The 72,089-nt window shown below is 40.4% G+C and overlaps 2 protein-coding genes across 4 annotated transcripts in view; both read left to right on the top strand.

Moving 5' to 3' along the window:
- The window catches only part of aqp4 (aquaporin 4), a 10,179-nt gene extending 7,549 nt beyond the window's left edge, over positions 1 to 2,630 (top strand). For both annotated transcript variants that reach the window (XM_088338317.1, XM_088338322.1), the window contains one exon: positions 1,511 to 2,630. In XM_088338317.1, the coding sequence (XP_088194443.1) occupies positions 1,511 to 1,717 (207 nt within the window). In that variant the 3' untranslated portion in view covers positions 1,718 to 2,630. The remainder of the gene's footprint in view (positions 1 to 1,510) is intronic.
- A 13,571-nt stretch (positions 2,631 to 16,201) lies between these two features.
- On the top strand, positions 16,202 to 51,932 carry kctd1 (potassium channel tetramerization domain containing 1). 2 transcript variants are annotated; one of them, XM_088338305.1, is made up of 5 exons: positions 16,202 to 16,730; positions 37,151 to 37,329; positions 40,886 to 41,030; positions 44,321 to 44,626; positions 49,289 to 51,932. In XM_088338305.1, exons 2-5 carry the CDS (start codon positions 37,166 to 37,168, stop codon positions 49,451 to 49,453), a joined length of 780 nt encoding a protein of 259 aa, XP_088194431.1. In that variant the 5' UTR covers positions 16,202 to 16,730; positions 37,151 to 37,165; the 3' UTR covers positions 49,454 to 51,932. The 2 variants fall into 2 exon arrangements, with proteins under 2 accessions (XP_088194431.1, XP_088194425.1); XM_088338299.1 differs by lacking the exon at positions 16,202 to 16,730 and adding an exon at positions 34,259 to 34,771.
- Positions 51,933 to 72,089: the final 20,157 nt, after the last annotated feature.

The raw sequence follows: 72,089 nt of genomic DNA, 5'->3' as shown, positions 1-72,089 counted from the left end.
TACCTTTCTTTTTACATTTCAAACATTGCGGCTTTAGACGCGGTGCAGCTTATTCTTTTTTTATTTTGTCTTGGAGTCACCAAGGAAAACAGCGAGCTGCTCTTTTTCTCAACACATGCACTCCAAATACAAACCATTGCAGTGATGTCTGCAAACATTTATGACACCATTTGAGATAAACTAGCCCATGTTTTGTCAACAATCATATCATACACAAAAGGAGCAAAATAGGAGGTTTGAAGTTACTTTATTCAATATTTATGTATTTATCTACTCAGTATTTTCAACATACTCACTGTTTTCAACTTTTTCAAGTCTTCGATTTACATACTGTATCTGAGTGGAACACTAATGGTAATTATCCATCAAAAAGGCGGTTGTTCTCTTTCTGAATCATCTGCGTCCATGTCAGATCACTGAAGTTTCTTTTAATCCTCAAGGAATAATAACAAACAAATGCAATTTATTCCATTAAAGCGGCAACTACAAAACACAACAACAAAAAAAGACGTGTCTGTGCAATCCGGCACTATTCTCCACAGTATGATTGCCCTGGCAATGTCATCTAGTAAAATATGGCTGACACTTTATGCTACAGAGCCCTCATTCATGTTTTTTTTCTGGCGCAGTCAAAAATCTGTGCTCATCAGTGTAATCCCCATCTTGAAATGGTAAAATGTTCTGAAAACAGGTGACCTAAACAACTCCAAGCAGCAATAAAAGATGAAGTTGTTAAAAATGGCGTCAGGTGTCGTTGGCGTTGTGCTGCGAAGGCCTCGATGCCAAATTCCCCACACGGTTGGTGCCAGGTCTGAGCCGGGCTTGAAAATTAAGAAATGGACCTTTTATGACTGTTTAACTACATGGCTTGCAGTTTTTTTTCGTGACATAGTATATGTCAGTGTACATTTTTCAGCCATATATGAATAATTTTTTATTTCGAACCAAACAAAATGTTCTGTGGTATCAGACCTATACATACACAAATGGTTTTTCATTCAGTCAAAAATACCAAATCCTGGCAAATGCATCTAAATATATTAGATTATGAATTTTAAATGATTTCTATATGTCCAGAAAAAAAATTAAATAACATGTATTGTGTATAATATGTGGTTGGCTCCCAAATGCAATAACGCAAATCACAGCACAATGCCATTTTGAACATTTACACGTGTTACAACCGGGGGTAAAATTTGAGCTTCCAAGTGGTTTCTTTTCAATGCTCTCTTTGGTTTAAAATACAAATATATATATATATATATATATATATATATATATAAAAAAAAAGCCACGACGGTTCAGCAAAATCTGGTCCAGGTCTGGTGGCAAAGACAAAATAGAGTTTTGTATCTAAATTTGATCATATGGCTTTTGATTAGGTGCTCCCTATCCTCCAGAATTTCCAGTAACTACAAATTTACAACAGGTTTTTTATTGTGTGGGGGGTCTTTCACACATAAAGGAATTCAGATCTTTAAAAAAATTGGTTTGTTTATACCCATTCTAGGTTTACTGGGTGGGGCCCATCCTGGGTGGCGTCATTGCTGGACTCCTGTATGATTTCATTTTTTGCCCGGATAGCGGGAAGCCAAGTCCAGGACAGGTGATCCCCAAAATGCAAGCCGGTGCCTTCAGAGATGTGGATTTAATGGGCATGCAGCAGCTCAAAAAGAAGAGGAGAGCTGAGAGAAAGGAAGGACTGGCCAATGTCTGACCAGCAGATATGCTGGAAATGGAGCGCAATCTATGGACCGGAATGTTTTTTTTGGCTTTCATCTTCAGTCCCCCACCCGACGACATCTTTCCTTGCGTTCCAAGAGGCTTTGTGCACCCAACTACTTTGATTACATGCTGCCATATTTCTTAGCGGGCAGCAGACAGTCTGCACCCCGACTGAATGTTTCATGCTGCGGTCAAACCGAGTGCAAGCCAGCATTTTTAGCGGCACGTTTTCATTTAGGGTCATTGCAGTTGCTGCCATAGCGTAGTGAAGTAGGGTTGCAGCTTTTTGGTTATTTTCTTATCCGGTGTTCTGCCAACCTGTCCTACCCATTAGTGTGACATCATACCTTGTGCGAAAATGACAACAGAAATGCGGTTGTCTTAATCCTCAACTAAAACCAGCAACACTGAAACTCAGAATCGTTGCAAACAGAACTTTTATTGATGATATCAAATGAGGGTTGGCATGCAAACATTCACTCCATGAATACTGTAGTCAACAAACACCATGCTAGAAAGCTACCACAGAAAAAAACAACAGGCTTAAAAGTCTGATAACAGAATTTCAAAGCAGTGAAAGAGTCAAAAATAAGACTAGATTAAAACCAATTTTAATTGCTCACCAACTTCAAAGGCAGAAATTTCTATAAGTCATGCGTGTGCATGCAAACTGGGCATTGGTAGGATGTCTATATGGGTAGGAAGGAAATTCAGAACACCGGTTGTCAAAATCTAAATCATATCACATGATGAGGTTTTTAAAAACAAATTTTTAGAATATTTATTTTTCGTTTAATTAAAATAATTATGAATACAGAAAACAAAAAAAGTACTCACAACTATTTAAAGTTTGTATACAGTTTCTTTTCACTACTTTTTATTTATTTAAAATGTAAACTGCTGAACAGCACCATCATTATCCACTTGAAATTTTAGAGTTTTAGACAAATTTCTTCGAAAATATTTTGTGAAATGAGATAGTTTTGTGCTGGCTAACTCAAACAGCACATGTTTAGCAAGAATGTTGTTGAAAAAAAAAACAGAAGTAATGGCTTTCATCCTTTGAGCATCAATGTATGCGGTCTTTCACAACTAATCAAACATCTCTAAGAGAGTCCAACGGCCCCTGCTAATCTTTGGCGATCACTTGAGTGTTGCTAGTGCAGCTAGCTGCCAAAGGCCAGCAACAGGCATATTTTTGATACGTGTGACTATTTTTCCCCTTAAACGCAGCTAGTTACTGCTGCTAGCTGCTAAAGGCTGGTAACAGATATGATATACATCAGTATTTTACACTTGCATGGTGCTAACTATTTATACGATCTAAATACTATATATATATATATATATATATATATATATATATATATATATATATATATATATATATATATATATAATGTATGTATGAAAAGGAGATGCAGAATTTGGTCTGAATCTTGCATAATATCCATCAATTACGTAGGATCAACATTGGCAACGGTAAAAACGAAGCAAACATGGCCTTGTTATTTTGGGATTAGTGTCACATTTACTCAAAAAGTGAAAGAGCGTATCATAATTCAACTAACTCACAGTCAGTTGGATGACGGCCCTCTATTTTCAGTGCATAGGTGTATGGTCTCATGTCAAGTCAAGTAATGTAGATGTTTATTTTTTTATGTTTACCGAAATGGTTGTACATTATGCTCGAGAATATGGTTTCGCCGATTGCTTTACTCGCTTAAGCGCATCAAAAGATGGATGCATCGAAAGTTTATTTTTTTTATTTGGCTTCAGATATGTATCTTATGCTATGTCAACTAATCAGGAAATGGGTGCTGTGAATTGTATGTAAAATATGATAATAAAGGTATACTGAGATACGGACTATACATGAAAAAATCAATTGGAGATTGACAGAACTTTTTTATCTCCGACCAAGTATTTTTGCTCTTTGCTGTGGAAAGTCCAATAATAAAAAGGCAATGAGGGGGCAAGGAGTTATTAAAAGGAGAAAAATACCAAAACGTGCAGAATGACCAATCAAGAGGCAAAAGATGAGTATGAACATATGATAATCTCCATGTCAGTGAGCATTGACGTGCAGTCAGGGGAAGCAGGTAAGCCAGTGCCTCATTAATGGGTTACAAAGAAACATTCCTGGAACACAATTTTTTCAATAATGAAAACTTGACTACTGTTCTTACAATATGGTGCTTTACTGCAGACCATATAATACCATATCCTCCCTTCTCATGGTCAAACCGTCTACCACCAGATTTTAGCAAGTGTGGTCACATGTATTGAAACTCGTGGCAATTTTTCTATTTACATACAAAGTACAACTGAATCCAGTTATGGTGGCACACTTTCAAGCACAGAATACGAGAAAGCTGAATTTATTCTCATTGAGATACTCTCCCAACCATAGATGGGTTACTCACATCGAAACCGAATTGAGGACTATAAGATACTCAAACCGAGGGATTCATCTTCATCAGTATTTGATTTTATAGCGAATGGTAGGATGAAAGTCCCCTAATGACTAGTAAAAATAAAATCGGTACAAAAGCAAATAGGAACGGTGGAAAATAAAGTAAAAGGGCTACTTGAACTCGGGGATTGTCAACCCATACTATATGAGGAAACATTCAACTTTTTAAAAGATTTTTTAAAATTTCACCTTTAAGATAAGACTACGTTTTTGTTGGCTATATATTGATTTCTTGCTCTGCCAATCACATTATTAATCAGTTATAGTTTCATAATTTGGACGGCATGGCGGCTGGTTGGTTAGCAGCCCCACGGTGCAGAGGTTCAGGATTCAAGTTCTGCTACCGCAGCCTCCCCGTGCCAGTTTCGGTTTCGTCCGGGCATTTCGGTTTCCTTCCACATTCCAAAAACATGCACGTCAGGTTAATTGGCCAGTCAGAAATGTCCCTAAGTGTGAATGAGCGAGTGATTTGGGTGTCTCTATGTGCCCTGCGACTGGCTGGCAACCAGTTCTGCCCACTGCCCGAAGATGGCTTGAATGGGCTCCAACACCCCTGCAATGAATGGAGGTTCATGTATTTGTAAACCTGACTGCACGTCACTGCCAGTTACAGTATTTTCGTTTCACCTTGGACGATTTATGCTGGAGGAAATCTGTTCGTGTGTTTTAATTCCAATATAATCCACCTCTTTCACTTGAATATGAAAGTAAGTATTGCACCACACAAAGCGATACAACAGCATCGCGTTGTGGTCTCTTGAGTTTACTGAAGGCTCACCGCAAGTGTTTCTCCAGGGGAGGGCGGCCACGAGCCTTAAATGAGAACATACCCTCCCATCGCTTCATTGCATGTTCAAATATCAAAAATTGAACACTGAGTGACTGCAATTACTTTTTACCAAAATGCACATTCCTTAGAATGCACATTCCTGGATGATAACATTTTCTGAATTCCTTTATGATTATTTATTTTCTTAGTGTAGGTGGAAATTCGTCAGAGGCGTACTAGGTGAAGTGCTTCTAGGACGACTAAAGGGAATAACCAAAAATGTACTCCCGGCTGTTAAATGTTGTAATATTATATAACTAATTCAAGTTTTAGAGAAACTCACAAAATGGTTAAAGAAAACACATACTATACCCGTCAACCTGAGAAACGATGTGTACAAGTCAATCTAAAAAGGCAAACATATTGTTGATTTTTTTTTTCGTTTTTCAGAAATACATCCACCCAAAAATATTACACATCGTCTGTGCCGACCGAAAAAAAGTATCTCAGAAAAACCTTTTTATTTTTGTTCTTTATTTAAATCATGTTTAAATTGTTTATTAAAGGGTAATTAAAATACTACGGTAATAATTCTTAAATCGATTGTATAATTTCATGCACAAAATATATCCCCCAAATTTAAGGGGAATAATAGAGGGTTGCTTTTTTTCAATGTCCTAAAAAATGTATTCAACTAAATTGGCAATAGTTTTTTTTTCATGACAGTGATTATATACTGTATACTTCATCGTTAACTATCCTTTGGCGTTTACTAGAGATGTGCAATACCAGTTTTGAGCAGTTATCAATACTGATACCACATACCATTTGTCCAAAATATTCCCTTCTCTCTGCGTAAATACTTTAGATTCCAAAGCTAATATATTTTCTTAATATTGCATTTATTTTAGGCACTTTACTATTCATGTAATATCAGGTTCGTGAAAGGCCACTAGAAGTAAGCCAGTACAGGTATTGGCTACTATTGCCAGTACGGTAATGCCTCGTTTTTTCGGGGGGTTATGTTCCGAAAAGTTTCCATGGTATTCAAAACTCTTGTGAAGCAGAAACTTTTATTCATTTTTTATTTATTTATTAAATATTCCGAGCTGGTAGCCAGCTCGATAGCCTAGATGGTAGGGCGCCCGCTCCGAGACTGGGAGGTCGCTGGTTCAAGCCTCGGCTGAGTCATACCTAAGACTTAAACATTGGTAACCGTTGCCTCCTTGCTTGACGCTCAGCATTAGGGGTTGGAATTGGGGGGTTTGGTCACCTAATGACTCCCAACACCTCAGTTGGGTTGAGCGAGGGGGCTGGGAATCCCCTCCTCTGAATCAATCTCCCAAAAAGAGTCAGAAATGACTGTAGCCACCTCCCACTAGGGGGATATGACTGTGGTATATACATAATATATAATATAATTAAATATTCTATTTTAGATTGAAACCAAAGGATATACCCAATTTACAGGCTGAAGCCTTTGTTTAAGAAAGAGGAGTACTGTATCTTATATTATAAATTATCTTTTTTTTTTACTAATAACTTCTGTACTGTGAAATTTTAGTTTAAAAATAATCTTTTGATTTGAGGACACTTCATACTATACTTTGTCACTATCGTGTGGACGTTATGGAAAACTGCATTTATGGAAAACGTTTCGGAGCTGCAAAAAATGAAAATCCTCATATCGGCCTAAAAAAGAACGTAACAACATACCGTGTATATCTACCAGTATATTCATTAGAAAGTGTCCAGTTTGTGTTCCTAAAAAAGCTGCATATTTTTCCTTATCAAAGATTTTGAAAAAGTGCCAGGGAGTCAATAGGGAGTGCCAGAGAGCGGGTCGGAAGTCCAAGTTTGTTGGTGATAAAAAGCATCTTGCTTGGCTTTTTGGTGCTTTTGTTGGTCCAGTGCATTTTGGTGACATGATGGCTTTTAGAGAAACTTGAAAGTCAAGTCAAGTCATGTTTATTTGTATAGCTCTTAATCACAAGGAGTCTCAAAGGGCTGCACAGAACCTCTGGACACGTCATGAATCTTAAATTGAATAAGATTTACGTTGAGCTAATGTAGGTTTGTCAAGCTTTTTTTGAACATGAACAACTCAGACGGCAACGTCATTAACGCACAGGCAGACACAGGCAGAAAGGGGGTGGGGTGACTGTTTATCCAATTAGAACGCAGACCACAATGCACAATAAAAATCCGCAAAGTAGCGAAATGGGGATACAGCAACGGATTACTGTATCAGTCCTTTTGAAAAAAAAAAAAAAGCCCCGTACCAGCACCAATACCGATGCTTGCCCAACCTTTGCGGTTACAAACAGAATCACACCGCATACATTTTTATTCAATACTTGAGCTAACGTACAAAAAGTTTGTTAGTGTACCTACTGAACACAAGATGACTTCTTCGTCTTTGACAATTTGCATCTGCATTTTAAATCCCCATGGCAGAGCAGAAAGGGCAAAAGATAAAACACACACCTTAAAGATCATTAGCAATTAATATTTGGGGATTGGAGGAGGAAAAACTGCGTTAAACACTTGTTCAATAATTCATAATATAAACAAGAAAGTCTCCCACTTCCTCAATAATTTAGACGTAAGCTAATGTTGATTTATTCAGGAAGGCCTGCGCTACCGGCGCAGCCTGGAGGGCCACATTTGAATTAAAGTAGGACAGTAGCAGGCGAGTCTGTAATAACATTTGTATAATTTTATTATTGCTCGCGGCCCAGTTCATTTCCTCCTCCAGTAGCTGCGTGAAATTGTTTGATTCTGCAAAGTGCCCTGAGTGCGATGCTCTGGGCTGGCAGGGAGGTGCAGGAACAGGAAAGCGGTTGACACTCGCTTCTGATGCCGTCATCTACTCGTCGGCGCCGGCGCAGATAAATAACTTTTGCCGTCTCTGGCCTTTTGTTATGCCGATTCGCTTAATAATTTACCGCGTCTCGAGAATATGATTGATATTCGCACTCAGTCTGTCACTCGTGATGAATATTTGAGGGAATAGGTTTGAAAGGGCGTAGAAGTGAAATAATAAGTCGTTCATTATGCCATCACATCGAATACATTGGAGCGTTTGTCACCGAATCACCCTGCATCAATGCGACTCAAGGTGGCCATGACAGAGTACAGTGATTCCTTGCCTTATCACGGTCATCTTTTCGCAATTTCGCTACTTTCAATCACCCAATAACGTGCGCCACCCCATGACACACATACATTTTGGCCCCTACTGGCGTTATTATATTAATTATTTAGATTATCCCGTTACTAAAAAAAGTCAAGCATTAACGGCATTATTCATAACTGTCAACACTGGGCGTGAGTGATACATGGCATGCTGTTATTGATCTAATCCTAGTGAAAACAAAGTAGTATTGAAACTGACACCATTTGCTTGGAGATGGAATGATCATTGAAATAACGACCTCCCTCCTTCAGTTAGTCTAATATAATTATGATAAACACAGCACAAAGATTTTGTCACGACTGGAACAAGAAGTGGACCCAAATGCGTAACTTTTCACACAATGCTTTAATGAGGATTCGGGGAAATCAGGGCGAGAGTAAAAATGCCGCGATGTGGTGCTCGCAGGAGGACCGGGAAGCCCTCGCGAACAAAGCGTGGTCTGATATTGGAAGCAAGTCGGGCAGCCGAGATGGGAGAAAGTAGCGTGGTTGGAGGTCGGAAGCAAGTCGGGCAGCCGGGACGGGAGAACAGAGCGTGGCCGGAGATAATCAGGAAGCCAGGGACAGGGGATTGATACAGGAAACAGGGGACGACCACGATACAGGTAAAGGACGAGAGCCAGAGTCAAAAATGCTTGCCTGACGGACTGACACGGAGTGAACGAGAATGACGGACTTAAATAGGAGGGTGACTAATTAGAGAACGAGTGGCAGCTGGGGCTGAAATAGTGAGCACGGGTGAGGGCACTTAACCAATCACGACAGATTTGAGGCAGTTTTTTTTTATATTAACTACAATATCAACTTTAAAGGAACACTGTGTATTATTCGACTCCAAGTGCTAAAGAACACGAGGAAAATAAAAAGTACGGAGACTCAAAATGACCCAACTTCACCCGTAGTAGCAAGATGACATTCATGTCAGCTCTCCCAGTTTGAGCTTGTTTTTTTCTAAAATGTATGCAAATCTCTGGACCTAAAAGTATTATAAAAAAATTGCATGTTTGTATGATAGTTCATAGTTCTTGCTTATTATTCAAATCAATATTGTTTTTGTTTGAATGAATTACATTTTTCCCCACTGGGAGGCGCTGAATAATACACAATTTCCCCTTAACAGTGTAAGAAACCAATTACTTGTACAACTGTTTCAGAACAGAAGTCAAGAGTGTCACACCAAAAAAGCAGGAATGTGACAAAAATACAAATATAGCACTAACAAAATGAGAAATATACTTTCCATTTCACAATATTCTAAAAATAAAGTCAGAGTGTAAACAGTGTAAACAATGCAACTCTCCCCAGGTGCTTTGAGGAAATTGGTGTAGGAGCGAGGTATCAATCCCGGGGAAATAATATCAAAAATATCGATATTTGAATCGATCCGCCCACCCATACTTTGGGCCCTATTTAACTCCATATTCATCCATCCTATATTAAAAACACTAAATTGTAAATCCAGACTGTGTTTATATGCGTATTGATGACTCCAAAAAACAATCCCAATCTGGTAGCACCCACCTGAGACCCTGAGTTTGACACAGGAAGGGAGGATTTCAAGTGCTGATTGGTTTCCTCTGGGCTTCCAAGTTCCCACCCTGCTCCACGATTATTCCTCCGCAATTCTTTCATGCAGAACGGCGCAAAGTGCCGTTTGATGAAACACATTTGTTTGACTTAACTCTTGCCTGGCCGATGCGTCCCCTCCCCACCTGTCTCAGAGGCCTCCTGCAAGCCCGGAAGCGGCGGCGCTAATGAAAGGATGTATGGACAAAGTGTGTGCTCCTGATCGCAAGAGTTTTCTTTCATTTGGGTTTTCGGTCTGCGTCGGCGTTATTAGTGAAATCTTTATTATTGTTGTTGCCCTCAAGTGGCGTGCGAATAACAGGATTAGGTCTTATTGGAGCCTCCCAGCAAGCACCCTCCCTATTTCTGTCTCTTTTTCCTTTGTTGTCACTGACGACACTGTCCACTGTTTTGGCTAAAAGGGGGGACAGACTTTCCGGGGTGGTCGGCATAATCTATAGGGCGATTCCTCATTGTTATTTCTGGTAACAGCTTGTTCCAGCTGAATTAGGCGCAAACAGAAAAAACATCGGGAACTTGAAAGAAGCGACTGGGAAGCATCTTCAGTGATGTTACCTGGGTTGATTGAATGTTTTAGGTAACGCAAAATCAGACCCTCTCGCCCACACCTCAACTTGCATCCCAGTAGAGGCCCAAGGATGTCTCCTTTTGAGCCATAGCCACCTAGTAGCTATCTGTGTGGCTTCACTAGCTGATTTAATGGCCTTTTTCTTGGCTGCCCTTGTCGCACCCAAACGTCACAGGACTTTGCAAAAGGATCGTTCAGCAAAGCCTCTGCATCTATAGGTTCATGGAAAATCTTCCAGCCCCTGCACCCCACCAGTTCCTGGTACTTTGCACGTTTTCTTTCGCTGGCTTCCTCAATGCGCTCTTCCTAGGGCACTGTGAGTTCCAGCATGATCAGGTGTTTTCAAGCCTCAGATGTGATGATCAGATCTTACCGGACAGATGTTGCTGTGATTTGCTGGGGGAACTTCAGTTGTTTTCTCTGGTCGACTTGCATTTGTTAGTAGACATGCCTGAGGTCATTTCCTGCCTTGCTGGGGGCTTGATGGCGTTTGCTTGTACTGAAGGCCTGGTCCACACTGGTCATGGTGCCAGCGATAGTCACCATAAGCAGGGGAATTTGGGCAACTACTGAGGGAATACTCCAAAGAGCCTCTTCCCAAGCAAAGGGGCCAGGAGGATGTATCGTTCTTCCCAAACACATAAAGGTTTGCTGGCCTCAGGAGGGCGTTGTAAACTGCCTGCGCAAGGAACCGGACACGGAACGGGTCCACGGGCACCTCAGCTTCAATTAAGGAGCACTTTGGTGCCCGTGGGCACCATATAGCTGACCCCTGATGTATACGTATGAAATGAGCAACAGGGGAAGTTATCCATTAAACATGCCAGAGTTCCCTTTTTACATGAATTATAACCTCTGCGTCTGATTGAGACAACATCAGACGAATCTTCGCAATATTACAGAGGTGGAAGAAAGCTATTCTAGTAATGTTTTTACACGTAACTGAGATTAGGATTAAATATAACACTTAGATTTTTGACCAAGCCACTATGGGTGATACAGTGGGACCTGGCTTTTTTTAAGCATTTTTTAAGGGGCGTCGCTACTTCGTGGATTTTCACTTTTCGCGGGTGGTTTTGGTCCCCATTAACCGCGATAACCGAGGGATTACTGTATTACATTTGTCGAAGTTCAGGGCAGTGTTTGAGAACAAACGATGACAATGAGCTGGACCAACAATCAACGTTTCAGTTTTTTGACCTAGACAAATTGGAGGAGAGCTGAAAACAGCTTTAGGTGCAGAGGGTCACAGCCGTTGGCCTTCTGCAGCCAAAGGTGTTGTTGGGAATTAAATAGCAAAATGTACCTTTTACCAAATTGTTCGGATTAGTTATCTGACTCCATTAACCAAACACAACCTACATTAACCCAACAATTTATGCGCGCTCGTTTCTTGAGGGAAAAGATGAACAGGAACCCAACATTTTCACACGGGGGCAGATTTATTTTCCCTAAAAATTTAACTAAGTGTACTCTATCGAAAACGGCCGAATTAGCGACGTTGGAGTCTCTGCGAAGCCTTTTTCTCAAGTCCTTTAGCTTTCTACTATTGGCCATCTTCTCCCCGCATAATGGCGTGCCGACTCCTCCCATGGGCACGCCAAGGAAGCCCCCTGGGCTTCACCATCTCGTAGAAGAGTCCCGATGTCTGGGGTACTCAAAACAACACCGAGCATTTCTACATCACCAGAGCCTTTCTGCGTCACCAGCGTCTGGATGTGCTGATTATCTTATCAGCCGTACGTCCCGTTCCCGCAGTTCCTTTAATCAACATTTTCCACCAGGGTGCCCTGACCTCGCACCACAGCCTAGTCAGTGAATATCTTTTGAATTAAATGTAATTTGTATTCAATCGTATAAAATCCTTTATAGTCCAATGTATAAAATCCTTCAGTGTCGACACCAAATTCCCCACGTTAATGGTGTTAAGTGTGCACGTTACCTAACCAGAGCTAACTGTAATCTCAATTAAAATGACCTTTGTGTTTGTCTTTCCTCACACATAGAGTGCCATACACAGCAGTAAACGCCAATCCTCCATTTTTGGTTGGTTTGGAAATGTTTTTCTACGTCTTTTATTATGTGGCTATTTTAAAGCAGTCCTAGGAGGCTTCTATGCAAATATACAGGGTAAATTGTAACTCCATAGTTGCATTAGAAGTAACACACTACTCTTTGGTGTGAGTAATCCGGAGGGTAACTTGGTTACATTTCGAATGAAGTAATTAAATACTATTTTTCAGTAACATGCCCCACATTGCTATAGTAACTCCTCTTTTTTCTGGTTTGATTTACCTTTGCTTCGTGAAATTGCAAACTTAGCCTTTCCTACTTTTTGAGTTCTCAGTCAACCTCCTTTGTGAAAATTTCCCTGAGCTGGAAGCTCTAAACCTGATTTTAACTTGAACGTTTTCAACTGGAACTGCTCTTTTGTCGTTTTGTTTGTTTTTCCACTGCTTTTTCCATTCTAAGACAGCTTATTTATAATTCGATGATATCACTCCGGTCTGCTTGGAGCAAGCTAACATCTGCAACCAATCTGGAAAGCGTGTTCACCAAACTACCACATGGCATGAATGGTCCTTTTTGGTGACTTTAGCCATCAAGCTGCCAGGAAATTCTCACCCACGTTTGATGCATCTTTCATCGTTGCTATGCCATGGCACTATGAACGAGCTACGTTTGTTTGGAGAACGTCTAAAGTATGGGATTGCGGTGGCCCCTCGGGCGCACCCTGCTCACTAGGCTTTGTCAGACTAATGGCATAATAATGCGTGCATACATGTGCGTGCAGTCTCCACATTTGAGCCTCTGCTGAATCATGTGCCTGCCGCTACGCTTGAGGGCAAATAACTTTTGAGCAACAATTCAAGTCTCTGTTGCGTTCGGCTACGTTTAGACTGGGTAGGTTGGACAAGGATAGGCCAAGCTGGCCAGGGCCTTTAAAGTAAATGGTAAAGTCAATGAAGACCTCCCAAAGTGCTTAACAATGTGCTTCACACTTACCCATTCACACACACACTCACAAACCAATAGGGAGTCAGCCATGCAAGGAGCCTACCTGCTTGTTGGGGGTGTGTGGTGTGTAGTTAGACGTGTCTTTAAAATGTTTAAAAATGAATATTTTCTCTCTTGAGTTCAAAGAGCCTTAAATATTATTTTTTTCACCGTGCCTATCTGCTTTTATCTTACTTTTATCATCAGTGTTACAGTCATGGAGCGCATTAGACTGGAGGAAAGGAGGTGGGGGGAGGAGAGGCATGGGGAGTGATTTCACGCATGTGCAAGCGGTTTTCTTTTATTCTTGGATTAAAATGGTAAGAGTAGGAAAAAGGCCTGTTCCAGATACAGTCCAAAAGCCAACCCAAACCCCCCAAAAATGACAGGAAAAGATTTTATTGAGGCGCATCTGAGAGTGACGTTCGTGCCCGCGCTACCCAAGCGCTTGACAGAGTCTGCAATGATGATTTCAGCCAGGAGATGGTGTCAGCAAAATATATTGAAGCTACGGACAGTACACCGCCTTTAGACAATGTTATATCCATGATTGTTATGCCATGGCGCCCAATTGGTCCCCGCCGTGGGCGCCAGGTTCTGTCACGGTTGCCATGGTGCCCAATTGGCCCCGCCCACTGACACCAGCTGAAACGCGTTGACAGATTGCTGCCGGACTACCTAAATGCGGTTTTGCAAGTTGCCTTGTGTCAGAGCGTCTGCAAAACTCCTGCCAGACTCTGTGTGATATGCCAACTCCTGTGAATTTGCCGGTGTTTGATCCTGTTTTATTTTCGGCCTGATCTGTTTGATTTTGACCACTCTTTAAGTCTGATTTCAATCCACTTCCGCGACCATCGATTCTCCGGATCGAGTGTCCGCGCATTCCTTCTCTCCCCAATAAACTGTGAGTAACGTTAGGCGATTGGGTTCTCATTCCTGTTTCCTGTCCTGGTTCGTGAAAATGATAGACATTGGGTATTTTCTTTTTCTTCAGGCCAAGCAAAAGTGCTGTATTTAATGTGTTTTTTGTTTTAATCGATGGTTGGTAAAAGTACTCTCATTCTTAAAGGAGCTTTAGGGAATTTGGAACTTTTTTACCCGCTGCCGCCATCTTTTGTCATAAATGCAGAAGTCAGCTTGTTCATGACCCGTCAATGTGCATTTCTTAGATACGCTTGAATAAACTATTTTTTTCCTCTTTCTAGGGGTTAGGGTTTGGAATCTACATAAAGCAAGCCTTTTCTTACTTTCATTATTTTAATGCTACACTAACAAATAAAAACAAAAAAAATGGAGGATTACTTATTTCAGTGTAAGAAAGCGATTCAGAGATCGGCCAGCTAGCTGCACATCAGCATCGGGTATTTTCAAATTGAAACAGGTTCCAGCGATGATTAAAATGCAACCATCCTTAATGTAGCGGTTTCGAAAAAGTTGAAGCTCCAGATCATCCGTTTTATGGATTATGGATCTGGAGTTGAGATACAGGCTCGGCAGTGGTGGCTTAAAAGAATTGTTAGAATAGGCATGGCATTATTATTTTTCCTCATAGTCAGATTTAATAGATGATTTTCTTTTTCAATGTAACAAGCTGCTACAATACTAACTCAGCTGCAGCCGTGCTCTGCAGTTTGTGTTTTCTGAAGGGGGGACACATCGACTTGTGCACACGCTCTGCTGTTTGACTGGCAGCATACAACAGCCTATTACAGATGGGCACACAGACAGTCACATATCTGTCAACCTCCAGGGCTCCATGCCCTTACAAACTGTCGTATTTTCCCTTACAAAATAATCTTACACCATATATTTTTTTCAAACGTGTTTATTTATGTAGTTTAACATGTTATATTGTAAATGTGTTTCGTTATATCATATATATTGTTAATTAACATTTTGTTGTGAGATACTGAGTTGCTCGACATGAATGAGGTTTATTATAAAAAAAAGTTCAAAAATGAAGTAGCTTGGACGTTCACAGTAGAAGGAAAAATACATGCAAATATAATTAAGTCGAATAATACATTTTCTTATTCCAGTTATGAATTCATTTTCTGCATTAAATTATTGTTGGTAATATACTGATTAAAGGGACAGTCACAAACCTGTCTTTTTTCATTTTGTCCTTTTATACTATATTTTTTCTTAACTTCTGTATACAACATAATAATTAGTAAAATAATACATCAAAGCAAGTGAGCCGTTTGAGAGCAGGCTCTCTTTAACGAGTTGAGCCGAAAAAGCCGCATCTCTAAAATGAGACGGACTTCCTTTCACTACTCAACTCGAACTCATTTGACTTGATTGATTTGCCGTTTCGTGATAGTCGGTGTATACCGGATGGAACCCATAATTGACAAATTTGCGTTTTTCCATACAGATTTTCTTGTACGTCGTACACGTCTTAAAATGCATAATAAACATACTTTGTACGGCAAACACGTACAGGTTGACAGGTATGCAGTCACGCCCAACGGACACACAAAGTCCTCCCTAACCTGCCCCACGATAGCATCCGCTGTGTGATGTCTGCTCAGGGTCTCGGCACATAAAAAGTAGAAAAGGATCGTAATCTGCTGCCACCTATTGATACAGAGGGAGCATAGATAAATTCCACGGCACACTAGACGCTGGTAAAAAAACACAGGTTGTGTTACCGAAAAAAACAAAAGAGATATTCCAAAGTAATTCACTTTGCCTCCATCTTGCTGTTGAGAACACGCATGGCTGGCTGAACGTTTGAAATGAGCTTCTTGCACGCACACTCAAAGTAACACAAAGTGCCCCGGGCACTGATTCAGACTTGATTGCAAAAAGGGGGGGAAAGAGTTAACAGCGACCAAGTCATTCTCTTCATAGTAGAACCCATTCAACAAGTGACTGAGTGCAGTATTTGTGTTTGATAGCTTAGGGGAAAAAAAGAAAAAGAAAATCAAAGCAGTAGTCATCTATATAATTATCATCAAGTGCAGTTTTCTCCACCGACTGGCAAATAGAAAGACTCCGTTTACTGGCCCCGGGCAACATTACATCAAAACTAATCATAACGATTAACATCAGCTACTGCGAGACGCCAGCCTTTTTCAAATTCACGGAAAAGAAACAGATTTCTCCATTTGATTGTGGAGAATGTATAAAAAGAGAGAAGGGGGAAAGAGGAAGAAAAGGGGAAAAGCTATTTTTTCTTTTTCTTTTTTTTACTGGGAGGCACAGAGGCATGAGTTAATTGTATCCTGATCTTTGCCTTGAGGGCTTGGGGAGCCCCGGAGCAACTCCTCTCTCCATTTTCGTCCGTCTACCTTCACCAAGCTATTGCATTTCTCGGCAGTGGAGGCAAGAGAAGAAGTGATCGTGGAGGAATTTGGGGTTTTTCGAAAGGAGACATTTTTGCAAAGCGACTTTCCACCCAGGTAAGCGCCTTTTGATCGTGGGAATGGACTTGTGCATAAGGAGGGGGAGGAGGAAGGGAGCGCAACTGCTTTCCGCGCATGAGTCGACGGACTTTTAAATGCTTCCTGGAATTTCCGCACCCTCTCTACTTTTATTGGCGATAAAAGGGAGAAAATTGTATGAGAACGACATTTTCCCTATTTTGAGGCAAATGGCCGGTTTGTATCTTGACTTACCAACGACCCCCCCCCCCCCCCCCCCCCCCCCTCGCCACCCACCCCCACTCCTTTGCGCGCGTGCAAAAAGAAAAAAAGAAAGAAAGAAAATGTGTGCGTTTTACTAATGCGATTTCCAGCTCTTTTTCGAGAATTGGTTCTTTTGGATCGGGGCACACAAAAGAGCCGACTCCTTCGTTTAGCCGAACGGCTCGTCAGGTGTTTTTGTTGCTTTAATCCACATATTCCCTATTGTTATGTTTTATAATACATGAACTGCTGTAAAAGTGCAGGAGGTTGTAAACCCAAAAAAAGGGTTACAAAAAAAGAAATAAAAATGAAGACATGATCTAAAAAGCAAGAAAAAAAGGAAGTAAAAAGCTCATTAAAAAACTGGTGGGAGAGTTAAAAACAAAAACGCAAGAAGATACGTGAAAATCTATAAAAGGGAAAAAAGAAGAAAAGGGTAGGGAAAAGGGAAAAAAGTAAAAAGGTAGGTAAAAAAAGAAGTAAAGATAAAAAGGAAAAAAATCGAGTAAGAAGAAAAAGCAGGGAAAAGAAGTAAAATGCTAAGGAACAAAGAAAAAAGTGGAAAATAAAAGGAGAAAAGAGAGGAAAAGAAGAAAAAATAACACAGGTTTTTGTGTGTTTGTTGAATGGGTATATTGCCAATAATAATATAAGATTATGCACAAAATGAATTAGTAATGTAAAATATTTATTATTCTACCAAACTACATTAGCATGTATTGTTTTCTCTCCACGGTGAACTTGTAATTCATTTAAACTTTGAACCTTTTCATATCAAGCCACTTTAAAATGAGGCAACTCAGAAAAAGAACACGACACAAAAAATGTAAATGAAATACTTTTTAACGTTTCAGTTTCTTTAAATAGCCTTTTATTTTATCAACAAATTTAGAGTCAACAACACGAATTTATGACAAAAATACATCCTGACCTAAAGCTCTTGATTGGTGAGAAGCCGGCTCCTGTTGACTTCGAAAGAGCCGGCTCATAAAGCCAAGAGGTACGCGAACGACACATCACTAATGCTACCGCTCCACTCAATTCATTTGGGGGCTGCTGAAGCTCGGATCCGGGTGAGGTTTCCTCAAAAACAGCGCCGATAAAAAAAACAATCCTTTGTTCTTAAAGGGACAGTGTTTTACATTTGGCCACTAGATGTCACTGTAACGTGTAGTGCAACAAAATGGAGTCCAAGGAAGACTACAAACTGCAGAGACTGAAAGAGAGTGAAAGGCACCCTTTTTCTTTTTTTACCCAGCCTGTCAGGAAAGACAAAAAGAAGAGCAAAATATATTTTTTTGAAAAATCAATTATATATAGCGAAGAAGAGCCCAAAAAAGGAAAACAGGAATGAAGAAAAGTAGGGGAAAAGAAAGAAAGAAAGAAAGAAAGAAAGAGAGGAAAAATGGAGAAAGACGAAAGAAAGAAATTAATAAGGGAATTACGGAAAAAAGACAAAAATGGGTGAAATGAAATTTTCTCCTTTTTTCTTTTAATTGTTTTTCTTTTTATCATTTTTCATTAATTTTTTTTTTCGTTTTTATTTTCCTCTTTCCTTGTTTAATTTTGGTCTTATTTCTTTTTCTATTTTTTCTTTTCTTTTTAATTCCTTTTTATCTCTTTTTTCCTTTTCTTATTCCTCTTCTTTTCAAAAGTAATAAGATGCACTTTGGTCACTTGGAGTCTCGATCTTTTGGCTACACGACAGAATACAGCGACATCTTGTGGTAAAATAATACAGTACACACTGTCCTTTGCACCTTCATATTAAGGCTGGGGCCTCAAACTATTGTCCCGGGGGCTGCAATTGGCCCCTGGGCCGCGGGCTTGAGACCCCTGCGTCCCTAAACGGCCTCAACCCCTTCCTTTCCCGTTTATAACCGTTTTTTTTTCTTTTTTACTTTTCTTTCTTTCTTTCATTTTTCTTTTTGGTGGAGTCAATAACGCATTCTACTTCCTGGCTCGCCCGAAGCCCATTTTTTTTGAAAGGCTTCATTGTGGAGTCATGCCCCAGGCACCTTTCCACTTGATCTTCTATCTTGGAACAAAAAGAACAAGACGGCTTGTACCTTTAAAGAAACACATCCAAATGAGCGACTTGTTCCATAAATGATGAAAATGACAAATGTCGTGTATTCATTGTTTGTGCGTAAAAAACGGGTCTGTTATTTGGCATGAAACACCAAACCCGGGTATACTCCCATTGATGTCAAATCCACCACAGAATGGTGTTTTTTTTTACTTCCACAATCGGCTGGCATTTTTTTTGTGAAAATGTCTTGAAAACGCACATATAAGGAGGCGTGTGAAAGTGAGACGCCGTGTGATATCAGTCGTGGCCGCTTGATGGTGCTATTATAAAACATCACGTCAATTTGTAGGCGGGTTGTGTGCAATGCATGGGAAATGAGGGTTATTCATTTAATATTATATAGCGCCCCAAAGTGGAAAAACCAAACTTCATTTCATGAAGGCTCCATGCCCTTACAAACTGTCGTATTTTCCCATACAAAATACAAAATAATCTTACACCATATATGTTTTTTCAAACGTGTTTATTTATGTACTTTAACATGTTATATTGTACATGTGTTTTGTATTATGATATATATTGTTTATAAACATTTTGTTATGAGATCCTGAGTTACTCGACATGAATGAGGTTTATTATAAAAAAAAGTTCGAAAATTAGGTAGCTTGGGCGTTCACTGTTGAAGGAAAAAAATGCATGCAAATATAATTAAGTAGAATAATAGATTTTCTTGTTAAAATTATGAATTCATTCTCTGCATTAAATTATGGTTGGTAATATACTGATTAAAGGAATAACCACAAACCTGTCTTTTTTTCATTTTCTCCCTTTATACTTCCTTTTTTTCTTAACTTCTTTATACAACATAATAATTTGTAATGTAATGCATCCAAGCAAGTGAGCTGTCTTCAATGAGTTGAGCCGAAAAAGCCGGTTCTCTAAAAAGAGACAGAATTCCTTTCACTACACAACTACCACATGAAATCCGATGTTTTTTAAGACCACATGTATTTACTCAATCAACCACGCTTGTTGTTTTCAGATCAGAATGAATTCAGGTTCGGCCATTGACTTGATTTATTTGGCATTTCATGATAGTCTGTGTATACCAGATGGTACCCACAAGTGACAAATTTGCGCTTTTTCCATACAGATATTCTTGTACGACGTACACGTCTTAAAATGCATAATAAACATACGTTGTATGGCAAAAACGTACAGGTTGATAGGTATGATGATTTGAATCAAAAGCACAAATACATGAGCTGTAAACATACATTCTTTAAACTCATTCAATGCCAGACGTTTCTCTCAAATTTGAATCAAGGTGCCAGCCATTTTTTTCCTCATTTTTGAAGGCCTACAGAAACATTAGTTTTGTAGCTATATTGGCACATTTAAAACAAAAGCGTCATCCCTCATCATTAGAAAAAAGTAGGTAAACAACAGTTGAACATTGCCAAGTTTCTTTAAATTACTCGTTTCCAAGAAAACTTCTGAGAAAAACTGCCTTTGTGAAAGGATACATTTTAAGCAGAATTTTCACTTTGGTGCTTTTTTTGTGCATTTTTGATAACTCTAATATCCAAGTAATGCTTTTCATTAGCACAAGAGAACTTTGGTCGCAAAGTAACATTTTATTGTAAGAACACAGAACTTAGGCACAAACGATGCCTAAACTTTGCAATAGGTGTTTCCTGGAAACGTGATCACACAGCATGGTGAACTGGGGGCTCCTTGGTGTGTAGACAAAGATCCGATCAAAGCTATTCCTGTCCTCTAGTGGCGATTTGTCATACTATAATTATTCCCAGAGGCTTGATACTTACGGAACAGAAGCAGCAAAACCTTTATATTAAGTTTTTTGATAAATGAAAACAAAAGTGTATGTTCACAATTTAACACTGACGGACATTGCTTCTAAAAACCTATGAATACCTTGTGGCACTGATAAGTTAAACACTCATAGGTTGAAAAATTTGTATTTATTTGACATAGCATTGACGTCACTTAAAGGGACCAGACATGAGTGTCTGCCATCTTGCTGCTAAGGGTACCCAAAGACCTAAAACCCTATGCTTGCTTGCTAGAGGAGTCGCTCAAGGCTGGGCCAGTGAATTGGAAAAAAAAATGTGCCGTTCGGTCACTTTGAGTATCTGTAGTTTGTATTCTTTCTTGTGCTTTGTAAGACACGATATAAGTTGTACTACACAGGCGGTCACCAACTTTTTGAAGCTGAGTGCTAATTTTGGTGACTGGTTGATACCAAGAGCTACTATTTTGATATCCACCCATCAATTTTCTGCACCTCTTATCCTCACTAGGGTCACGGGGTACCATTTTCTGTGAATTTCACTTACAGAGCAATGCACCAAATAAATAAATCATTTGCTAGTGTACCCCGACAATATTGGCAAGCTAGGATGCTGGCTGAGACAATCCGGATAAGAGCTTAAATGGGCAAGACGAAATAATGAATTTCTAATGAAATACTTTTGTTTTTTTCCCCGTACGAAAATCGTTATATGGCGTATAAAATACAGGGTAACAAACAAGTTGGCAGGTATGTGTTTCCCTGTTTGTTGAAGTAATGAATTGAGAAAACATCTACTTGATAGTCTTTATATTTAAAATCAGGGGTCTCCAACGTGGTGCCTGCGGCCACCAGGGTGCCCCCTAAAAACAGCCGAGGTCCCCACGGTCCTGAAAATAGCTCACCAATGCGAGGTCATTGTAATTTTCTAGTAAAATGAATTTTGTTAGTGGTTGTTGAGTCTACCTGGTAATACCATCATAAGTTGTTATTTTCAAAATACATATAAAACTTGGCCCCCTTTGAGCTAATTAGTAAAAAAAATAGTTGCTCTCAGCTGGGAAAAGGTTGGATACCCCTGTTTGAGATGATGACCAGCTTTCAGCGGAGCTGCTGATCTCTCAATGTAGATGTTTGGGTAAAGGGATGGGGTGAACCTTTAATGAGTGTGAATTGCAGTGTAGGACTGCCTGACATCTAATTGAGACTTTTCACATATTTTTGAGTTATGTTATACATTCAAGACTTCAGTGTGATGCAGCACAGATTTTCGATCACATCAAAGACACAAAGTACGATGGCTACAGTTAAGCGGCGGAACAGTAAATCACACCGTAGCAGATCTGGTTGCGGTTTGTGACCGAAACGAGTCCAACGTGTGCACTTAGACGTCCGTATCCTGCGGACATTTGAGCTCAAGTGGCTACGGGGCTACAATACCGAGACAAAACTATCCAGATTATGTAAATACCAGTCCGCCTCGGTTTTCACTGAATCTAAAATACTCTGATCTGAAATGCTAATTGAAACATGTAAAAGCAGCATGATGCTGATCCCACTCTCCTTGATTGTTGCGGCAGAGAGTCGATGCTGTGCAGTTTGGTCAACGTGGTGGAAGATAACAGGAATTAAGATCTGGTACATCTGTTGTTTGAATGTGCTGCTTCTGGTTCTGATTTTGTCCTATTAACGGTGGAGCACCGGGATTCCATGGGAAGGATAAACCCATGCTAAATATGTTTTAAAACAAACTCTGGAAACTTTTTCTGCACAAACGTTTTATTTACAAACATTGCCAGTCTTTAATCTTCAAAGGACAAAGTTACAATCTTACTGACGGAAAATTCTGAATTGAAATCATGCCCTAGTGATCAAATATCAGGGAAAAACATAACAGGATTTACCATGGAGAATATTGAGGAACCACACCGAAAAACAATTGTTAAATGTTTTGTCATGTATTGGATTAGCATTTTACACAACTTGAAATCAGCTACAAAGAGGAGAAATCTGTAAATTGATTTTATATATATCCATCCATCCATTATCTGCACCGGTTATCCTCAGAAGGGTCGCGGGGGTGATGGTACCAATCTCAGCTATCTTTGGGCAGTGGGCAGGGGACGCCCTGAAATGGTTGCCAGCCAGTCGCAGGACACACAGAGACAGACAGCTCACTCGCTCATTCACACTTAATGACAATTTGGCCCGGCCAATTAACCTGACACGCATGTTTTTGGAATGTGGTAGGAAAACATGCAAACTCAACACAGAAAGGTTCGATCTCATGACCTCAGAACTGTGCCGCAGATGCGCTAACCACTCAGCTGCCGTGCATATGTGTATTGTAAAAAACTGTAAGTTAAATGGGTGTCAAGTTAACATCCACCTTGCCCCTTTTTCCAAAACGAAGCTGACTTGTCCGAATCCGATTTAGCATACGTCAAAAGGGTTGGGAGGGTTACTTTAAAAATGTAATGCAATGCAGTTGCTAGTTACCTGTTGAAAAATGTGATCAATAACCTAGTCCAAATACCATAACATTAAATGAATGTAACTTGATTACATTCAATTACTTTTTGATTACACCAATATCGAATATGCTAAAAAACAAAATCAACTAAGTTTATAAATAGATAAATGAACAATGTATCCTTGAAAAAGAAATAGATTAAACCTAGAGCATGTAGTTGTTTGTAGTCCAAAATAAAAGTGCTTACATTCTAACCACGTAGTATCGTGTATTGAGCAAAAATAAAACGTTCTCTTTCACATCACAGACAAGATATTTTCTGTTTTAGTTTATATTAAGAGCACATAAGGATACCGATATTGTTTTAAATTTATGAAGTGTTCACTTTCTAAATTTTCAAATATCTGGGATGTCATGTCATCTCTTTCTGTCTCTGTCGTATCCGTGATTAAAAATATGATGGACACAAAAAGTCTATCCAGCGCATTATGTATGGGAAATGTGTGATACATGTGAATGAGTACATGAAGTGAAGGAATTGTTGTTGTGTAGGAGGGCATTAATGATTTAATCTCATGTTATTTTATTTATATTTTCATAATTGTTGGTTGATGTTAACTTCTTAGTTGCATTTCAATCATATGGAACTTTTTTGTTAATGGCGCTGAGTTTTTGGTAATACAGTCATGTTTTGTACTCGGGCACATCGGGCAGAGACAGAGAGAGACAGAGATAGACAGAGGGAGAGAGAGAGAGCAGACATGGCGAATATGAACAAAGCTAATGCGAACAAGTAAAAGAATAAAAAGTTAAATCCCACGCACACCAGAATTCGTCATTATCTCCTGAAGTGTGCAACATAAAAATGTTTTTAAATGAAGCTGTAATCCTGCAAACTAATTTTTATTTGTACTTGTAATTTGATGACCTCTTTTGTAACTGTAACGGAATAGTTACATTTGTTGTGTCCTAATTACATAACGCCGCCACATGTATTCTGTGTAAGTCTGTACGTCAAGCAGAGGGAATCAGATCCATTCAATAATTTCCCGAACCGCTTACGCTTACTAGAGTTATGGGGGTCCTGGAGCCCATCCCTGCAGACATCCAGCAGTGGGTATGGGACACTCTGGACTGATTATCAGCCAATTATAGGGCAGATATAAACATACAACAATTCACACATGCATCCATACCTAGGGACAATATGAAGTCACCAATAAACCTGTCATGCAAGTTTTTGGAATGTGGGAAACCAGAGGGCCCAGGGGAAAACCATGCAGGCACGGGGAGAACATGCAAACTCCGCACAGAGAAGCCAATTGCTGGAATTTAACTCGGGTCCTGAGCGGTGCACCGGGTTGTAGTGTTATCCAAGTGTATCTTTAGGAAAACAAGGATTAAAAGTTGGGGAAATTGAACAAAACATGCAAGGCTAACTATTAGCTTGTGGTAAATCTGGAGTGTTAAACAGATATTATAAGAAAAGGGACTTTTTTTGTTGTAGAATTAAGCATGTAAAGCTCAACTTTTTATCAATGTGTATGTGAGCGAGAACTGGTCACAAATTGAATGTCGGATCTGACACTTGAAATTTGAGATGGACGAGAGTGATCGCTTTCGTTTACCCCCGCCGACTCAACGCCAGATCGTGTGCCACTGCCACTTGCTTCCGCCCACCCGGCCTCCACTTCCCTTTCAGCCTGTCTTTCCTGCTATTTTCCATAACGCCTCAAAGATTTTACACGCAATCCACCTTTGGGATGACAAGGCTTTGAGAAAATCCAATTCCACCGAGCTGTTTTCAGAACTTGACTCTCCACGGGCGCTCTCCTTGCTCTCCAACTGTCGCAGGCAGCATCATCCCCGCAAATTAGTCAGGGAACAAATTACCTGCATTTTGAGTGCGATCCCACGCACTTTGCCGGCTGCCTTACACAGGTCGCCTTTTGAAGAGCAGCCATGTGCTTTTTCTCTCCCTCTCTCTCTCATTTGCCCCTGAGCTACCCTCTGCCTTCTGCGAGGGATCCTGGAGTTGAATTTTAAAACTATGCATTGCTGCCGCCTGCCTGCTTATCAGCGCGTGCACAAATGGCATGCAAATCATACCGGGATCACACAGCACATTGCAGGCTCGCACTCAAAGGCAAGCTTAATTGCTAATTGGGTAGTCCTAGGTGTGAAACTCACACTGCCAGCACGACTTGCTACTGAGGATGTTTTAAGGCCAATGCCTAAACTAATTAATTTCAATCGGAGTGTTATTTAAATTGGTGTTAGCCCCCCCAAACTTTGCCACTACTCTCCATTTTCTGTACAAAGTTGGGGAAATTGAACAAAACATGCAAGGCTAACTATTAGCTTGTGGTAAATCTGGAGTGTTAAACAGATATTATAAGAAAAGGGCCTTTTTTTGTTGTAGAATTAAGCATGTAAAGCTCAACTTTTTATCAATGTGTATGTGAGCGAGAACTGGTCACAAATTTCTGAGGTGATGTACCGGTTGAGCTGAGGAATTTATTGTGTAGAATTTTATATTGCAAAGTTAAAGGGTGCAGTTTTTATATGATGAAAGCTGCAATGTGCTTTATAAAAATGGTCTGCATCACATTTATTATTAGCATCAATTATTTAAATCATGCTATAAAGTTGCTCTTATAGGTCTTGAACAGCTTGACAATGTGGAAAATTAACTTTAATTTCTTAACCAAATAAAGCTGCATTTTGGAAGGAACTTTAGTCTCTTTACAACAGAATTGTTTTGCTTGGTGGGAACCAATTCCAACTAGTTGTTTCTTCTCAGTGGCTCTTAGTGAAAAAATAATTAAAAAAAATATAAGAATGAAAAGAAAAAAATAATTTAAAAAAGACCCGAAAGTAGGCTCGCTAAAATTTCAAAACGGTATCCTTATGGGATTTTGTAGTGTGACATCTTTAAATCATAGTCAAGTCAAGTCATGTTTATTTGGTGATGCCCTTAATCACAAAGAGTCTCGAAGGGCTGCACAGACCACAGGTTATTGCAAACCACAGACTATTATGACACTTTCCTCTGATCTAAAACCTACATGGGGGCAAGGAAAAACTCGAAAACCTCAACATGAGGAAAATGAAGAAACTTTGAGAAGGGACCGCACATGAGGTAATCCCCCTTCCATCATTCACTCATACCTGTCAACCCTGATTGATTAAAACTTGTACAAGTCAAGCTAAAAAAACATTAAAAGTTCTAAATCAGTAAGTAATATCTGTCAACCCTGAGTTAATATAATATGAACGGATCAAGCTCCAAAAAAAATAACAGATACTATTTTTCTTGTGGGATATTATCAAACATTGAAAAATACTTACTCAAAAACAGCACTCAGGGCGTTAAACAACTAATTTGTCCCATTGGAGCACTAAAGCATCTGTTGGGTCTCATTATTCATGTCAAATATTGTATCAGAACTGCAAGGCACTTGTCACCCTTCTTGTCATTCCAACGACTCAATTACGCCTTTGTACACATTCTTCCATTTCTCAAGATACATTCCTGTTTTGTAAAATGCAGATCTACTAGTTATCATTCTCCTTTTTGCTGCTGATTCTTCAGGGTAAGCAAATTTGTGATTTATGAGAATAAACAATGCCCAACGAAAATAATGTTTAATTATAACCTACAATGAGAACCAATACACAACTATTCCTTTTGTGTGATCCAATAATGACTCAAGATCATCTTAGGGGGCCAAAGAAAACCTTCTTAGGGCCAATTTTTGCCCGCAGGTCTTGACTTTGACACAGGTGGTATACATACTTCTCAACTTACACTTTTCCCCCATGTTTTATACATTTCTTGATCATTTCAAATTGTGTACACGGTATAACATTTTTAAGTTCATTTTTGTTTAACTTATTTTATTTTTGATAGATAGATCACGTTTTAACCATCTTGGCTCTACTCCAGATCGTCCCTGTCAGGGCGGACCAGAACAGAGCAGGAGACCCCAGAGCGTTCGTTTCAAGTCTTTTATTTGGGGAAGCGTACAGGGTTAGCGGGAGACGCGATGACCGTCGAACGTCAGCAGCAACGCCGTGAAGACAACTTCGGGACACGTAGCCAATCGTAGCGTGGGACGGAAGCAGGTCGAGTTTACCGGGACTGAAGAGAAGATCGTAGCGTGGGACGGAAGCAGGTCGGATCGGAGGCAGGCAGGCAGAATCAGGTAAACAAGAAGGCACAGGTAATCGGGAGAGTCTTACGGGGTACAGAAGCAATCCTCCGACCAAGAGTTCTCCGCGTAACGTGTTTAAAAAGGGAGCATTAACCAATCAGTAAGCACATTCCAGCGCGCCACCTGATTACCCCAGGTGGCTCCACTTGGGTAATCATGACAGAACCCCCCCCTCAAGGAACGGCTCCAGAAGTTCCCCAGGAAAAAAAAAATAAACCCACGGCACGTCACAGGGTAACACAGGAAAATCAGGAGAGACAACTCAGAAGAGTCGGACTCAGGGGGGTCGGATTCAGAAGACTCGTACTCAGGGCGGGCATGTTCAGAAGAGTCGGACTCAGGGCGGACAGGTTCAGAAGAGTCGGACTCAGGGGGGACAGGTTCAGAAAAGTCGGACTCAGGGCGGACAGGTTCAGAAGAGTCGGACTCAGGGCGGGCAGATTCAGAAGAGTCGGACTCAGGGCGGGCAGATTCAGAAGAGTCGGACTCAGGGCGGGCAGATTCAGAAGAGTCGGACTCAGGGCGGGCAGATTCAGAAGAGTCGGACTCAGGGCGGGCAGGCAGCGGAGTCGGACTCAGGGCGGGCAGGCAGCGGAGTCGGACTCAGGGCGAGCAGGCAGCGGAGTCGGACTCAGGGCGGGCAGGCAGCGGAGTCGGACTCAGGGCGGGCAGGCAGCGGAGTCGGACTCAGGGCGGGCAGGCAGCGGAGTCGAACAGGCAGGCATGGGAGTCGAACAGGCAGGCATGGGAGTCGAACAGGCAGGCGTGGGAGTCGAACAGGCAGGCATGGGAGTCATTGCGCAGTCATACGGCCGGAGGTGCCTTAGCCAATTTTGCCACGTCGGAAAGGACTTGCCGAACTGCACATTCTGAAGGGGAATTGCGCTGCTGATTCAGGCTTTCATAGTAGTCAGGGGGCAAATGTACGAACGCGGGGTCCATTCTGGTCGGAGGATTCTGTCAGGGCGGACCAGAACAGAGCAGGAGACCCCAGAGCGTTCGTTTCAAGTCTTTTATTTGGGGAAGCGTACAGGGTTAGCGGGAGACGCGATGACCGTCAAACGTCAGCAGCAACGCCGTGAAGACAACTTCGGGACACGTAGCCAATCGTAGCGTGGGACGGAAGCAGGTCGAGTTTACCGGGACTGGAGAGAAGATCGTAGCGTGGACGGAAGTAGGTCGAGTTTACCGGGACTGAAGAGAAGATCGTAGCGTGGGACGGAAGCAGGTCGGATCGGAGGCAGGCAGGCAGAATCAGGTAAACAAGAAGGCACAGGTAATCGGGAGAGTCTTACGGGGTACAGAAGCAATCCTCCGACCAAGAGTTCTCCGCGTAACGTGTTTAAAAAGGGAGCATTAACCAACCAGGAAGCACATTCCAGCGCGCCACCTGATTACCCCAGGTGGCTCCACTTGGGTAATCATGACAGAACCCCCCCCTCAAGGAACGGCTCCAGAAGTTCCCCAGGAAAAAAAAAAATAAACCCACGGCACGTCACAGGGTAACACAGGAAAATCAGGAGAGTCAACTCAGAAGAGTCGGACTCAGGGGGGTCGGATTCAGAAGACTCGTACTCAGGGCGGACATGTTCAGAAGAGTCGGACTCAGGGCGGACAGGTTCAGAAGAGTCGGACTCAGGGGGAACAGGTTCAGAAAAGTCGGACTCAGGGCGGACAGGTTCAGAAGAGTCGGACTCAGGGCGGGCAGATTCAGAAGAGTCGGACTCAGGGCGGGCAGATTCAGAAGAGTCGGACTCAGGGCGGGCAGATTCAGAAGAGTCGGACTCAGGGCGGGCAGATTCAGAAGAGTCGGACTCAGGGCGGGCAGGCAGCGGAGTCGGACTCAGGGCGGGCAGGCAGCGGAGTCGGACTCAGGGCGGGCAGGCAGCGGAGTCGGACTCAGGGCGGGCAGGCAGCGGAGTCGGACTCAGGGCGGGCAGGCAGCGGAGTCGGACTCAGGGCGGGCAGGCAGCGGAGTCGGACTCAGGGCGGGCAGGCAGCGGAGTCGAACAGGCAGGCATGGGAGTCGAACAGGCAGGCATGGGAGTCGAACAGGCAGGCATGGGAGTCGAACAGGCAGGCATGGGAGTCGAACAGGCAGGCATGGGAGTCATTGCGCAGTCATACGGCCGGAGGTGCCTTAGCCAATTTTGCCACGTCGGAAAGGACTTGCCGAACTGCACATTCTGAAGGGGAATTGCGCTGCTGATTCAGGCTTTCATAGTAGTCAGGGGGCAAATGTACGAACGCGGGGTCCATTCTGGTCGGAGGATTCTGTCAGGGCGGACCAGAACAGAGCAGGAGACCCCAGAGCGTTCGTTTCAAGTCTTTTATTTGGGGAAGCGTACAGGGTTAGCGGGAGACGCGATGACCGTCGAACGTCAGCAGCAACGCCGTGAAGACAACTTCGGGACACGTAGCCAATCGTAGCGTGGGACGGAAGCAGGTCGAGTTTACCGGGACTGGAGAGAAGATCGTAGCGTGGACGGAAGTAGGTCGAGTTTACCGGGACTGAAGAGAAGATCGTAGCGTGGGACGGAAGCAGGTCGGACCGGAGGCAGGCAGGCTGAATCAGGTAAACAAGAAGGCACAGGTAATCGGGAGAGTCTTACGGGGTACAGAAGCAATCCTCCGACCAAGAGTTCTCCGCGTAACGTGTTTAAAAAGGGAGCATTAACCAATCAGGAAGCACATTCCAGCGCGCCACCTGATTACCCCAGGTGGCTCCACTTGGGTAATCATGACAGTCCCGGTCACTTGTAGCAGACAACAATGTCATTGTAGCTTGCTAATAGTGTCCGGTAGGCTACATACATACCCGTCTTGTTGTAAATAAATAGGTGCCACGCAGTGATTCTAAATTTTATAATCACTTAATAAGGCAAATTGCTAGCGTTAATAAAGGGGAGCAATTGACAGAGGTTCAGGGGTATGGGTAAAGGTCGGGGTGTCAAACTTAACATAATGGCTGTCCTCAAAAGGTCTGAAGGGTCTGAAGTCACTTTAATAATTGTGATTAAATGTAATTGAATGTTATCTAAAATAAATGTGACCACTTCTTTATGTAAATAGCTCTGAATTAATCGATTAATCCTGTCACAAACATTAAATTTGCATTGAAAAAAATGTCGCCTTCCAATGGGTTTTGTGTTGAAACTAAATAGAACAAAATCTTGGATATTTTTTTCTCAGTTGCACTCATTGGCATTGAAATGGGAACGCTGCAATGTAATGACAATGACCAGACACTTCACTGGTGTTGTAGTCGACAGGCATTGCGGGAAATGTAGTTTTTGTTCAAAGCACACCTTCAACCCAAATATTTTTAGAGACTCAGACACTTATAAGTTTTTGCTTAATGATGTGGTTGGCCACACATTTGACGTATGTGGTATTGGTCTACAGGTACGATACGCCTCTGCTTTATTATATGATACTCTGACCTCTAGTGGTAAATCAATGTTTATGGTTTATTTAAGTATGTTTAAGGCTTGTATAAGTAACCTGTATAGCTCTGAACTGAAAAATAACCATTTAATAAAATAAAATGCTCTATAAAAATAAATAAAGTTAAGTTCAGCTTACTTTTAGAAGATGAGCTTCAAGAGTTAGACAACTTCCTCCTCCGTGGTAGAAGGTGGCCGAAAAAAGCGATCCAACCATTTTCTCAACCGCATTAAGCTTTCTTAATCCACTTTCATTTCAAAAGAAACTGCTCGCCTCTTCTTTACACTTTACACCAACCATATTGAATGGATGCACAAGATCTTAAACAATAAAAATGTCAACGTTCTTAACACGCTGGAGATACAGTATAGTATGTTTAGACACAAACTAGGAAGAGGAAGCCGGATTTCTTCTTCAGGGTGCCACAACACGTCGGCAGCGGCGGAAAAGAAGCACTACAGTAATGGTTTGTCCTCGGAAAAAGGTGCACAAAACAAATTCCAACTTACAGCAATGGTTAGATATTTTTCGACATCCCGAATTTTTTTTTCGGATCTACCGTTTTTCGTAACTCGAATGTTAGTAGGTTGGGGAGCGTCTGTAGTGTATTCTGATGTTTGTTATTTGCTATTTATTAATTGGTTGTTTTACTCTTATTTTACTCTTGCTTTATTGTTGTGTCCTAATATATGTTCAGCGACCTTAGGTGTCCTAAAAGGCACTTCGAAGTACAATGTATTATTGTTATTATTATTATTATTACTATTCTATTGTTTAATGTAGGATCATCAATTAATTATAATTCCCACTTCCCAAACTAGTTTGGTCCCAAAAATAATTAATAGTTGTTTTATATCTTAACTCATTAACTTCCAGCTTAGATAATTAATTACCAGCCCACCTAACTGAAATCAATGAATAATCAACATCTGAAGCAGTCAATGGCACCAAATTATGAAATTATTTTCGACGATTTTAGTCGTTAGCAGTAGAGATAGATTTATTGATGAATTGTCAACAAAACTAAAAATGGCTTAAACCGTCGACTTCCAACCCAGTTCCCTCATAGCTAGCTTAGGTAAATGAGGAATTGACATCTAAATCCGTTAATGGCACTAAATTCAGAGGGGATTTTTGACATATTTATTTAGTCTTCATTGATAGCGAAAGAGTTAAGCAGTTATTTGCAAATGTATCAAAAAGTTTTTTAAAAAAAAGAAAAAACAGAACAGAGTTAATTGGTCATATTTCATTGAGGACTACAAAAATATGAGAGTTTTACTGTCTGTGGTTTTGCGCCATTCTAGTGTGGTTTCCTAAATAAACAAAGGTCAGTTCCAGTGGCGGATGACAAAATGACAGCCTAGGAGACCTACTCTCTGGGGCTACTGCCAGTTATTTCCAAAAAGCAGGAGGACGTTTTACAAAGACAAAAACTGTAATCAGATGATGAAAGTGTTATATATATGAGTCAGATCAGGAGGTGTCTCCTGATACTGATGAGCATGGAAACCAGGGACCAGGGTTCGTACATCTTTTTACAAAGCACATTTTCCAATTTCTCCAGTACCATTAAAAGAAGAAATCCGATGGAATCAATCCATAGCCTTGTTGTTTGAGGCCACAGAGTGCTCCTCAAATATGTCTGCTGTTTTCACAAGTGTTTTTCACGCCCCCATATATATCTGCCGTTTGCATTCGCCATTTTTTCTTTTGCGTGTGAATTTATAAAGAAATATGATTTTTTATCTTGTGTAAATCGTGGACATATTTGTGGATTTGAATGATACGTGTGTTAATATTTTTGAAAAGAATCTTTCCACAGCTTACATCATCAGCGGACTACTACAGGATGCATGTGCATTATTGACCCAAAACAGTGGGAGTAGCAGTATGAGTTTGAATATAGCCAAGGAAGAGTTGTATTTCGAGTTGTTTTTTCAGTCACAATTTACAAAAACAGGCAGCACGGTGACTGGGTGGTTGGTGCGCTGCCCCACGGTGCGGAGGTTCAGTGTTCAAGTCCAGCTATCAGAGCCTACCCGTGTGGGGTTTGCATGTTCTCCCCGTGCTTGCGTGGGTTTCCCCCGGACACTCCGGTTTCCTCCCACATTCCCCAAAACATGCATGTCAGGTTAATTGGCCGGTTCAAATTGTCCCTTGGTGTGAATGAGCAAGTGACTTGTCTGTCTCTGTGTGCCCTGCGACTGGCTGGCAACCAGTTCAGGGTCTCCCCTGCCCAATGCCCGAAGATAGCTGGGATGGGCTCCTGCACCCCTGCGACCCTACTGAGGATAAGTGGTACAGATAATGGATGGATGGATGAATTTACAAAAACAACATGCCCAGCTGTTGTGTGTATTTGTGAACAACTCACAATTTTAAAAGGACAGTGTGTTTAAACAGGGCTTCCTGTTGGTACAAAAACCTTCATTTGGTTAAAAGAAAATAATGAATAAACATTGAATACAAGGCAAATATACATCAACTCAAATAACAAGGTCAATTTATATAAAAAAGTCATAGTTTGAGAAATGTGTATTTCTTTTACATATTGGAATCCCCACTTAGGTCAGCCTCATGTTTGCTGTCTTGCTGCGGCACTGGTTTTCGTTCGCACCAGACAACCTTGCCATCTAGTGGCCATATATTACACATGGGGGTTTTAAGGAACACATATTTTGCAATTACCAGAGGAAATAGTTTTTTTTTTGTTGTTTTGTTTTTTTAAGTAAGCCATTAAAATAACTGACTAAACTGAGGACATCATGAGGAATGTTAGCGTTTACGGGGCCAGTTTCATATCTGCGGAGTTATCGTGGCGATCCGGTTTGGACTTAGCCAAAGTAATGCAATGGCAAAGCGAAGCCACCAGAGAGCAGTGGTGCCATCAGTTTTAAGCAGACTTAATTGCGTGGTCTATTGAGCCAGACTGCAGAGAAACATGGCAACGATTTCAAGCATTTAACACAAAATTCAAGCACCTTTCAAACCTAGAAAAAAACACATTCAAATTCATGCATTTTCAAGGTTTTCAAGCACCCGTACGAACCCTGAGCATATGGAAGAGCAACCCCCCCAAAAAGCCTGGATACAAATAAACATGACTTGACTTGACTTGGAGAGGGATGGGTGCCACCAGGCTGTACTTGCCCAAGACACAACACAAGAAAGTCGTTTATTGAAGGTTTTTGATTACTTTTGTGCGTTCTTGTTCGTGTGTGCGTATTACTAGGCCATTATGAGTGGCAAAACTAGGGATATAAGGGGGGCACGGGTCAGCCATCCACAAAGAAGGTGGGTGCGTGTGGGGAGTTTCGCAGCCGTTCCTGTGTAAAAGGAAGGGGGTGAAAAAAGCGCGTGCAGAAACAGGATTGGTTTGCCCGTGAAAATGCGACACTCGTACCTGCTGCCGCTGAAAGAGCGACAGCCTCGAAGAGCCGCGGGCGCTGCGATGCTAATGTTGTCGGGGGCTTTGACTTCTCGCAGCCATTGCGAGCGAGCCGCTCCGCCTGACAGCAACGCTCTCCCCGCTCGCACTCCTCCTCGCATTCGAAGCCCAGAACGAAGGAAACCCAGCGACGAACAGACAAAATGGACGAGACGGATATCATGGACTTGACCCATCAGAAGGCGAGAAAGCGACCGCGGCCAATAAATTCCTCGGACGAGGCAGCGGTGCACGCTCCCCTCAAGCGGGCGCCGATGCGGGCGGCCGACTGCCGGGAGTCGTCGCTCATGTACGCCGTGCGAGGGGAGCCGGTGCCCGCCGCGTCGCTCAAGCAGAATGACCACTCGGTCACCTCTTCGCCCAACAGCGTCATGCCGGCGCAGGTAAATGCTGCAATTCTGCGAGGGAGGGGTGACATTAGGAATTGTAGATTCGCGTTTTATTTTCACGAAGTAAGGTTTGTTTTGGTGGGGTTTCGTCTAAGAAGCTCTATAACCGTGAGTGTTATAGTTATTTTCCCTGCTCCTTTAGTACGCTACTAATGGTGTTTTAAGGTTAGGGGGCAGTCTCGTTAGAACCCCCTCACGCCTTTCCTAAAAAAAAAAACATTAATTTTCTTTTTTGGCCTGCAGGGGTTGAACTTGTGAAGACGGGCGGCAATTCAGGTCAAGGTCGAGCTAGGAACTTATATTTCGTTGAACTGTTTCCCCTTACTTTCATGATTTCTGGGCTCACGTTGAAATGGAGAAGTTAGCATGCCTGCTTAAAAATCCAAATGTTTTATTTTCAAACCCCGGGTTAGTTTGTTTGATGTGTACTCAAAAAGTTAAAAGTAGAATGTACTCTCAGTGAAGTATGAACTGAGTTCTAAGAGCCTTTATATCCCCCCCACCTTGCCCATCTGCTTTAAATCTTTTAGCAACGCTGTTCATGACGCACAACATGTTAGGAAGCAGGAATAGGAGGAGGAGGGCGGAGAATGCTTTCATGCTTGTCTCAAGATTTTTTTGTTAGTGAAGCATGAAAATTGTGAAAGGAAGTTTGTTGCAAGTACTCCAAATGCAAACCCTTAAAAAACATGAAAAAGGAAGAGTTCATTTGAGCGCATTTAATAAACGCACATACATGTACGCGCCACATAGAGACCTTTTGATAGAGGCTGCAATGAAGATTTAAGCCAGAAGATGGCGTCAGGGAGTAGAACTGTCTCAAATCCCGTACATCACTTTTCAGATGAAACTAACAACCCACTCGTCCTGTGGACATTTGATTTGGGGCTAAATTATGTGTAGTCCAGGGCTTTCCAACCTTTTTGAAACTAAGAGCTAATTATCTGTGTTAATTATTGCAAAGGGCTTCCAGCTTGATATGCATTTCTAAAATAACAACTTTTTATGTTATTACCGGGTTAATTATTGGAAGCATAGTCAAAAAGACTCAATCAATCACTAAAAAAAAACATTTTACATAAAAATCACAATGACCCAGTTTTCAGAACCTGTCCGCAAGCTACTCAGGTGTTGTTAGTGCTGGCACTACGTTGGAGACCCCCAGTTTAGTCTTTTAGACTTGATTTAGTCCCTAAAACTCCACCCATTTTCCATACCGTTTATCCACACTAGGTTCATATAGGTGCTAGAGCTCATACCAGCTGTCTTCGGGCAATGGACAAGGGACACCCTGATCTTGGTGCTAGCCAGTCATAGGGCACACAGAGACAAACAAGTATTCACACTGCCACTTAATTTGGACCCACCAATTGACCTGCCATGTCTGTTTTGAGGTAGGTAACCCACGCAGGCATGGGGTGAACATGCAAACTCCGCACAGGGGGGGGGGGGGGGGGGTCGCTGTAATCAGACTAGGGATTTCAGAATTGTGAGGCAAACGTGCTAACCAGTCCTCAGCGTGCCTTCATAGTCCAAAAAGAGATGTGTACAACTGGGTTATGTTAGGCCTGTCAAAAATGTAGTCCAGAAAGAGTGATTATTGTGTTTACCCAAGCAAATGTGGTTAAAACGTATTCTCCGAAAAGTCGTTTGAACAAGTCTTCACAATGTTTTTTTTCAACTTTCACTTCTCAAATAAAGATGTCATTTAGAAAGATTCTTTGCCTTTTCAGGGGTTTCATTGAATAGAAACTATCACTTCACCTAAAGTACAGGACATGGTGATGTTTAGGCAAAAATGTCTGCCTAATGTCTGACTGAATCCTGAATCCAGTCTGAGGTTAAACATTTGTTGGCCTTGAGAGGGATGGGCGGACCCAGGCTATACTTTCCCAAGACACACCACAGGAAATGGTGTCCAATGGTGGTTAAGGGGTTCAAATCACCCGCCCACCGACCATACTGTTGCTGGATGTAAGTCATAAAAAGTAGATTTAAGGCTTATTTTCTACACCCTCCTGTGGAAACCAAGTTGGCTATACATTTTTTGAGGTTCTAGGTTAAAATACCATTGTTTGCATAAAATGAAAAATCTTTACTAGCAAAATTATATAAACTACCAGTAGTTCTTTTTAGCAATGTAGACAATTGGTTAACATGTTTACTTCCTAGTTTTGAGGTTCTGGGTTTGAATTTTTGTTTAGGCCTTCCCAATTACCCCCGATCGCTCCCACATTTCTAGAATATGCATGCCGAATGATTTGATGACCAAATTGTCCTCGGTTGTGTGTGTGTGTTTTTGTCCAACAAATACTCCGGCGCTACGTAAAATGTATGAATGAACTAATCTGCAACTGGAATGTGTGTCAACAGGACAATCGCTCTAGTATGTCCCGACCCATGATCACACGCTCGCCGGTGTCTCCCTTGAGCAACCAGGGCATCCCCACGCCAGCGCAACTCACCAAATCCAATGCGCCAGTGCACATCGATGTGGGCGGGCACATGTACACCAGCAGCCTGGCCACGCTCACCAAATATCCGGAATCTCGGTGAGTGTTCCTGCCGTGTTCAATTGGAAGCTAGATGGGGCGTGCACTACTGGCTGCAGACAGCAGAGGCGTTGTTTGGTTACACTTAAATGGCTTTCAGTTTTATGAAGGGTAATCTGACGTTGGATGGAATTAAGAGCTAAAAACAGTCAGAGAAACACTGTCCACTACTTTTATTACTAACAATATCACAAGCTTTTTAATTGTTTAATTATCGTCCAAAATTTAGGAATTTATTACAAAGGTTTGGGGAAGTATCTAAAGCTGTCTTAGTGTGCTAAATCAGGGGTCTCAAACTGATGGGTTAAAGTCCCAGCCTTTGATATGCCATTTTAAAGTAAGTGCATCCCATTTTTACTGCTCGATTGATTTATTCTCATATTGATCCTTTTTTTGTGTAGAAAATGTACCTTATTACTTATTTGCTGAATTATTGTTGGACTTATTTATTACTCACTTACAAATTTTCTTACTTACCTAACATTGTCTATTGTTCTAACTTTTTTTCGTAGGGAGCAAAAAGCTATTTGAGAGCATTAGGGTGATTTTTTTTTCTGATATTTCTTTTGGAAAACATGATTTGTCCCCAACTCATCTGGACCCCTAGCATTGGTGGTCCCTAAGAAGGTTTAGTTTGAGACCTTATGTGTTAAATGATCATTATTAGGTATAGGAGAGCACCGATACTTAGGTATCGCTGTCAATACCAGCCTAATTTTAAGATACTGTATTGGTTACTGGTAAAGGTGGTTGATATCAGGGTCCGCTCCTCTCTGGTGGCATAAATTAAAAGATAAGAGTAATATTTATAGTAGCATTATTTTATGCAGTTTGAATGGAAAACATGTACAGATGTATATGTATTTCTTGAGTTATCTGTCAGATTCAAGGGAAGGAATTTTCTTGTATTGTTATAGTGGTAACTGTTTTTGGTATTGATGACTACTTTAGAGTTTATTACCACTAGCGGTAATGGTCTTAGGGAAAAAAGGCCAAACAGACCTATGTAATTATTCATTAAAAGTACTCCATGACAAATGGCAATGAACCCATACTATTGATCAGGATACTAGTAGCCAGTTAATTGCCTGTAACAGTTTTAAAAAAAAAATCGTGGCCTGTAAATTTTTAATTGGCCAAAGATAGATTTGTGAAATTGAGATACATTTACAGCTTTTCTGAAAGAGAAGTTCAGAATAACCCTTTTAAAGTATTAAGGAACAAGTAATTGTTTGAGTGTTGAATTGTTTTCACGTAATTGAAGGGAATTTGGCCAAACGATGTTTTCTAAGCTTATTTAAATAAATATTTCTACGTATCACATTACCGCATTGCCTGGTATATCTAAAAACAAAAGTTGTAACTGAAAATATTGGAAAATCTTTGCATTATCTGAACTCTTGTGTCCACAAAACTGTTCTTGTAACTCAGCTACTGATTCTATTGACTTTACTATAAAAAGGACCACCAATTTATTTCACACAACTGTAAAAATAATTAAATATATAATATATGAATTTTTGGTTGCCTCTGTGACAGGGGGATTCATGTGGTATTATTTAATTGCACTCTGAGCATCAGTCTATGTGACAGTGTAAACACAGCTATACGGGATTGATGTCACAGTAAAGGTATACAGAAATGGAGTCTCCCGCAAAACAAACTGAAGCTTAAAATTTTAAGCTGAACACCTGGACCCGCTTGGTCAATCCAGTCAAAGATGTAGAATGCACCGTGCAGACAAAGACAAAGCGCTTTTTTGGACAGATGTCACAGCAGCAGTAGGAAAAAGGCCAAAGGGCGAGGGGCCATCTGGAGGCCAGGGGGTCGCCGCGAGCGATGTGCCCCAGGGCAAATAGCACCTTGCCTTGGGTGCACCTCAACCAGCTGGCCCTATCCTTTCTTTTGCTTCATTATTCTACCACTAGAACTACATATCACTTTTTTTGCCTCTACACGTACATGTACTACATTTATTTAGGGAGACATGTTATTATAAGGCAAAACTGTTTGCTAATGCTATTACTGTACTGTATAAGCATCCAAACTGAACTCAACTACGTTTTGAGTATAGTAGTGCAAACTCAAAAAGAGTTTAGTTGCTTGAAAGGGAGTCTGGATCTTCACCTTCTTCCTGGTTATGTGATGGGCGGTGGTCAAGACAATTGTATAAATTTGCCGACATTTTACATAATAGGGTGTTGGAGATGAACTAATTATCAGTGCCAAAACAAAGATAATCCAACAGCAAACAAAAAATGCATTTAAAAGCATTTACCCTGTGAAACTATTTAATTTGTTATCTATTAGTGATCCCAAGTGCCAAAAAGAGCATGTTCAAGAGCGTTCTCCATTCGGGCCTCGGTGTTGTGGAATGCTCTACCCTCTGAGATTCGATCTTCAACCTCAGTGGAACTGTTTAAATCTAGGTCTAAAACACACTTCTATTTTCAAGCTTATGAAAACCTATATTTTCTGTTGACAATATCTGTGTATTATCTGTTATTGCAACATTAGTTGCAGCCTGGTCATCCTGGAAGGGGGATTACCTCATGTGTGGTCCCTTCTCAATGTTTCTTCATTCTCCTTTTGTTGAGTTTTTCCTTACTCATGTAGATTTAATATCAGGGAATGATTTAATAATAGTCTGTAGTTTGCAATAATCTGTGGTCTGCGTTGCCCTTTGAGACTCCTTGTGATTAAGGGCTATACAATTAAACATGACTTCACTTTAAAGGAGCTGTACGGAATTTGGAACCTTGCTTCTCTCTGCTGCCCTCTCCTGGCTTTTGTCATCATTGCATACTCAGTCTACTCATTCATGATGCATTTCATAGACACGCTCAAATAAACTCTTCCTTTTTCATCTTTCTTGGGGTTGGCGTCTGGACTTTGCTAGAAGCACGCCTTTTCTTACTTTCACCCTTTCAAAAAAAAAAAAAAAAAAACGCTGCCGGGACGAGCTTGATATCACTCTCCAGCACTACCCCGAAACCCCATTCCTCCAAACTTAATATGTTCCGCACTGAACAGGTCTGCTAAAAGTAAGATAAAAGCAGATAGAAACAGTGGAAAATAAAGATCTTGTAACTCAGTTGGACATTGTTAACACATAGTTAATAGAGAGAATACCTAACGTTTTACAGACATATCAAACAACGCATCCCACTTAAATAAATTTTCTTTAATAAGAATTAGTCATGGGTGAACACTAATACCAGATATTGTTGCCGGATGTTGTTAGGTATCGATATTTGTGGTGGTAGTCTGTTACAGTCTTGAATTTTTTCGACACCTAAAAAACACTATGGGGAGCTATGCTATTAAAATGCTGTTTTTATTTAACCTTGTAAAATGCTGGGGTCTGCTTGGGTAAGATTAATAACCTCATCAAAATAATAGACCCTATTTGTCTATCTCAAGGTAGTAAAGCAGTTCAGGAAATAGGCAAATACCAAATGATAACCTGGATGTTGGGGCATGCAAAGCTAGGGAGGCTGGTTTGGTCAAGATGCTGACGCTCTTTTTTTCCAACATCCTTCCTGTCACTGCTCAGAATCGGACGGCTCTTTGATGGCACCGAGCCCATAGTGCTGGACAGCCTCAAGCAGCACTACTTCATTGACAGGGATGGACACATGTTCCGCTACATTCTCAACTTCCTCAGGACGTCGAAGCTGCTCATCCCAGACGACTTTAAGGTAAGCTGACAGAAAATCTCATGCGACTTTTAGGTTCCAAAATCACGTTTCAATTGCTACAACAATCGGCGGCTTTTTTATGCAAAGGTCCCAATGGCTAAAAGATAAAAGATAGAGGAGGAAAACCAACAATTTGTAATTGAGTCACATGAATTATTATTCCATCTGCCAAAGAGGAATTACACTACATGTGACCCATTAGGATTCTTACAATTGAAATCTTATGTACCCTTCAGTCAGTAATTACGGGACCTGCCCCCTGGGAGAAAGAAAAGATGCTCATCATCTGATAGATTATCCACACTGAGGATCCATCAAAGGAAAGTATGTCAGCTAAAATAAGCAAAGACAAAAGACAGGCCCATGTCAAGCAGCATAGGGAACTAAAATCTACTGCCTTGACGGCCAAGCAGCACACTTTGTTAAAGCAGCAGTGTGAATTCCGTACAACCCTATCAAATGTTATTTTGTAACAAATTAGATTTTTTTATTTAACGTGATTTGATAAACATAATTTTGTATTTACAGTAAATTGATATAGGTACTGTATATATTTCTAATATATTAAAACATATCTTTATAATTTTTTTGTTTATTCGGAATCCTTCCCCCATGCTGCTTTAATACTGTATATTATTTTTTGTGCATATTTAAATATAGATTTCAATTCAGTAGAGATTCCATTTGTCCATTTTTAGGTTAGCTCCCTACTTCACTACAAAAACATACTATACATTTGGCAAAATCAGATTTTATACAGTGGGACCTCGCTACTTCGCGCTTCGACGTTCGCGGATTCGGAGCTTCGCGGGCCTAAACAATAATAATAATAAAATAAAACAATTTTTTTTTTGAAGGGGCGTCGCTACTTCATGGTTCCATGTTCGCGGGCTCAGAGCTTCGCAGGTCTAAAAAAAAAAATTATAATAAAATAAAATAATTAAAAATAAAATAAAATATATATACAGTAGAACCTCGGTTCTCGACCATAATCCGTTCCAAAACCCTGTTCAAAAACCGATTTGTTCGATCACCGAAATCATTTTTCCCATTAAAAATAATGTAAATCATTTTAATCCATTCCAACACCCTGAATGTTTACCATGAATGTTTAACGTAAACATAAAGCTAACCCAGGCTAATCGTACGTTTGCGTTATCATAATCTTCTGTACAAAAGATTACGCTTACATGAACGTGAAAAAATATAAAAAAAATATTTCGTTTACAAGTCCTTTAGCACTCGGGTCTCCACAACAAGTTGTGAGAAGTTTGTTAGAAAAGGGGCTCCGTTCCAACACCCTGAATTTTGGGCTCAGTTCCAACACCCTGAATGTTTACCTGAATGTTCAACGTAATCATAAAGCTAACCCAGGCTAATCGTACGTTTGCGTTATTGTAATCTCACAAGAACGTGTAAAAATAAAAAAAAGGATAAAGAAAAGAATTATGAATAGGATTTCTTACTTTTGTGCTGGTCAGCAGAAGGCGCAGGTAGACGGTGGGGAGAGAAAAATCATCAAAAGTTTTTCAACCTCTTCCAAAACTTGCGGCCGTTGCTTGCTTCTAGCACTCACTCCCTTAGCCACATCACTCGATTTCACAGCCTCCTTATTCTTTAGTATCGTACTGAAAGTAGATTTAGCCATGCTGTATTACCTAGCAAGATCAGAAACTCGCACACCTCTTTCATATTTAGCTATTATGTCTTTCTTAAAGGCAATAGTTGCACGAACAACTTTTCCTTTTTCACCTGTCCTGCTTGCACCGACCTTCTTTGGAGGCATAATTAGGGGCTAAAACACTCCTTTCACCGATATTAAAACCGAAAGCAGAAAGAAGTAAGTGCGCACGTGATAACAGTTTGTCACGAGGGGTGGGGGAGATCTACACGATCTACACTCGTACGCCGCTCAGCATCGCATCCTAGCGTACGCACTCACGCATTACCGGCGTTCGAACTCTGATTTTTTTGACCGAACAGCGAAACAAGAATTTCTCTAAATTTTTGGTCGAACTCCGATTTGTTCGAACTGAGAGGCGTTCGAAAACCGAGGTTCCACTGTATATATTGTTTTTTAAAGCATTTTTGAAGGGGCGTCGCTACTTCGCAGATTTTCACTTTTTGCCGGTAGTTTTGGTCCCCGGGTCTAAAAAAAAAAATAATAATTAAAAAAAAACATATATATGTATATAAAATTATTATTATTATTTTTTTAATTTTTTTTTTTTTTAAGGTGCGCCGCTACTTTGCGGATTTTCACTTGTCGCGGGTGGTTTTGGTCCCCATTAGCCGCGATAACCGAGGTCCCACTGTACATATATATATATATATATATATATATATATATATATATATATATATATATGATTTATTCGTTTTTCAACATGTTTTACTATATTATTAAATACTTGAATAAGAAAGTAATACTCTTGGCAGCTGTGATGCTGATTTTAATAATTTTAAGTATTTGTCTGATCTTAGCAGAAAACAATACTCATAACCATAAAAATTATTCTATAGCAGTTAATGTTACTCATTTTAAGCATCACTTTGCTATTTTACCTGAGTAAAAAAAGAATTATTATTATTATTATTATTTTTTAGTTTTTCTCAGCTCAAACTTTGCTGTTGGATGCAACATGTAACGGACCCAGGTCACGGCGGTCGGAGAACAGAATTTTGACCACTGGACCACCAGTGCAATAAATGAGTGAAAAAAGGCAGGGTAGATTTTATGTTATTATTGCATTTTTTTTTAGTCACTGTACCAAAGACGAATGTTAATTTTGTTGAACATTTTACATGTTAAAATGCAATTAAATAGTAAGCATTGTAGTTGACAAATTTATAACAATGTGATAAAGAGATAAAGGTCAATGACTTTTCATGTCACGTATTTCTCTCCTGTTCAATTGGTTAGAATTCTCACCGCTACTAGCAGGGTCTGATTCCCATCACAACCAATATTTTTTTGTGATAAAACCTCGTGTATACCGAGCACCCAGGCTTTCAGTTTTGTTTTTCTTAGGTTAAAAAAAGTGTGCGGTATACACAAATAGATACAGTATATCCTTTTATCACCTTATCTAATTATACACATAATTATTATCATACTGTGACATATCAGGCCAAATATTCTCGTTGTAAAAGTTTGCACCGTTAGGCTTAATCAATAAAAACAGCCTCGCTATTCATGCTAAACATAGTGTTGACCCAAGATGACACCAAAAAAACAATAACTCACTTGTCTTGCTGTTGTAACTCGTCTGGCTTGTTTCCCCTATCAGGACTACAGTCTCCTGTACGAGGAGGCCCGTTACTTTCAGCTGCAGCCCTTGCTGTCCGAGCTGGAACACTGGCGCCAGGACCAGGAGCTGGGCCGGGTATCGCGCCCCTGTGAGTGTGTTGTGGTGCGCGTGGCCCCCGACCTGGGCGAGAGGATCACTCTCAGCGGCGACAAGGCGCTGATTGAGGACATCTTTCCCGAGATTGGCGACGTCATATGCAACTCGGTCAACGCCGGCTGGAACCACGACTCCACCCACGTCATCCGTTTTCCACTCAATGGATACTGCCACCTCAACTCTGTCCAGGTAAGAAAACAATAACGTTTAAGTCATGTTGTTTTCATTAATTGGTTTGACATCCAAGGTAAAGACTATCATAAATTCTGGACTACAATCTGCTACTTTTTTGCTACATTTACAATGGCTTTAAATACAGTGCGGCTAATTCTATTTTTTTCGTGCCAGTACTGAGGAAAACGATGAGCTGCTCTTTTCCACGACGCATGCACTCTTAATACTTAACACTGTTGTGACCTCTTTGAGAGAAGTTAGTCCATGTTTTTGCCAGCGAAACAGGAGGTTTGACAGTACTTTATTCAAAATTTACAAAATACGATATTTCAACTGTTTCACTCACAAATCGAGTCAAGTCATGTTTATTTGTATAGTTTCTAAGTCTTCGCAGCATTTGAACAGCAGTGGAAGTTATCCATCAAAGAAGCCCAATTCTCTTTCTGAATCATTGGCGTCAATGTAAGGTCGCTGAAGTTTCCTTAAATACTCGAGGAACGATAACAAAGAAATGCAACTGAGTCTATTATCAATGCTACCACCAAAGTCACCAACACAAAATGACATGTCTGTATCGCAATCTGGCACTATTCTCCACAGTATGGTTTCCCTAGCGCTGCGTCTAGAAATATGGGGCTCTCATTTTATGCAACACTACCCACCTTCATATTTTATTCAGTAGTAAATATGTGCCCATCTTTGTAATTGCCATCTCAAATGTTCACATGATCCAAAAACCTGTGACGTAATTGTAACGGAGCAGCTGAAAACTGCGTCAGGTGTGCAGGCGCATGGCACTGTTGGCATTCTGCAGGCAAAGGCTTTCAAGCCAAACTCTCCAGGCGGTTGGCGCCAGGTGTGCACTGGGCTATGAATTTAAGAAATGGCATGAATTTGTTCATTTTTATTGCCGCTTAAGCCTTGCATCTTAAAATCCAGTGCGGTTTTACAAAGGCAAAATTAAGTTGTGTTCTCAAATTTGTGCATGTGGCTTTGAATAAAATGGACTCTAGTCCAGAATGTACAGTATATTTATGACTTATCAAGTTCTTAGGTTTTGTTAATAAAAGGGGGTATGACTAAACTGGTGGGCCACCTTCCCCTTAAATCACTGGGGAAAACCCAAAAGTTGGTTTTCGAGTGAGCAAAAGTATTTTTTCTACAACTCTGCATTTGTTCTTGTCCTACGTAAAGAGACAAATGTAGCAGAACACAAAGTACCAGAAGACAATAGAAGTACATTTGTGCCTCGAGGAATGAGTAATCCGACGTGACTAATACTTATGGCAATATACTAACACAAATGGCAATATTATGCTCGCAGGCGCATATTAGTTTTAAAGCATTTTTGCCAAAGTCGTACTTGAACATATTTTTTCCTGAAATGCTTTTTATCAAGTTTGATTGTTAACTTCTCAGTATTAATTCATTGAAATTCAGGCTTGATGATGGAAATGGAAAAGAAATATACCCAACTATTAGAGGTGACTGGAAATTGAATAAGTAGTGCTGGAAATGACAACCTTCGCAGAGGATATAAGAATGACACAAGTTCTGTATAAATCGCTATATAGCCAGTATATCAAGTATGATTATTAAATATATGTTAATCATATATTAAGTAATAAAAAGTATTTAAGTTTTATTTTTTACCGGTCAATTAATTTTGCAGTAACACAAGGACAGGTGTAGACCACATAACACCCGAAAGAAAACTAACCTATGAAAGATACTAATGGACTTCCTTTCTTTCACAATCGTTTCATTGACTCCGGGGGATGTAAATTAGCATCATAAGACTTCTTATTCTGTGAATAAGCACGCTCAGACTTCACACAAGTGATTGAGTTTTGGTATTTGTTCCAAAAAGTATCAATTTGCCGTAGCTTCCACAAAGTATTTCTCATGTTTGTTTTCAGCCTCTTAAAACTGTAAATTACTTGGCAATGATGTGGATAAGTTTGAGGATGTAATAGAAGGAATAGTTTCACAGTCCACAAACGCGGGCAATCGAAATTGTATTGTTTATCCTAATTGTTTGCGAGTTTGTGTTCAGCCATTAATGAACAAACACCTGCCTTTTAGTTATAAGGTGTTACTTTCAAATCTCATGCCCAGCTTTCCTAACTGTGACGGGTCTGACCCAAGCTTGTGTGGGTTTTCTTCTAGTACTTGGGCTTTCAATCTTTTTTCCAATAATGTACTGATTTTACAGGGATTGTCAAGTGGATTTGAAGAATGCCCGGGATCAGTGATTTCTATACCTGGTCCCTGCAAGATACTTAGAGAAAAATATTGTCTTCTAATTCTGAAAACGTGCATATAATATCTAATGGTGCTGCCAAAGTTAAGTCTCTTACGCTCTACCTTAAAATATAAGCTTTAATTCATACAACTGACCTGACTTGACTGATATTTTCAAGCAAAAATGGTGCTTCAACCTTATGTAACGAGGCGCATATAAGCTGAAGCGTATTGAATCTGATGTATATACCTATTTACATAGAAAGGTTATATTGTTAGATATTAAGTATATATTTTGTATTCTTTAGTTTTACTATTGTATCTGTTTATTCATTTATTATAGGTGCCGCCAAACTGTATTTGCTCAAGACACACCACACAAAGTGGTGTCCATATGACCCTAGTGGTTAAGAGATCCGCGAAGCGTAAATATGTAGCCAACTTTCGTTAGAATATGACAACTTAATTCCTATAAAATTTAAACTGGCAATGCCAGGCATACGGCCTGCAGGCCGAATGTGGCCTGTCTGACAATTTCATCTGGCTTGCCATCAATTTCCGAATATGCCAAAAAATAACGTGCGTATAGGTCATTTCTATCAAAGGGCAATTTTTAGTTTGTATGACGTGGTGAGTTGGTTTAGGTGTAAAACTGCATTCAATCAACTGTTAAAATAAAACCAGGTAACGCATTCAATGCCGAACAAATCTTTTCCCCCCCATTGTTTGTGAATAAATGTGTTGTTTTTAGAAAAGATCCCTTGTCATCTGTGATTATAATAAGTAGAGTAGGTTATTAATGTGGGCTGAATGGTAGTAACGCATAATACAGAGGAAAAAAAGGTAAACATTTTGAGTTCACATTCTTTTACTAATCTGCTCCACCCGAGAACAGATAGTCTGGATCTGGCCCCAGAGTCAAAATGAGTTTGACATTCCTGGCTTAAACCGTTCGTAATCTGCATAGTTTTTTGGTGTTATATTATTAATAAGAAGCACTTCTTAAGGTAAAACTCTCTTCTGTATGTAATCTATGACCCAGGAGATAGAGAAAGCATCCCCTCCACACCCACACAATCAAAAACTTCTGAGACTGTTCAATCGAGGCGCTCAATCCCCCCGACGCTACCTGCCAGTTAAGATTCTCTCTCATCTGTGACCCCGATGAGGACAAGTTGTGTGGAAAAGAGACAGAAGGACGGTGTAGGCCAGTGTGACACTGCCTTTTTGTCTATTTAAGTTCTCAGTTCTTGTCTCATACATTATTGAAGGAGTTGAGGCATATTTGAATAGATCTGGCATTGATCTGGACAGTCTGAAAAACACCCCCAAAAAAACAACAAAACCGCCTCTGAAGTGAGTGCAAGAGAGAAACTGAGCGTGCTCCCTGGCAGCTTGTCCCCAGGCGGGGCCCATAATCCTGTTTGGTTATTAAAGCATGCCGGCGGTGGATGCTCTATCTGCGGCTAATGGAGGCAGGGAGGGACAGAGAGAGGGGGATGGAGAGAAGGGAAGAAGGGTGGGGGCTGCCAGCAGTACGGGGGACCTTTGTAGTTTCGGCATGGGCTTGGGCCTGGGGGCTAGGGAGAGAAATGGGGAAAAAGGGGATGGGGTGGGTAGAGCAGCCCACACCGAGCCAAGCGCTGGAGAGAAAGCCACCCTTTTCCCTGGGGCCTCTTCGAAGGAATGTGATCCTACAGGCCCCGGGACATGTCTACGGATGTAGGCGAGGAGCAGAGCTCACAAACTAATGTAGACCGACCAAAACATACGAGCAGCAGCAGCGAACAGGAGACTACAATTGACGTGAAAACGAGACGTAGACTCGATCAAAGTGTCAGTTTCTGCGTTTTTAAAGTAAAGTCCAAAAAATAGCACAAGGATACAACAAGCGACTGATTAATTAGTCGACCAGTCACCTACTGTTGAAACGTTCCGTCGAAAAATCAGATAAGTATTGAATTTTCTTAAATTTAGCAAGAAGTAGATTCAATTATGTGAAGTATTACAAAAACATGGGAAAAACTGGTACAATGATAAATAAACATACTACGGATTAGGCACAGTCCTCAGTGGGTAGAGACAAAAATCCATAAACAAACCTATGTTAACCTATACTGTATACAATACCATCACATCTTTCAAGGATATGTCAATGCTATTTTCCAATGTTTAATAGCCTGTCAAAATGTCTCAAATGGCATACAGGGATCCCTCGGTATTTGCAGTAAATGGGGACCAGAACCACCTGGGAAGAGTGAAAATCCACAAAGTTGTGTCGCTTTTTATTTTATTTTTGGGGGGCTGTAGTTATTGTTTGACGACCTGCCCTACAGTTTGAATCCCAGACCAATGACTTAGAATATTCTTAAGTCTTAGTCGTCGTTTGGTGTCTGTTTCAACTCATTTCTGACATCCCTCGCCTCCTTTTAGGTTCTGGAGCGCGTGCAGCAGCGAGGCTTCGAGATCGCCGGCTCTTGCGGGGGAGGCGTGGACTCGTCCCAATTCAGCGAGTACGTGCTCAGGCGGGAACTGAGGAGGACGACTCAGCGAGGAGGACCCAATTCCAACAGGATAAAGCAAGAGCAATTAGACTAGAGACTCTGCTGGACTTTGCAATGTTCTGGACTCTTCAAGTTTTCTTCACTTGTTTAATTTCCTTGTCGATGTTTTTGTTTTCTTATAAAAAAAAAAAAAAATTATCCGAAGAATTGAAGAAAAAAAAATTGCATCTGCAGTGGGAAAGTTTAAATTCATGATTGCGAGGACATTTGTGATTGTCTGCCCCCTTGAAATACGATTGATAAAGCTTTATATATGTTGTGTCCCTGAATAAAGTTTGTTTTAAAACTTTACGCCTACATTAGGTTGAATATTAGTTCAAATCGGCATAACGAGCATAAAGGGTAGATGAAAGGTTGGTTGCTGAACGTGACCCGAGCCTGAACGGAAATTTGTGTCAAGCCTGAAATGTCGATCCTTACTTCGGGTTTGAGTCAGGCCAGGCTTCTCTCGAGCTGACTTTTTAAAAAAATATCCACGCTTGCCGCACGTCCATAATTGTTCTTAGTTTATTTTTGTTTGTGGAGGATTTGCGCAGTGGATTACGTCCCCCTTTTGCGCACTGCATCTTGGCCCCGTACGTCTGCGGCTTGGCGCCTCCCCGTCTGCGGGCTGCATTGCGCAAATGGGGGGTGAAATCCATTGCGCAGATCCTAAATTAATAACAATTCCAAGTGGATTTTTTTTTACTCAGCGAGAGAGAAGCCCTCCTCCTCTTAAAACAATCCTCACAAGCAAAATATGTAAAATTTGGGTTTGCTTCACGCTATGTCCCTCAAATCAACTTAATTTGTCAGGCTTGGGCTGGTTTGGTCTTCAATACCTGCCGGTCGGGTCGTGTCAGTCTGGATTTTTTTCAGGCCCGATCTTGTCTCTAGTTGTGGGTGATTTTTGCATATTCAAAGAGCCAATTGGAGATGGAGTTTTATGAAGGTTTGTTGATCTGTCTGTTTTTGGTTCATTTAAAGGGACAGTGTGTATCTTTCGACCACTGGATGTCGCTATATGGTGTAGTGCCACTAAAAACGAGTGCTAAAAAGCACAAGGAAGAATGAAAAACTTCAGAAACTCAATGTGACCCATTTTCTTTTTCATTTTTTTGTCCTGCGTTTCTGAGTTTTTTGTGTACCTGTAGCAAAAATATGGCAGACTATTTTTTGAAACATAAAAAAGACATCAATGAATTTTGAACTCTCAAGGTGACCAGAGAGAGAAGCCTCCAGATACAGTAAGAGTATTCCATTGCCCATTTTGATGCCCTCCTTGAGCCCCATCTTTTTATTAAATCTTCAAAGTTACAAAAACATCAGCTTTAAGGGTGTGGATATGAAAGAAATGCAACATGACTACCCGATAGCAACAATGATGCAATGGTGAAAACAACAAACAACAGTGCACAATGATAGTCATAATATGGAACTGGCATCCTAAGACATTTCCTTTGCATTTGTCCATTATTCAAAACAATAAACTCATCAATTATAAAAGCTTCCTTTGAGTAAGCCTCATGATGTTTAAAATAAATGCTAATTTCTTGACCTACAAGCATTTTTTTAAATGCACGTTTATATGATAGTTCATGTATTTCTTTGTTTCATTGTTTTTTATATGAAAAAATGTTTTACCACTAGAAAGCGCTAAACAATACAAACTGTCCCTTTGAGACTCAAACATTCTCATAATGTGAAGATGAGTGAATTAGAGTGGATCACCTTCTTTTCGGCAAGCCCGTGAAGGGCAAAATATAAAATTGACAGACGTTAAAATAAATTGGAATAAATCTGAAAAACACAACAAGCAAAATATCCAAAAGACTTTGGGGGAAAAAAAATCCACAAGTGCCGACCTGCGTCTACTGTATACGTGCCCTGTGATGCCCTATCCAGGTTCCTTCAAACCCAATTCAACTTGGATACGCTCCAATTCACTCACAATCCAAATGAGGACTAGTGCTATTAAAATAATGAAGGGATTTGAATCCCACTCCATTCATTTAAATGGATTTGTCCAAAATACCCGTTGACATGTCACGTGACAGATGCCGTGTGCAAGGGTTTGTGATTACGGATGGTTTTAGAAAGGTCAACTCGTGTGTTGCTTGCGGTGTTGAACGTCTCGGTTGTCACCAGAAGTAAGCTTCACTGAATATTGTGATACCAATGAAGTGTTTTGTACTTTAATAGTTTTTCAATTACATAAAGATATAAATTGAGGGCCCGTGCTATTAACCAGGCAATTATTTAAACATAATCACAGGAATGGAAAATCATACAGACTTTCAATATTTCACTGTTTTGTGTTTGTTGATCATTGATATTTCCAAGCAATTATAATGCTTGAAACATGACCGAATCAAATGTTTTTGTGCGATTTGAAAAGATTTTCATTTGTAGTACCTATTGATATGAAGTTGGATGATCAACCTACGCTCCTGAGTTTTAAGAAAAAGAGGAATGTAGCCCCCAAAAAAGGAAAACTATCAGGGAAAAGTGAAATAAATGTCAACTGAAGTTGTTATTGTGTTTGGTGTCCTTCTTTATACTGAATGTTTGTGATTAAGAAATGCTTTTCAGTGATTGGAATGTCTATGTTTTTTGTCAGAATTAATTGCATAAAGATAGGATCGAGACCAACATGTGTTTATTTATCTTAGTTTTTGTATGAACCATAGCAGTTACAATAAGTTAGAAAACGTTTTTTTTTTATTGTGCTCTATGCTATTTCCAAGTCAGTGACGTGGAGTGAGATTAGCTCAGGAGGTAGAGTGCTCGTCTTGGGATCGAGAGATCGCAGGTTCGATTCCCGGCTCCACCGTGTTATATTTCAAAGTGTACTCGGGCAAGACACTGAATAGTGCCCCCAATAAGGCTGCATGGCCGCTATTGGTGTGTGAGAGTGTGTGAGAATGGGTATGTGTGAAGTACATTGTAAAGCGTTTTGGGAGGTATTCATTGACTTGAAAAGCGCTATATAAATGCAGACCATTTACCATTTCTGTCTGGTGCGGATTGTCCGATTTAAAAGTACATTTCTCTATATTTTATTTAACATTTCATTACCAGAGCAAGACAGCAACATATCCATTCCAGCAGAGGAAAAAACGTTTTAGCGTCTTACTTTAACTTACAAATGAAGTGAATACGCTGCTCGTTTTGAGAAAAAAAGCATTAATATAAATGTAATCCTGCATAATGAAAAATGTCCATACAATAAGAACAAAAATCCTGGATGGTTTGACTTGATGTTATCATGCAAATACTCTCACTAATTTTATTGTTTGTGGCTGTGGTTTGCAACAAATCAGAATATTTGGTCTCATTATGGCCCTCTGCCGTGAGGCAAGAGAATTGCATGCCTCACTCTGCATCTGCAGACGCTCACCACTGTAATACGTACTCATTTTATTAACAACATTCATAATGTACATATGCATATTAGAAACAAATGTAGGAATAGATAAATATACCATTTAGTATATTTTTATCTTTATATTTCCATGAAGACAAGTGAGGCAGTGCCTCACCTGGCTCTCCTTAGTTTTTCAGTATAAGACAAAAGAGGTGAAACCAACATCACCCAGGCATGCATGCACTACATTGCAGGATTCACACTGGTGCACCAGTGGCTGCACGGAGGCCCTCTTTACTTAGCTGCAATGGACAGAGCCGATTTTTCCACGCAAGTCCTGTCAGATGCTCTTCCACACGATCCTCGAGGGCCTTCAAAAAAATCCAAAATGAAATCTCACACAGAGTCCTGTCATCTTGTCTTCATCCCTTATGGCAATATCGCTACTTTCTGTGGCTAGCTGCCGCTTGATGCTACGCTATGTCTCCCTTTCAGGCCTCTTATGCCCCAGATTCCACCTTTTTATTTTTTTATTTTTTTTTTTGTAGATGGAGTTGCGTTCTCCAAGGCTACAGGTGCACTAGTTTCGTGTTGCTTTCAAAGTCACAGAATAGTACTTTGAGCAGGTTACCTGTTCACAAGTTGGCTTCTATGTAAACAGGTACCGTAATCACATTCATTTTTCACAGCATATGGACTGATTGGTGTATGATGTTTTATTGCAGGGCAGGAAGAAAATCTCATACCTGTTGACGTATACATTTCCTCGTATTTTATACGTTTTTCAAATTGTGTAGGCCGTATACACGTAACAATTTTTGTACGGAAGAGAATTTTTGTTTTGTTTTTAAATACACTGCTATATATAATAAGCAACACTGAAATGACTGCAAGTAAGGAAAGAACTAAGAAGGATTCTGAAATAATTGAGTTATTCATTTGGTAAAAATTAAAAATCGTATTAACACAATTGGTCTTTATTCTACTTAGTGTGTCTTGCTGTGAGTAAATAGGTGCCGCTTTGTGTGAGTAGGGTTTATTATCGGTTAATAAGGGGAATCGCAATCATTAATACGGGGAGAAATTGGCAGAGGTTTGCAAGTATGAAATCCTACTATAGAAGTTCAAAGCTAGCATACTGCAAATGCTCAAGAATGTGATTGATTCCATAGGCTATTCCTTCACGTACCATCAACATTTTTTTAGTGCTATTCGTTTATGTTGAAATGACTACAAAGGATGGGATAAAATTATAGAAAACTGAACTTTTTTACTATTTTAGTTTTCAACCAAGTTGTTAAAAAAGCAACATTGGAGCAACCCTCTCTGCTCACTTTATACACTGAACTACTGAAAACTACTGCCACCTATTTAATCTTCTTCCTCAATTTTGTACGATGGAATCAAATGACCAGCTAAACTACCTTTGATGCCAATAGTCTGGCTTAAGCTGTTTACGTTTTGTCCGTCAATTTAAAAGAATTGCCATCTACAGGTTAAAAATAATACTGATTAGAAAACATTTTTACTCATACAAAAGTAACATTATATCTCACCTAAAAATTATTCATTGCTGAGGTTGTGCTATGTCAACTGGAGGTTGGCGTGTTGCACTTGGGCATCAAAAGGGCAACGTAGTTTGCGTTGCTAGCTGCTAGTTTTTAACCCCAAGGGTCGAACCCTAGACTGATGGTGGTTAGTGAGTTCCGAGATTCTGGCTCTCTTCACTTGTCTCCGACTGCTCTGCTCATGCTCGTTTTTACTGGCTTCTCCTGCTACGCATGCTTGCTAGCGACTTTGGCTAATTCTTAAATGGTTTCTTGTTGAACCCGTGTATTTTTACCTTCATGCACTGTAACTTTGACTTAAGTCGCTTCTTAATAAGTAATTTTGAGCCCTCATTTTTGTGCGCTGGCTAAATTTTCTTGTGCGCCGAGAATGTGCGAGCAGTGCGCAATTGCGCACGCGTGCAGCTTAGAGGGAACACTGCACATAGGCCTTAAGTACCGTATTTTCCGCACTATAGGGTGCACCGGGTTATAGGGCGCACCCCCAAAAAATAGTTTTTAGTCCTATATCTTCCATAGATAAGGCGCACCGGATTATAAGGCGCTACAATGGGAACGTCGACAAAACAGTCAGATGATTCAGTCAAACTTATTACCCCCTTAACATTCCCAAAGCTTGCAAAGAAGCAAATACGTGTCGTAGACACGTGCGGATGCGGTGTCCGTACGATGTCACTCAAATGCATCGTTTCAAATATCATTCGGAAGGTTAAAGTCTTGGGATTCAAGAAATGCCAACCATTCCTTAGTTTCTATTTTCTTTTTCGCTCACAACTTTACTGTGCATATGACAATAAACACTTGGAATTGAGTTTAATTCACTCAACTCATCACAGCAACATCAAGATCGTTCTAAAACAAGATACCGGGAAAATATAAAGCCGCATAGCTCACCTAAGTTCTCACGTTCAATAATGATACGCAACCATGGTCTTCTTACAACCGTGAGTGAAGTAAATCCAGGAGAATAAAATATTTACAAATACAGACTAATGAAACATGTTTCTTTATGGCGTACTTTAGCAAGCTTGCAATTCAGAGTCATCTTTTTCGGCCAATTGCGGGGTTTGTTTTGGCCCTCTAGCCTATCCGAGGCCCCGAATAACTTCAGCCAATAGCGATCGATTTAACTGATGATTGACACATCTTTTTCGGCCAATTGCAGGGTTTGTTTTGGCCTTCTAGCCTATCCGAGGCTCCGAATAACTTCAGCCAATAGCGATCGATTCAAATGATGATTGACACATTGGTTAGCCAATGAAACGCCGGTATATAAATCCCAGCATACACCGCGGACTACTCCACGTTCGGGGGAATATCGAGTCGGCGGCTGTTGCGTAAATTGCGAGACCTTGCGACTTAATATTGAGCCATATATAAGGCGCACTGTATTATAAGGCGCATGGTCAGCTTTTGAAAAAAATTAAGACTTTTAGGTGCGCCTTATAGTGCGGAAAATACGGTAATGCTACGTTTGAATACATCCAACCCTCAGTGACTATTTTATAGCTATGAAACATTTACTGTCACGAGGATTACCAGAACAGAGCAGGAGACCCCAGAGCGTTCGTACAATACGGGACTGAAGAGATGATCGTAGCTTGGGACGGAGCAGGTCGGATCGGAGGCAGGCAGAGAGAATCAGGTAAACAAGGCACAGGTAATCGGGAGCGTCATACGGGGTACAGATGTGAATCCTCCGACAAGGAGTTCTCCGCGTAACGCGTTTAAAAGGGGAGCATTGACCAATCAGGAAGCACATTCCAGCGCGCCACATGATTACCCCAGGTGACTCCACTTGGGTAATCATGACATTTACTGCAACTACAGCTGTGACTCGTGTTTACAAAAAATCTCAATGATAACCTCATACAGTCACACCATCATTTGAGAATATAGCCACATTTTACTCAACAAAAATGATTTTCATTTCTGCATAAAATCCATCCTCCCTTCTTTCCTCAAGAATATTTCGATTCCTCTGTCATACAGATTATTAGTGCGTTTCAGCTCCATCAAAAAGTTATTTTCTATTACCATAATGCTAATGCTAATACTAAGAGTCAAGTCTGTTCTGTCGTATTTTTCGCATAAGGTTTTATTTGATTTGAGGCTGAAAAGTCAGTTCGACAGAAGCAGTCGACACCAAGATCTTTTTCTTCCCCGTTTGGTCGTGATACTTCCATTACTGTCTTCTACCCAATTATAGTTTGTGAAAATATGACGTTTACTTAGGCCTTGTAGAAGTTTCTGCTCCGCCAACTCGAAATCTGATTGGCTAAAAAAAAAAAAAACGTTTTATTGTCACTTATTGTATGCCTCGGGGCCTGCAGAACTGATTCTGAAGGCCTCCAGGTTAATTTCTGACCCTGGCAACAAGAAATGGCTGAAATGTAATTGACAAGCTTGTACGTGCACATTTGGAAGTAGCGCAACCAGGGTAAAAAAAATGAAAGGAAGCTGACAGACAATTTTGAATCATTTAATAATTATTCATTGACAAAATATAATTAACAACAGATACTTTTTTAGGCCAGCAGAGAAAGCATTTGCAGGCCCTGACGGCCCATGACTGGCGAAACCAAATGTTTCCTTTCAACCCTTCAAACTATTGACAGCTTATACATAAGACGGTGACATTTCCTTTCACTATTTTACCACTTATTAAAGGATTCATTCGGACACAGACTGTACATAAGCAATCAAATATTTGCATTTTGGTGGAGCCTAGATGGTAGTGTGCCCGCTTTGAGACTGGGAGGTCGCTGGTTCGCGCCTCGGCCGAGACATACCTAATTGGTATAATGGCGGCGCCCTCTGTTGGCTGCGGCTGCATCGACTCGCTACAACGGGTCAGGTGTATCGACATTTCGTTCTGTGTACATTGTTACAAAGAATGACAATACAAAGGAAATTATTAATTATTATTATTATAAAGAAGTTTAATAAATTTAACTCTAAGGAAAAACGGACGGAATAGGATGGATCTTATGTCGAAGTGTCCTTGGGCAAGACACTGAATCCCTAATGCCCCCAATTAAGCAGGTCGGTGCCTTGCATGGCTGCATGGCTGCTATTGGTGTGTCAGTCTGTGTGTGAATGGGTAAGTGTGAAGCCCATTGTAAAGCGCTTTGGGAAGTCTTCATTGACTTGAAAAGCGCTATATAAATGCAGACCATTTACCATTTACCATTTTTAATGATGCTTTTTGAAAGTATAATTTCTTCATGCTACTGAAGATTAAAAAAGGAAATCGGCCTTTAATCTTTTTGAATAAATAAATAAAGCACAAATGGTTAAGCTTCATAATAGTTTTGTGGTGTGTCTCTGGCATTTTCTCTCAAGTGATTATTTGATCATCAGAAGGCGGAATAACGCCTGCAGAAAACGACTCGCGCAAGTGCAGGGTCAATGGATGGACGCGGTCAACTCGCCATTATGTTACACAAAGTCATTTTAACTATCTTTCGCCCTCCGTGTTGATCTTTAGTTTAGCTCTACAGATGTGTCCTACCTTTATTGAAAATGCCACCTTTGGCTATTTTGCACCAGCGTGATGATTATAAATGTAACCCATGGCGAGAAACGCAAAAACACTACTCTCACACCTCTCCAATGCCATTTTTCTCCTTCCCCAGCCGCCTTTCTGTCTTCCACCTGCCTCAGCCTCAGGGGCTGATTTTGAATTTTCAAGACAGTTAAGAGACACAATCTCCATAAATGTCCTTAGTTTAATACATAAGCTACAGATAAAGAAGAACTATTTTTGGTGGGAAAATTAGTTTATTGGTGTGATGAATGTTTACATAGACATTGTTATTTAAATATCTTTAGATAGCCGACACTCAGTAGGGAAATGCCTCAGGAAGTGAGGCTCACTGTTTGGATGACCAGAAGAAAATAAAATTTCACCGTTCTGCTAAAATATTAAAAAGTTAAAAATGACATGTTTAATCATTTCGATTTTTATGTAACTCAACAGACAAAATCCACAGATAGCCTCCCTGTACGTTGACTTTATATACTGGATATAAAGCATTAGGTTGACATTGACAAAAAATATAAATTATAGAGAGAAAAATAATCTGGAAAAAAATGAAATAATATAAAGAAGAATTGGGGACATTATAAAGCAAAATGCAAAGCTAAAAGAATACAATGTCATGGTATCACATGATGACAAAATTCACATGTCGGGAAAATTTAATAAAGGAGAAATGCTCATTAAAAATCAACATAACGTTTGTTGGGGTTAAAAAAAAGACAATGTTATATCCATTTACTTTCTATTTTCTAATATTAAAAGACCGTTGGAGGGCATAACGCAAAATAAGTTTGTAGCTGCACTGCTACCATCCTAAAGTGAGCAATTAGTTAATTATGCTCATTATAATTCTTTAAATTGTAAAATAATAAAATATTATGACAAAAAATACATATATTTTAAGACGACACAAAAGGAATAAATGAGAAATATAATTTTTTTGTAAATTACAGGACATATAATAAGTAACAAAAACTGGTAAACAAAATATTCATAGTTAAATAAAAAAGAAAGAAGGAACCTAACCCAAATACCGCACGTTTTAAATAGTGGCTCACATCAGTTATGTATTTTGACTCTGCCAAGGCTGCCCTCTGTCATAGTTTTATGGAAAGAATTTCTAGGGGCACCCAGAGAAGCATTGCATATCTGCTTTTTGCAGATGATGTGGCACTGTTGGCTTCCTCAAGCCGTGATCTTCAGCTCTCATCTATCTGGAGCGGTTTGCAGCTGAGAGTGAAGCAGCCTGGATGAAGATCAGCACCTCCAGGTCCGAAATCCTGCCCCAAGTAGAGGAGTTAAAGTATCTTGGGGTCTTGTTCACCAGCAAGGGTAGGATGGAACGGAAGAGCAACAGACAGATCAGTGCAGCGTCTGCTGTCATGCATATATATATATATATATAATATATATGTATATATACATATATATATACATACATCCATTATCTGCACCGCTTATCCTCAGTAGGGTCGTGGGGGTGCTGGAGCCCATACCAGCCGTCTTTGGGTAGGGGACACCCTGAACTGGTTGTCAGCCAGTCGAAGGGAACTCAGAAAGACGGACAACTCACTTGTTCATTCACACCTAGGGACAATTTGGACCAGCCAATTAACCTGAAATGCATGTTTTTGGAATGTGGGAAGAAACCGGAGTGCCCGGAGAAATCCCACGCAAGCACGGGGAGAACATGCAAACCCCACACAGGAAGGTTCGATCTCATGACCTTAGAACTGTACCGCACACACTCTAACCACTTTGCTGCCGTCCATATATATATATATATATATATATATATATATATATATATATATATATATATATATATATATATATATATCTCCAGTGGGGTGGTGCATCTATGTCATCCTTAGAATCTAGTAGTTTCAGGTTTCTATGCACTATCTTAGCTGTTCCTGGAACTGCGCTTTCTTCTGGACTGAGGCTTCAGATGTTGTTTCTGGGAGCCACTTTTGCAGTTTGGGGGTTATTGCCCAGAGTGCCTCCGATACGATGAGGACTAGCTGGCCATGACCCTCCACATCTGTTTCAGCTGCTCTTTAAACCCTTGGTACTTTTCCAGTTCCTCGTGTTCCTTCTTCCTGAGCTGTCATTGTCAACTGGAATCAGCACATCTAATTATCCCCACCCTCTTCTGCGCTTTGTACACCACCACTATCTCTGGTTGGTTAGCCAGGAGCTTTTTGTCAGTCTGAAAGCTAAAGTCCCTCAGGATCTTTGCCCCTTTGTTCTCAGAGACCTTCTGTGGTATGGCCCACTAAGGTTTGGCTACTTCTATTTCATATTGGTTGCAGATGTTCTTGGATAGTATCCCAGCTATTTGATTGTGCCTGTCTGCGTATGCTGATCCAACTAGCATTTTAAACCCTGCCGCAGAGTGCTGGACTGTTTCAGGGGCGTTTTTGCGCAGTCTGCATTTTGGGTCTGATCTACTCTGGTGAATCCTGGGCTCTATGGCTCTAGTTCTTATAACCCGTTCTTGTGATGCCATGATCAGAGCATCTGTGCTTTCTGTCAGCCCTAAATTTTCCAGCTACTGGTAAGATTACTTAATGTCAGCTACCTCCTAACGGTGGTACATCCTATATATATAGCTTGTCCTTCCAGGATAGTTGGCAGACAGACAGACAGACAGACAGACAGACAGACAGACAGACAGACAGACAGACAGACAGACGGAAGGACAGACAGACAGACAGACGGAAGGACAGACGGACAGACAGTATTTTTACTTTCTCTCTTTCTTTAGTTAACCATCCTTTTACCTGAAAATGTAAATTAAAAATTGAGTGAAAATTACAAATTAGAATAATACACAGAATTTGCAAAACGTATATGGACACAGAACAAGAATTTGTGTTCTGAAGCTTAAGCGAAATGGTCCCCCCAGAGATGGATAACAACAGGTCATTTTGCTCTCTACAAATATTTCACAAACACAATATTGATCAGGATATCATGTTGAGACTAATGGGGTCAGATACAACCCCTCAATGACAAAAAATACTTAATTGGCTCGCCCTTTAACTAAGTAGTAAAACTTGCGGTAAATGACAACATATTATATGAGCCTGTTGCCCAAAGTCAGTTTAGATAGCCAGTGCAAGCACTATAAACAATGGATATCCTCCTGAAAATGTCTCTGTTGGCTATGCGGAGGAATTGAGGCTCCGCTCCTCGAGACTCTTCACTTTTCGCTTGTTGTTTTACCGCTGTCGAAAAAGTCACGGCTCGAGTCGAGGCGCGCTCTGCAATGAGGAATTCACGAGCCGGGGCTGCGTCTTCCTGCGGGCCTTTTTGGCATCGACTGTACACTGAGAGGGTATCATTTATATTCTACTCCAGAGGTAACAGAAAAACATGCGATTGGGAAACTGCTCAAACACCACTCAACTTGTGAGGCTCAAGGCGCAGAAAAGTCAAGCTTTCTCTCACGTTTTTTCCAAATTTTTGGCGGTACTTTTTTACATTTTTAAGCTCTGCTTTACAATTGTGCTGTAAAACGTCCGCACGAACCTGCGACGGAATTAAGCAGTAATAAAATCTGAACCATGAAGCTGCCTTTAAATGCCATAGGTGCCTCACTCTAACCTGTATTGGAAAAGCCCACCAGGCATTTACAGCCATTGAGATAATTGCAAATGTATCCTTTGGCGCTAAAAGAAAAACCCAGCATTCACCCTTACACATTTTCTTTTTTTTTCTCCTATCCTAGGCTCTGTCCCATGGCTGACAATTAAGACGGGATACCTGGCCTTGATGAAAAGGTTACATGTGTACGGTAAGAGCCATTTACACGGGGCAGACCGAACCGCTCTAATGATTGCAGAGTCCGCCATTCAAGGGCCAGCCATCCATCATAGCGGTAAGGCCACTGGCTTTATTATAATACAGAGGACAGACGTTCTCTGGGGCTATGTGGGACACAATAGAGGTCTTTCAACAGACCTATAAATACATGATCTGTCAGGGCTCGCTGTCCTGAGGGCTCTCTCTGCAACGTTTGCGCCCCGCGGTCGGCCATCACTTATGCTAAGATATGCGCGGCGCCCCTCGGGCTGCGGCTAAGGCTCGGTTCATTTCAGCCCCTCATCAACCACCGCATTTTACCTCTAGCCATGAGAATAAATAAGAACAAGATAAAAAAGAGGAGGAAAAAGTCCTTCATTATTATGGAGAGAAAAATGTTATTAAACAAACAGAAAGAGCTCACGGTTAGGCATTGCCATGTGACTGGTTTGATTACAATCCTAAAACAAACTCGAGTTGGATAATTACATTTCTATTGAAAGATGTAACTTCTTTCTAGCCTTCTTTCCTGCAGATTCTCAGTATGTTCTGTGTGAAAATCGCTTTGTTAACTTGTCCAGTTATATTTCAATGTCCTGTCAAGTGTCAACCTCTGTGTCGGGGCACAGTTGTCGGCGGTGAGACTTTGTCCGGTCTTCCACAAGACACTAGTCAATGTTTCATCCATCCGCATATCCTCAGTAGGGTCGCGGGGGTGCTGGAGCGCATCCCAGCTATCTTCGGGCCGTGGGCAGAAGACACCCTGAACTGGTTGCCAGCCTGTCACAAGGCACACAGAGACAGAAGATTCACTCGCTCTTTCACACCTAGGGGACGATTTGGACCATTCAATTAACCTGATATGCATGTTTTTGGAATATGGGAGGAAACCAGAGTGCCCGGAGGAAACCCACGCGGGCATGGGGAGAACATGCAAACTCTGCACATGTGGAAGCTGCGATAGCTGGACTTGAACCCCGAACCTCTACACCGTGGGGCTGCGCGCTGATTGGTCAATTTTATCTCTGCAAAAAAGCAGGCCATTGATCAGTGTCCCTGCTCTCTTCCAATGCTTAGTCAAGGAGCTGAGATTCATCCATATCAGTAGATGGCACCTGATTATTTATTTTTTATTTTCATAGAGTAATTATTTCTTTATGAGATGGTACATGGAAATATATTTAATACCTTATTTATTTTGATAGAGAGGTTTAAAGGGACACTGTGTAAAATGTGACCACTAGATGTCGCTGCATTGTGTAGTGCAACTGTAAAATAAGTGCTTTATAGTAAAAGCAAGAATACAAACTACGGAGACTTAGTCACCAAAATACACAATTTTTTTTATCATTTTTTCCCAGCCTTTTTTGTTTTTTTAGGGTACGTTTAGTAGCAAGACGGCCGACAATCATAAAAGGCTCCTTCTAGGTTTGCCTCGTGTTATGTAAAATAAATACAAATTTCTAAATGTACGAGTATTTTGAAAAATGCACGTTTCTATGATAGTTCATATATTTATTTATTTGTAACTTATATTGGGTATTTTTGAATTAAGATTTTATTACCACTTTGAAGTGCTAAATAATTCATAAATACTTAAAATTGCAGAACAAAAATAAGAAAACAAATCAAATAAAGTAAAAGTTTTGCACATAATTTTGTCGGCTTCAGTTAAAAAAAAAAACGTAAAAATTGTTGTTTTTTTAAAGATTCCACTGACAGACTTTTTTCTCATTTTTATCTATCTCTTTTTTAATTCTAGAAAACTAGACAAAAAAAATATAAACCCTGAAAAGGAAAGTGAAAATATTGAAAAAATATAAAAGTGTATGACCTGTAAAAATTCCAGAGTCATAGTGAACACAAATGATAAAAACAATGTTATACTGTCTATTTAGACAATATAACAAAATAATAATTTGCTTAACAAGTAAGTAAATTAAACTGGTGCCGGAAATTAATTTGTGAACATTTTTGACATTTTTGAGATTCTTTAATGAAAAAGAAAGTGTGCCCTGAATAAGTTTTTATGCTGCATTCAAAAACGCGGGCAATCCGAGTTTTCTCACTCAAGAGCAAAACAGACAAATTTAAAAAACACAAATGGCTCATTCAAACGACCGGTTGTTGTTTGATATTTTGGTGAACACAGTCTTATACCACAAAGTGTTACTTGAATAAATATGTGACTATTTTGAAGTAAGAAGTACCTTTTTAAAATATTAAAGTTGGTTTTATTCTGTTTACCAATCTGGGTCGCCATTCATTTCAAAATAAAGAAAGTCAGTGAAGTTCGGGTACTTTTTCCTGAGTTTAAAAAGACGTACACAGGTCATTACCAAGTATGAAGTTGGAATGTCGTATTTCCCACTTGCACCGAATGCACCATTGTTTTTTTTGTTTGTTTTTGTTCAGATGTACTCCATTTATTGTATAGTAAAGTGGCATTTTATTCAGTATTGCCAATTATTTTTTTTTTATTAATTTAAACTCAGTTTTGCTTTAAGATGTTGAATATTGCTTGAATTGTATGTACTGATTGCTGTTCTCCTTTTCTGTTCTTTGGTTTTCCTTAGTGGCCATTTTTAAAGTTTGAAGCCATTTATTTTTTTCCCCATGGCAAAGCATTTTACTATTATTTTAATCAAAAATCACCATTTTAAACAGTCAAACTTTAATGAATAAGTTCAACTTCCAAAACAGATATTTTTTTAGATCAAACACGAAATTATAGAAAGGACAGATATTATGAACAAACCATGTTAGGTTTTACTTTTGTCGGCCAGGTGCCTTCAAAGAGGTTGTGGCAAAATGATTGATGGTCTCGGTGACACTCTCGATGAGTGCTTTGGCCCTTTGAAGCTGCTTGTGAGTCCACTGCTTGGACTGTGCATTAAACCACTGAATGAACACCTTCTTTCATCCTTACAAAACATCTACATAGTGTAATTGTTCGCCCATAACTACCAAAAACTCAACAGTAATAAGTGTTAACTTTTAAAACTTGGATATTTGAAAATTAGTTAAACTACTGGGCGGCACGGCGGATGGTTTGTCAGCGTGCAGCCCCATGGTGCAGAGGTTCAGGGTTTAAGTCTAGCTCCCAACCTCCCCCGTGTGGAGTTTGCATGTTCTGCATAAGTTTTCCTCCGGGCACTCCGGTTTCTTCCCACATTATAAAAAAATGCATGTCAGGTGTGAATGAGCAAGTGAATGGTTGGCTGGCAACCCGCAGATGACTGGGATGAGCTCCAGCACCCTTGCGACCCGACTGATGAAAAGCAGTGCAGATAATGAATGGCTGGATAGTTGAGCTACCACTGTATGTGCAGTCTAGTGGAATATCACTGTCCTTTGGCAATTTGGTACTAATAATGTGTTTTTATGCAAATATTCTATGATATGCCGCTCATCGCCCTCCTCACTTTATCTCAGGTGAGAATCTCCTTACCCCGTTTCCTCCTGGCCAAGATCAGTAATCTCCAGGTTGTGTGTGTTCTTTTTGGAGATTAGTCCGGATGTAGCCTGTCGCACGTACGAATAATAAACAGGTGAGGACTTTAGCTCTGCATAATTCTATATCCATGTGCCACCTTTAATGTATGAAAATGAGATTCTTGCTTGGGGCATAAAACCAGCAGCGGATTATGTCCAGGGCATGCTGAGTAGAAAGCTGATGACATCCCTTAGCACCTGCACTTATCATTATCACTTGAATTTGGGGTATCTATTGGTATGTTCTTTATGGTTAAGATGATAATGGTTTCGAAGGTTTGGTTTTAAAACATGCAATTATTTCCTCCGGTGCTTTTTGGTGGGGTTTGATCTGTTATTGTTTGGAGAACATAGCTTTGTTCTTGGTCTGCTTAATTGGTTGGTTAGCATTTTAGTCAGGATCACGTTTTTTGATGAATTTAAGAAGATATTGAATATCTAAAAGCCTAGAGTAGATTGTGTTGAGAGTCAGTTGCTTGTTTGATTGTTGGGTGGTTCGGTCGGTCAATCGGTTTATTGGTATATTGGTTGGTCTATTTGTTGGTCGGTTTGGTTGGTTCATTGATTGGTCTATTTGTTGATTGGTTGGTATGTTGGTTAGTCAACTATTATTTTGTGTTTGTGTTTTTGTGGTGGTATGGGAGTTCCAGATCCAGTAATTATTGGTTTTTGTTTTTTTGTTTTTTGTTTTTTTTAAATAAATCCTGCTTAAATCTACATTATTGGTGATTTTGAGTGAGATTGTTGATTGTGTAACTGGTGATACTCAGAAAACTTGACAATTGACACAACAATCTACCAAGTTAGTAAAGTATCTGTTTTCCTGAATCCCTTCTGAATGACACAACCAGAGAATGTCCAAATTCCAAGTTTTTTATTTTTGTATTTTATTGTGGCTTTCTGAGGTGCTTTAAATTAAAAAAAAAAATAAAAAAATAAAAAAAAAAAAAAATATATATATATATATATATATATATATATATATATATATATATATATATATATATATATATATATATATATATATATATATATATATATATATATATATATATATTATTTGACTTAGCAGATACTGATTGTTAAGCCAGCTGTTTGTAGATATAGCCAGAGGGGCATTGATGGCAAATTTGGAACCTGCCAGCAAAAGAGTGGAAGGTCATCGAGACATTTGGGGGGCTTGGTTGTCCTGGAGACCAACTGGTTACAGCCAGGTCATAGAGATGACCTGACCAAAAAATTCAACTGTTTTTAAACGAGGTTGTGACGAGTAGGATGCCAGTGAGTTATGACTAACATCTTGAGAAACAAACACAGATTGTGCCCTCTTCTTCATTAGGTGAAAGCACCCGCTGAGCATGTGGAACTGGAAAACCATGTATTGTTCATTTAGAGCAAACTTTTTGTTTACTTTGTTTACTTAACGTATAATGCATGTATGTGTGTATGGGTGTGTACCTTCACCATAGTTGTACAGTTACCAGCCTGTGGGCCTTACTTCCAGTCCAATCACAGATGATACAACTATGGGATCAGGTTAACAATAGATTGTATTTTTTGTCTCCAAACTCATTGCTTCTAAAATGTATGTATGTTTACCCCTAGGTGTATGTAAAATTTTAAGAACATTCATTTTAAAACAATTAAAAGGTATTTTTATCTTGAGGTAATTGTTCTATGAAAATATAAATTATGGTTGAGTCGACATCTTATATCAAGATAAGAACTAAGATATTAGTACTAGTAGTGATGGCCCTGGGGAAGAAATTAAAATATTTGATTTTTTTTGGGTCAAGTAAACATGAAAAGCATAGCTTAAGATTAGCAAATATCTTGAATTAGCTATAATTTTTCCTATTTTCCAGTGAGAAATATTTTTTTTAAATTGCAAATTGGGTTTAGCAGCCAACTGTACAAGAACCTTTCACTTTGAGAAAGGGTCATTTTAACCATTTTACTACATTTTTATCTTCAATTTTCCAACTGGATTTTGTGTCGTTTCAATTGATTTAGTCATAATGATATTTTTTTGTCATAGTTGTGTGTTTTCAAATAGTTAGAACAATTAGCATTTGTTTAAAGTGAAGGCACTGCATTTAATAAATAAACTTGATAAATTCCTGAAAAAAAATGTATTTTTTGTTTGTTTGTTTTTTTGTTTCAAAATCCCCAGCCCATAAAGTACTTTGCATGTCAGGGGTACTTACCTGAAATAATATTGCGCACAGGGGTATGTCACTAAAAAATAGGTTAAGAATATTTGCCCCAATTACCCCTAAAACTCTCCTTTCACACACGAAAAACACTCCCCGCCCCCTTGCACCAGTCTTATTTTGCTCCAAGCACTCACACACTCTTCCAACTCACTTTTCTTCTTCTTCTCCTTCCCCCAGATCTTTCTTTGCCACAGCTGCAGCCTTCTGGCTAGGCCTGCAGCTTTCAGGAGGCTTCCCGGCTCGTTCTCCTTCTCCCCTGCAGCCGGAGGGAGAAAACAGGCAAAGGAGAAAAAATAAAACTTCAGGCGCACCATGCGAGGCCATCTGGGTAATCTTGTTCAAAAGGCTTGAGGTGTTAGCCGCAATTTACACAGGCAAAAAGAAGAAGGGATGTTGGGGGAGAGGGGAGCTCATTTCCATACTTAGCAGCCTCAAGGAAATGCAATTGAATAAACCAAGAATTAGAAAAGAATTACGGTAAAACCAATACGGAATATTCAACATGAGATCAATTTGTCCTTTTCACCCACCCCCTAAAACAAACCAACACGTTGAAATGTGGTAATGTGACATAAAGTCAACACGCGCACACACACACAGCTGAGGGGGGAAAAACAATATTTGTGATGAAAGGAAATCAAACTCAAATCCAACATGTTAAAGTCAAGTTGATTAGTGTGAAATGTACAAAAAAAGCGTTTTGGGCTGGCATACCCCACAGTCAAAACAATATGCTAATTTGCAGTTTAATGGCTGAGGGGCAGCGTTCTTGCTTATATAAAACTTGAAAACATGCGGCAGTGCCTGATACGTGTGCCTTTAATTTAATGAAGTAAAGCAGCGGCAGGCAGCAGCGACGAGAAAAAAAAACAATAAATGCCCCAATTAAAGAACAGGCATGAAGAGAAGTGTCTATTTCCCGCTTGAGCCCCTGCGGACATATGTACCCGAGCGTGTCTGCACATTTACCCGCACACGCGAGCATATGCGTCGTGTATTGCCCATAAAAAAGTCTTGCCTTTCAAATTAGCATATGTGCCATGTTGCAAGAGATGTGGGTTATCTGGTGGGAGATCCCAGGGACATGTTTATTGTGCTCGCTTGTCTGAGTCGGGGGTGGACATGTCTGGATGCGTACTTTGTTGTATGCGTGTGGTGTTACGGTATAAATTACTGCGTTGTGTACCGCGTCCCTGGCACATCTTGTTGGAGCATATTGAGCTTTAAAGGCAAAGCGAGGATGTGCCATCTCACATTCCTCTTCCCTCGCCTGCCCGCCTCCCCTCCTTGTGACTGTATGTCATCTGGCCTTCTTCGCACCCCCGCCGGCTACAAGCCCATCAGGCTCGCTATGCTGCAATGTGTCCCGACAGACCTGATGTGATCTGAGTGGATGACGGGTTTGTCCCTGCTGCCCGCTGTCGCATCCTTTCCCCGCCTCGTTCGTACGCCGAGACCCATGCCTGCACAGACCGGATCCGTCTGATCCATTCGAAGTAGGCACTAGTCGGTTTCCCAGATGCACGTACGTGAAGGAGTCATCCAGGTTTAAGATGTTTCCATCCCGAGACACGCCATAGTTATGTCCTGACCTCATCATTAAGCTCTGCAGGAGGCGAATACAGGTCTTGAGCTTTAGTATCATGTGTGTTCAAGATGGAGTCCAAAATAAGCAGGACTATAGCACTTGAGTACCAGGACTTGGTTAGTCTACATACTGGAGATCTTCCATAATACTGATTTTTCGAGCAATACTGATCCTAAAATCTTGTGGTTCAATTATTGTCACTGAGACGACAAAGCTATAGGCCTGTTCATTTGACGTAATTCTAATAAGTGTATCCACAGCGCCAATGTAAAAGTATGCCACCTAAATTTTTTTCGGCAAATACTAGTCTATTCTTGATTCCAAAAGGCAAGAAAAAAACTTGCAGGCTTAAGAGCGTCGTCTATTCAGGCCTAAGTGCTGTGGAATGCTCTGACCTTTTGAGATAAGATCTGCAACCTCAGTGGAAGTGATTTAATCTTGACTTAATACACACTTATACTACAGTTCAAAAGTTTGGGGTTGCTTGGCAATATCCTTTTTTTTTAAGAAAAAGCACTATTTTTTCAGAAATAAACCCCACACAATGTCATTGTGGTAAACAAATATTTAAGGTTCAAATTTCTGCTCAAATGAAAAACATCGGTGTGTAATACTCCCTTCAGAAAACAACACAAACAATTAACTAGAGTAGAAAGAGAAGAGGGAGGCCCCGCTGCACAAGTCAAGTCGTAATTAATTGTATAGTCCTCAATCACAACATTTCTCAAAGGACTGCGCAGGTTACAAATACACCATCCCCTGATCTTAAACCAACATGCGGCCAAGGAAAAACTCAAAAACCTCAGCATGAGGAGAAAGGGAAACCTTGAGAAGGGAACTCCTTGTGGTAATCCTCCTTTCAGGATAACCAGGGTGCAACAGATTTAGCATTGGGTAACAGTACACAAAACATCAAATCATATAGATAAGAGGGGGCAAGTCCATGCAAACATTTGTATGTTAGTAGGAGAACCTTAAAGTCACATCTTAAGCGGACTGAGAGACAAGTGCAAGTTAGCTAAAATAGGAGTGATATGGTCAAACATTCTTGGCTTATACAATAGTCTCGCTGCCGGATCTTGAACCAGCTGCAAACTTTTGACATCCGCAGACCAGACAGCAATACATTACAGTAATCAAGCCGAGAAGTAAAAAATATGCATGAATTAAAATCCCAGCATCTGATTGCGACAGCATCGGGCGAGTTCACGATATTACGAAGGTGGAAAAAAGCTATTCCAGTAATATTTTTCACATGTGACTGAATGACAGATCAGGGTCAAATCTAACACCTACATTTTGGACCGATTCACTATGGGTTACATAAAATTTGTCACGGATCAGAGCGGTGTTTGTGAACAAAACATAACAATGAGCTGGACCAACAATCAATATTGTGTCTTTTTCTGGGTTGAGGCGCAAAACATCAAGTGACATCCATCTTTGTATCCTAGTAAGGCAGGCCTCCAAATTTCTACAACGGAGCAGTCATCTCCAGTGGCAGATACAGTTGAGTGTCATCTGCTTAGCAATGGAAACTAATATTTTACTTGAGGATAATATCACAAAGCGGAAGCATATCAATACTAAACACAAGGGGGCCAAGTACAGAACCCTGTGGAAAACCACAGATAACATAAAAATGTTCAGAGGTCAGATTGGCGTAGGTAACACATTGCGTCCTGTCTGAAAGGTAGGACCTAAACCACGAGAGTATAGTTCCCGAGATACCAATCCATCTTTTCAGACGATCAAGTACTATGTTGTGGTATCAAAAGTATCAAACGCAGCACTGAAATCCAGCAGCAGCAGCATTGACGAGGCGCCTGAATCTATGAGATCTCTTGTTTACTTTAACCAGGGCTGTCTCAGTTAAGGGATTTGCTTTGAATGCTGACTGGACGGATTCAAAGAGATTATTTTCAGACACTAAGTCGTTCAGCTGCTGTGCAAAAACCTTTTCAAATAATTTTGCAAAATATGGTCGATTTGACACTGGCCTATAATGACATAGGCTTTCGGGTCAAGGCAAGTCACTTAAGAATGGGTTAAATGACAGCAGACTTAAAAGCTCCCAGAACAATACCCTTGTCTCGGCTACCCGACTTGTTCCGATCTCCGACGACGCTCCGTCTCCCGTCCTGGTGGCCCGACTTGTTCCGATCTTCGATCACGTTCTGTCCCCCGTCCCAGCTGCTCGACTTGTTTCCGATCTCTGAACACACTTCGTTAGCGAGGGCTTCCCGCTCCTCCTGCCTCGCACCAGATCGCTGTCTTTTTTCCTCTCGCCCTAACTTCCCCGATCCCTTAATGAAGCATTGTGTGAAACATTACGCATTTGGGTCCCCTGCTTGTACCCGTGGTGACAGTACCGAACAATAAGGTTTTTGTGTTGCTTTGTCTTTTGGCATATATCAAAATTGGAAAATCACATCGAATATTACGATGGCCCTTATCTTAACTCTGAGCCAGATCTACTCATGAAAAAAGCCATATGTGCCTCGCAAACCAAATGTTCCAGACACATGCTATACCCCAATGTAATAGAACAATTATTACTAGTATCAACATTGGAATTTCGTTCAGTAGCCTAAGATGATAAAAGTGGAATTTTCTTTATTATTAGCGTCCTCATACGCCATGCTGTCTGCTTTAACTTTCAGTATACACCCGAGTACTTGCTCAGAAGTGAACCTTCAATTGTGCAACCCTGATGGAGAGAAACAATACCCTCTTGGTTCAGTAGCCATTTTATAGAAGCACACTCACACACCCAACGAAGCCTGAGGGGATGCAGAGCGAGTGGGGGTTGGATACCGTGAGACGAGGGCATCAAACTGGGGCTTGGAGACGCAGAGCAGCGCCAACCGCAAACGTGGGGTAAAGCGCGCGCAAACATAAATTCACACATCTGCTGACACACCGAGGGAGGGATAGCGAGAGTTTACAGAGGCTAGTTCGAAAGCAGCCGAGCTACTTCCAAGTGAAGGACGATGATGCCTTTGCCAGCAGGGATTGTCTCGAAAGAATGTATTTGTTCTTTTTAAAGAAAATGAGCAAGCTCTGAAGAGTTAACATACTTTGAAATATATAGTACTGTAAA

The sequence above is a fragment of the Urocampus carinirostris genome, chromosome 1, assembly GCF_059441175.1.
Source record: "Urocampus carinirostris isolate Australia breed hairy pipefish chromosome 1, RoL_Ucar_1.0, whole genome shotgun sequence".
Lineage (NCBI taxonomy): Eukaryota > Metazoa > Chordata > Actinopteri > Syngnathiformes > Syngnathidae > Urocampus > Urocampus carinirostris.
Note: the sequence above shows the minus strand (reverse complement) of the source record. Positions and strands in the feature narration are given on the sequence as shown.

Bases quoted from the DNA above. Each gene is read 5' to 3' on its own strand.
- kctd1 (XM_088338299.1), top strand. From the start codon at position 34,532: ATGGACGAGACGGATATCATGGACTTGACCCATCAGAAGGCGAGAAAG. The intron at 34,772-37,150 runs GTAAATGCTGCA...GTGTGTCAACAG, and splicing joins ACAGCGTCATGCCGGCGCAG to GACAATCGCTCTAGTATGTC. The intron at 41,031-44,320 runs GTAAGCTGACAG...TTCCCCTATCAG, and splicing joins TCATCCCAGACGACTTTAAG to GACTACAGTCTCCTGTACGA.